Here is a 51,402-nt window from a genome sequence, read left to right on the forward strand (position 1 = left end):
TTAAGGGTGTTTTTGGTTCATGGGAATAGATATCGAAATCAGAATTCGACAATTCCAATTCCAATCAATCGTTTGGTTGATCAGAATGGGAATGTGATTGCCCCATATGGGGGAATGGCCCCCTCTTTATTTTTTTTTTTAGGTAAAATATAAAAATCCTCCCCTAGGTTTTTGACAATAAAAAAATCTTCCCCGACAAAAATTTTGCAGTTACCTCTCTTTCATCATTGTCCCAGTCAGAAAATGTTGGTCTAATGCATTAATTGTTTTTTTTAAATCCACTTTATCCTTATGTCTATCAATTAAAGTGAAAATTTACTAAAATATTCCCCGAAGAAGCTTTTAGTTTTTAACTAAAAAAAGTTCCCTAGGGTAGATTAAAAAAAAGTAAAATAATTTCATTTTATAAACCCATGATTGAATGAAGTCTAAAAGGGTAAATCTGGCATTTTAATTATATATTAAAAGATTCCCTAACAAGTAGTAAGGGTTATTTTATAACTTCAAAGTCTCTATTAAGGAGACAATAATGATTTTATTTTTCTTTTTCGTAGTTAACTGGGGCATTAATGAAAAGGAGGTAAGTGCAAGCTTTTATATTTTAGCATTTTTATTTTTTTTGGCAAAAATGCCCCCATTTTCCTATCCAACCAAAGTCCAGGCCTTCATCCAAGTATCTAACGTTGGTTGTCAATAAACACCATCTCCGGAAATCGATCTTCCTTCATCCAATGTTTCATACAAGGATTAAAGTATCGATATCGGGTATTGTATTAGACAACTTGGAAATGGATACGCTTTGGAAACACTTAGATACACTAGAGAAATACACACAAATTTTATAAATACATCAATAACATAAAATTTATGCCCAAATAGCCATAAATAATGTACAAATATATAAGAAATATATATTTAATGTTATACATAAAAATATATTACAATTAATATAACATAATGCACAGACATCATACAATGCATTATTAAGAGTCCAAGATGGATCTATTATATTTATCCCAATTATTATTAATAATTATTTTCTATTTTTTTTACTTTTCAACATTAACAAAAAAAGACAACTAAATATTAAATTCTCAAATATAAATTAAATTATCATTTAATAAATTATAAAAAATATATATAATTTTAACTTAAAATATATCAAATTAGTTAAAATTTCTAAGATATATATCATATGCAAACTCATAATTTTTTAATTATTAAAATGATTATTTCATTATTAAATTAGTGGATTTGATATATTCAATTTAATATTATATTCTTGAATATCATGTAAACACTTTTTTTTGTAAATAATAAATATATTATCATTTAATATAAATTAAAATATTAAATAATAATTATAAAAATATATAAAATTTGTATGATATATATCATGTGAAAATTTATAAATTTTAAGTAGTAAGGTAATTATTCTACTATTAATATTTTATTTTTATAAAATTCTTAAGATTAAAATCATCTTTTGATGTAAATATAGAATTGATAGAATATGTATTCTATTTGTTTATAAAATGTTAATTTTAATTATTATTTATTTTAGTTTTCAGTTGGAGTTGATAAACATAAATATTGATCATTTGTTTGGATAGACGTTAAGAAAAATTATGCTATTTCGTTAAATATTGCAACGCAAGATATGACTTGGTGGTTTGAAGCTGGGTTTATTTAAGACTTGCAGTGTTACGTGTGCGGTGTTTTGAGTTTAAATCACGTCGTTATCATTGTTTACATTTTTAATAGAAGATGTTGTGTATCGGTTGTTATCGGCCGATACAATGCGATACGGACCAATATGCATCCGTATCAATCCGATATACACGACTCACAAGATATGTTAAACGTATCCTGTATTGCCCTGCTCCAATACCGGTACAATACGCTCTGTATCGAATATATCGTATCGACATTTAAATCTTCAATTTCATAGGCTTTCTTCACATTCTTCCTCTTCTTTACCCCCCTCTTCTTTCTCTCCCTCTTCCTCCTCTTTGTCGCTGCTGCCATTGCTAATACTAGTGGTGGTATTAGCAACAACAGCTTCTTCCTCCCCTCTCCTTTCTTCTTTTTTCTCCTATTCTTCTTCTTCTTCTTCTTCTTTTAACAGGGGCAAAATTGAAAATTACAGTTGATTCCGGTTCCCAATTGAACCAAACAAGCGTCAGGAATAGATGAATTAGGTTCCTTGGGATTTCAATTCCGATCCTAAACACAAACCAAACGGACGTTAAGGTTTGAATATTTGGGCTTTAAACTGCTAAGGGAAGGGATTGCACCTTGATAGTTTATCACATCCTAAACCGCACGTTGTGAAGGCTTTGATGTTTGGTTTGGGTTATGCTTTTAGGGAGTCTTTTTTATCTCTGTTGGAGGTGGTAGGACATCCTTCGTAGCGTTTCTACACATCTTGTGCCATTTGCGGAGGCCACAAGTGTTCAAGGTTACTTCCTTAACATTTCCTCAGCAAGGTGGGTCGGGATATAGTGCTGTATTTTTCTCTTTCTAGCTGTTTGTGTCAGTTGGATTTGTAATCTGAGCATTTTTAAATGAAATTTGCCTTTTTCCGGGACATAAAAAAAAAAAGTAAATCTTGAAATGGCTGTCTAAGCCCAACATCGGAACCAATCTAGTATCAGCAGATTCAGCACTACCCACTTTCCTAACAAGTAATAAGAGCCCATATGTTTTATGGTCAGCCAGGTCCATCAATCCATTTTGGATCAATCAGATCTATCAGAACATCCCATCACTCTTTTTGGCCCCCGAAGCCTTTCCTTACCAACAAGTCAAGGTCCTACCCATCAAGCCCAAATCACTGGTCAGCATTTGAAACCCATTCTCCATAATCCATCGAATTTATTGCATAAACCTAGTCCTGTCTCACCCATTGGAAAGCTGTCATGAATCCATACATCTATTATTCTTGTCTTCTTTGTAGTTGAGCTGTTCTTCCAAAAAGAAGAGGAACAAACAACAAAAGCTGGAAAGATATCCGCTGGTAGAAGAGTCAATTGGACTGGATTTGGTCCAACCCGATCCAGTCCAATGTGAGTCCACTTACAAATCTAATACAAACCATTAAAAATGTAAATGGATTGGATTGGATCCAATCCAAACCGGATGAAATTATATATATAAACAGAACATATAAAAAATTAAAAAGATATATTAAAATGAAGAAAATCTAAAAATTACAAAAATATTCCCTTTGGCATTAAAAAAATGTGCTTTCATAAAAGTACTTTGATAAAAATGCTTTCATAAAAGTGATTTTATGTTAGTTTCAATTCTGGTTGGTTTCAAATCAGACAAGGGTATGATCTCATGATCCAATTATTAGAAATTTGGTTTAAATTCAATTCAAACTAATAATAATATAGACCAATTTACTTTGGATTGGCCCAACCCATTAATTATTACGGACCGTCCAAATCCAATTTGATAAGATTTGAGCTGAATTTGATCCAATTCAAAACCGATCGATTGACACCCTACCCGCCAGAAGCCTCGAGAGGAAGACTGGATCAAACGTAACACAGAGATGTGGCAAAAAACAGAGATGGAGGTGCTGCAGCGGGTGGTGTTCTGCGGGACCATTTGGGCAACTGGAGGGGCGGATTCATGGCTTACTTCGGAACTGCTGGGAATGAGCTGGCCAATTAGATGAATCATTCTGGAACCCGACTCCCTTTCAACAATTTAGATGCTGAAGTCGAATAGCTTAGCTCCTTAGAGGGTGAATAATCTCAAGGAAGGAATCCGACTCCCTTTCAGCAATTTAGATGCTGAAGTCGAATAGCTTAGTTCCTTGGAGGCTGAGTAATCTCAAAGGAAGGAATCTCTAAGCCCATGACAGGAACTGGTGTGTGAAGATCCAACAGTGCTATAGGGAGGCCAATCAATGTGCAGACTTCCTTGCTAAAGGGACTAATTGTTATATCTAAAGGGCAAATTATAGAAAGCTCTTACTTTCTGATACAACAATTAGTCCCATTAATTTTAATCTTATGTGGGCTCTATTTGGGACAAATGTGTTCAATGCAAAACTTTATATTTACACTGTATTTGCACTCATTCCCAAACTAAGCCTATAATGTCAAACACCCCATCATCATCTATTTAGTATTTAGTATTTACAGTTGTTGTTCATATCAGTTCATCTTTATATCAAAATATTTGCAGGACAGGATTCGTATGGCGAACCCCAAGTGATTTGCAGGCCCAGTAAATTGATCGAACAACGTCCCTCTGGATAAAACCCACATAAGTGTAGGCTCTCGAAAAACTTTGGCCATTGGGGCCAGACTGTAGAGTAAAAGTGTAATTATCTCCTATTTTCTTTTGACTAAAAGACAAACGATGGCATAAATGAGTTAAGGTGTTATATCTGAGATTGTTTTCAATATCCCACCCACAGATTTCCTATTCACTTTTCATATCCATTCTCTATCCCACTGTGAATTACAATTACACATCTCCCAATTCATAATAAATATTTATTTCAAGGAGTGCAAGCCATCAAAACGAAGGCATCCTCTCTACATATGAAGACATCATGTATTTATCCATTCATTGCAATATAGCCTGTATATCTCAATTGACTCTATGTTAATTAATTAATACGCAGCAGCCATTACCTTAATTAATTGTGCAAAGCAGGAAAAGCAACTAGCAATCCAACGGTTATAAACTACAAAGAGGGAAAAAAAAGTAAAAGAAATCTCTTATTTGTGGCATCAAAATAAAATTTTGGGCTTTTAGCAATTGTTGCATTCCGCTTCAGTTTTCTGGCATCCTCTTTAGGGATGGCCAACTTTCCCCGTAAAATCGGGCCTCGCATCGCTCCCAATTGGGCATGTCTTCTCCGATCATAAACGGTGATTGGGTTGCGGTGGGGAAAATATTTTTGCCCTAAATTAGGGACGGGTGGAACAGGTTTTGTATACAATTTCTCAAATCCGTTCCGAATCCAATGATAAATTATTAAAATATACATAAATTTAATATTAATTTATAAAATATCTTTAAAGTGCTCCCAAATTTCTAAAACTTTTAGAATTCCATAACCTAATGCTTAAAACACTCATAAATTCCTATAATCTAGTGTTTAAAATACCCCTAAATACCCATAATTTAATTTTCAAAATACCCTAAATATGATATATTATTAGGATGGTGCAAATTTTACAACAGTTACAATGAATGCAAATAAGTGAAACTGCACTGTATTGTACTATAAAACCTCAACAAAACAGAACAGAGTGGTGTGAAACTATCTTTTACTTGAGCACACAACAAGTTATCGTCGTAAGTGATGAGGGGTGATTTGGCCTGACCTAATGAATAGAAGACATGTGGACGTGACCTTCCAGTCAGGCAAAGACACACTTCTCGCCACCTCAGCAGACCGGGTCACTTCAGGTACCTTAGTCACCTCGGACAGAATCGGAGTCGGGAGACCTCGGTAGCCGCATGCACCAAGGTGAAACATGGGGATTCTAGAAGCTCACCAGTTGTCCCCGAGCCTTTCGGGATCATATCGCGTAACTGTAGGACTTATCCTCATCCCGCACGAATTGGATGGAAGTGATAAGCCTTATCAGCTAGCATGTTGGCCACCATCTAAAACGAAATGGACTCCTACCACCTACTCCGAAGATCCCAGAGAGGCTCCTTCGAGCTCACGGTAGTTCAACTATATAACGACATTGAATCCCCTTACACAAGGTAAGCGCGATTACTTGCTCACTAGCTCTCTTATACTTAAGCTTTCAACTCAAAACCAAGATCGCATTACTAAATTAAGCATCAGAGCGACCTCACCGAGTTAGCCACCCCGGGTTCTCTGATCTGTTTCTTCGCAATTCGAACTAGTTCGCTAAAGTTGGAAAAGCTAAACTTCTTTACCTCCCAATTATTTCCTATTCAATGGTTTCTTCAAGCAATACTGGAAAGAGTGCTGATGTGACCATCTCTGGGGGACAAGATCAGAGCACAACCAACCAAGTGTTCCATTCGATCTGCATTGACCAGTTTACTATCCCTCTTACTGCTTCGGGGATTTCTCCTCAATAGACTTCTTCTAGTACACAGCAGTTGAATGTCTCACTACCTCAGGTGAGCACCACTTTCTCAGTGTCGGAGCCCTCTGTGGCCCCCTCTGGAGTCGGGCGCCAGTAGTTCAACGAACTAATCCAGAGCATCTTAACCATACAACTATAGATGAATCAAAAGCACCAATTCCAACAGCTTCAACAATACTATTTCTACCAGCATCAGCACCAGCATCAATCTCAGAACCCGAATCTGAACAGGAATCCGAACCAGCAACAGAATTTGCGTCAGGATCCACCCCGGGGTGTGGGAAATCCCCATGTTTCAGTTCCTCTCCGGAACTAGACCCCACCTCGAGACAGAACCGAGGGTTGGCGTACACCCCCTCCCCATCAAGGGGTAAAAACCAGAACGAGCGACTCAAGGTCAGCTACCAAACACGAACCGATTAGCAACAACATTCGCGGAGAGAGAACCGCGAGCCCCAAGTAAATAACCAACATTAGCTCAGGGCCAAAGGCGCGCGCTCACACTGAGTCCCCTCTGATCCCCGCAACAACCATCAGCAAGTTCGTGACCGCAAATAAGCGGGAAGTCGAATCCCTCTCCCATCTCGCAACAGTTTCCGAGAACGTGAGCGGACGAGGATCGAAGTCCAAGACAACATGGAGGTGAACAACACCAATGTGGAAGTAGCAAAGAAGCGACGTCGCTACAAGTCATGTCCACAGTCCGCCAGAAATAGCCTAGCACCTAGGAACAATCAGCCACTAGAGTAGAGCAGGGTGAGGGAGGAAAGTGAGCTCCGTAGCTGCACAGCCGGCTCCAGTTTTAATGAGCTAGCCCTCCCCCCTGTCGTCAGAGATCCTTGTAGCCCCAAGACCAAAGGACTTCAAGGTCCCAACTCTGGAGACCTACGATGGGAAGTATGACCCCAATGATCACGTCGATGCATTCCAGTCTCAGATGCTCCTCACTAGGGCAAACAAGGCGAGCATGTATGTTGCCTTTTCTACTACTTTGGGGTAGCCAGAATGTGGTACATGAGTTTAGTGTCGGGCTCAACTACTAGATGGGCCTAGTTCACCGATCGCGTCATTGCCCACTTCATCACTTGTAAGAAGTGCCTGAAGTCCCAAGCGAGCATTCTGAACGTGGTGTAGAGGGAGAACGAGACCAACTGAAGTTTTATTGTGCAATTCAACGCCAAATGCTTACAGATACCAGACCTCGAACTAGTTGTCTGACTCACTATGGCGTTAAAGGGAGTCAAGCACAAAGAGTTTGCATGGCACCTCGGTGTTTATCCGTCAAAGACCATCGAGAAGTTTCTCTTTGATGCCAAAAACATTATGAAGACCGAGGATGCGCTTAACTCCAAGGTTGAGGCCCTGCAAGGAGAAAAGAGGAAAAGGGAAGACGAAGAAGCTAGCTATACTAAGCATTGCTGAAGGAAGAGTAAGTCACCAAGGAGAAGTAGGTCTCCAAAAAGAAGAGTAAGTCTCCATCTAGGGGTTCTAGATTAGGTCGGCGATCTAGGACCCCACCTGTTGAAAGAACATCCAACACCCCACTCAATGCAAAGCGAGGAGAACTCATGATGGCGATTAAGGATTTTCCTTTCTCAAGTGGCCACCCAAGTTGCGAGGAGATCTGACAACTAAGAAATCGAACTACTATTGCCATTTTTATTGTGACACCAAGCATAGCACTGAGAACTGCCAAAACCTTCGCGACGAGATTGAAGAGCTTATTCTCCGTGAGTATTTGAAGCAGTACATCCATTGCGATGGTAGGGAGTTGGGCGATTGCCAAGCCAACCAAAGAAGAGATGCTTCGGAGTTGAACAGAAGAAACAACCCGCCACCCCGGCAGCAGCAACATCCGCCTGAAAGATAGGCTGATCCGCGGGGTGATCAACATGATCACCAGTTGGTCCATTGTTGTGGGGTTTACAATAGCTGCAAGCAAAACATCAGTTCGAGAGCTTGAGCATGAAGCAAAGGACCCACCGAAGAGGCCTCGATTAGAACAAACCATTTATTTCACTAAGGATGACGCTCGTGGGATACAATACCTGCACGATGATGCCCTCGTCATCAAGATAGTAATCAATGACTTTGAAGTAAAGCGGATATTGGTGGACTCAAGGAGTTCCGCGGATGTCCTTCTTCTGGAAGCTTTCGAGAAGCTACAATTGCAACAAAGTGATATGCAACTAGTAAACTCACCTCTAGTAGGGTTCAACGGCGAAGTAGTCAAGCCCCTTGGACGAATCACAGTGCCAGTTGCAGCGGGAACGTGGCCCAACATAGTGCGCTTCAAGAACAACTTCTTCGTGGTCACGACTCCGTCCCCCTACAACGCGATTTCAGGTTGACCCATTTTGCATGCCCTTCATGTAGTCGTGTCCACCTACTATCTGGCGATGAAATTCCCGACAGACTATGGAGTAGGAGTTGTATGAGGTAACCAGCTGGAATCGCGTAAGTGCCACGTGGTCGCGCTGAAGGGAAAGGCAAAGTTGGCAGACGATGTCGAACTAGAGAATCCACCCGAGCATATAGAGGAGCGAGCTGCCTCGATGGAGGAAACCGTCCATATCCGAGTCTCCGAAGATGAGCCGATGAAGACCCTCCAGATCAGCGCACTACTAAATGAACCTCTTAGATTACAGCTGGTGAGTTTTCTACTTGAAAATTTAGATGCTTTTGCTTGGTTTGCGGCAGAAATGCCCGGTATTGACTATAGCGTAATTACTCATAGACTTAATGCAGACCCCTCGATCAGGGCAGTTAGACAAAGAAAATGGAACCTCACCCCGGAGTGGTGGAGGGTAGTTGACTAGGGGGTTGGGAAGCTCCTCACAACAGACTTTGTTAAGGAGGTCCAATACTCGAGTTGGGTGGCCAACCCTGTGCTGGTGAAGAAGGCCAACGAAAAGTAAGCGCATGTGCGTTGACTACACCAACCTCAACAGAGCCTACCCAAAGGACTACTTTTCACTCCCTAGAATTGAACGCCTAGTAGACGCGACCTTGGGGCATGATTTGCTGAGCTTCATGGATGCATACTACTGCTACAACCATATTAGGATGGACGTAGCTGACCAAGAAAAAACTGCATCTGTAATCGAACTGGGTTATATTGTTATAAAGTGATGCCCTTCGAATTGAAAAATGCTAGAGCAACTTTCTAGCGACTTGTAAACAAGGTTTTTGAACCTTTTATTGGAAATAAAGTAGAATGTTGTGTCGACGACATGGTTGTGAAGACCTAGTTTTCGAACTCTTTAATTGATGATGTAAATTGTGTTTTTCAAATTCTAAGGAAATATAACATGAAACTCAGCTCAGAAGAGTGTGTCTTCGGGGTCACGTCGGGCAAGTTCCTCTGCTATATAGTGAACCGACGTGGCATTGAGGCCATCCCAAACAAAATGAAGGCCATCCTAGATATGAGACCTCCCAAAAAAATAAAGGAAGTTCAAAGGCTAACTGGTTGGGTAGCTGCCTTAAACCGGTTTATGTCTAAATTGGCGGGTCAGTGCCTAACCTTTTTTAAGGTGATTAAAAAGAATGAACACTTTGTGTGGACCAAATAATGCCAGCTCACGTTTGACGAGCTGAAAAAAATACTTAAGTTTCTCACCGGTTTAGACCCGACCTGAGGAAGGCGGCGAGCTGAAGTTATACCTCTCGGCGAGTAACGAGGTAGTAAGCTCGGTGGTACTAATCAGAGGAGTAGACTGGGTCCAATGACATGTCTACTACGTAGGCAAGTTTTGCAAGCCACAGAAACTAGATACCCCGACATCTTAAAGTTAGCGTATGCGCTAGTAGTAGCAACTCAAAAATTACACCCGTATTTCCAAGCCCACACCATCATCGTCTTTACCAACAAACCTCTGAAGCATGTTTTTCTCAAGCCCGAGGTGTCTGGTAGGTTGACAAAGTGAGCCATTGAGCTAAGCGAGTACGACATCCGGTTCAAGCCACGGCCAGCGATCGAAGCCCAAGTCTTGGCGGACTTCATAGTAGAATGTACGTTCAGTGCACATGCCCCTAAACTGATTGAGCTCGCTAACATGTCAGAAGAGTCAACCAGTGCGGCACCGGTCTCGGTCAGGGTAGGACCAATCTGGGACTAGGAGCCCAGGATCCTCTACATTGACGGCTCGTCTAACCTGCGAGGAAGTGGTGTTGGACTAATACTGTATGGGCCGAGCTAGATGAAGCTAGAGTATGCTCTCCGGTTCGGATTCGGGGCATCAAACAATGGGGTTTGTAGTAAACCAAGTCAACGACGACTACGAAGCTCGAGATTCTACTATGGCGGCTTACCTAGCTAAGGTAAGGGAACTCTTGTCGTGCTTCCTTTCTTGGTTCATCAAGCAAATACTGAGGTTTGAGAATGCTGAGGCCAATGCCTTGTCGCGGTTGGCGAGCACTAGTGACAATACGATGCAAACAATATACATAGAAGACCAGCCTCACATTCTCAAGGGGGCAGAAGAGATCGCTCCTGTGTTATAGGCAGAACCGAGCTAGATTAACCCGCTCGTTGATTATCTGCTCCATGAGACCCTACTAGTAGAACGCAATGCAACTCAGAGGGTAAAGAATCATTCAACTCGGTGCATCCTTATCGACGGGCGACTGTACAAGAGGTCCTTTATGCTCCCCTACCTACGTTGCTTGTGGCCTTCAGAAGCAGAATTGGTACTTCGTGACATCCATGAAGGACTGTGCGGAGGACACTTAGGAGACAGAGCACTAGCCCAAAAGGCACTAAGACAAGGGTATTATTGGCCCACCATGAAGGCATACGTATTCGAGCTCGTCATGAAATGCGACAACTGTTAGAGACACGCTAACATCCTTCATCAATCTGCCGCTGATCTAAAGTGAGTTGGAAATGGCCACCCCGCAGTTGAAATGCGACAACTCTCAGAGACACGCTAACATCCTCCATCAACCTCCACCAACCTGTTAGAGACATGCGACAACTGTGTTTCCTTGTCCAACTTGATGTCGGGGTCCTGAATGGTAGGCTTTTAGTGAGTTGGAAATGGCCACCCCGCAGTATTACGAACCATGAAGTAGTGCTTCTTCTAGGTCGGGACTTTGTTGGGGAAGTCGTGCATAATTTTGTAACCAGGACGGGGAGACATGTAATAGCTTTGCCTATGCTTCGAGAGGACATAGGCGGAGTTCTTTTTGATAGAGCAAATCGAAGAAAAAATGTCGAGGGTCAAGCGCTGGTTATAGTCGTGAAAATGGGAGATGGTACCAACAATGTTGCAGATCGAGTTGGGGTGGAGTTGATCTATGGCGATGTCAAAAAAATTGACGACCTCGATGATGAAGGGGTGAAGTGGGAAATGCAGCCCTAGCTGCAAGTTGCTCCTCGAACACCAGGATCTCGTCACGACCATGGTCCCAAGGAAACCTTCCTAAGGGAATACTATACACAAGGTTGTCAGGGAGCTTGTAGCGAGCTACCAGGGATAGGAGTCTGTCAACCATTATTGTGGAAGGGCTGAAGCTATCTGGCCCCCGAGTCCGACGCGAAGTGGAGGCCCCCTTACCGGAAGCCTCGCACCCCTGCCGAGGTGTGTCCGCCTCGAACGGGTTGGAGTCCAAACTTCGTACTGAGGCATCCACCTCGGCTGGTTGAGACTCTGCAGCCTGTGCCAAGGTCCCCACCTCGAGTCCGACAGACTCCTCACTCAGGTCAAATAGGCTGCCTGTGCTAATATTAGACATTCTGAGCTACTTGGAAAAGACAAACAAGAAATGGAAAGCGAAGACATGACGAACTCACCTATGAACTGAAGTAAAGAATGAAGCGACCTCAACAAAACTGGAGTAGGTGGCACCGACCAGGAGACAAATGCGCAATCTCAGAATTTGGATACATGATGTGTGTCGAGAAAAATGGGCCCCTCTATGCCCCTATTTATAGCCGTTGTGCCAGGGTTCCACGGACGAGATCTTGTGCAATCCAACGGCTCTCGTGGAAACCGGTTGAGCGCGTGCTCTAATGTCCGCAGAGCTCATAAACCGCGTGACGTCCACGCATGCCTGGTACGCGATCTGGGTTGTCCTGGTCGAGCCAAGTGAGTCAATCTGGTCCGACCAAATAACTTCTCTTCTGACCAATAGAATTCGGGCCAATTCCACCTAGCCTCATCATGAACTCTCTGCATCGGGTCGGGACCCCTGGCGCAGGGAGTGCGGGGCAATTGATGAGGGGTGATTTGGCCCAACCTAATGAATAGAAGACATGTGGATGTGACCTTCTAGCCAGGCAATGACTCAACACTTCTCGCCACCTTGGCAAACCAGGTCACTTCGAGTACCTCAATTACCTCAGACAAAACCGGAGTTGGGGGACCTCAGTAGTCACATGCACTAAGGTGAAACAAGTTGGATTCTAGAAGCTGGGTAGTTGTCCCCGAGCCTTTCGGGATCATATCGCGTAACTGTAGGACTTATCCTCATCCTACCCAAATTGGATGGAAGGAATAAGCCTTATCAGTTAGCATGTTGGCCACCATTTGAAATGGAACGGACTCCTACCACCTTCTTCGAAGATCCCAGAGAGGCTTTTTCGGGCTCATGACAGTTCAACTATATAAGGACATTGAATCCCCCTTAAACAAGGTACGCGCTATTACTTGCTCACTAGCTCTCTTATACATAAACTTTCAGCTTGAAACCAATATCACATTACTAACTTAAGCATCGGGGTGACCTCGACGGGTTTGCCTCCCCGGGTTCTCTAATATGTTTTCTCGCTGTTCAAACCAATTTGCTACATGACCAGTCCCCAGGTAACCTTCCAGATAGGAGCTCTCAAATCGTACACCATCAGTAAGCGAGTCCGGATATGCTCCACACTCAACTTGTCTCACACTAACTTCACAGCCTGTAACATCCTTCGTATTTATATTTATTATTCATGGGAGATATTCCCAATACAGGGTGGAATGTGACTTTGAGGTCGGTGTGAGGCATGCTCTGTGAGGAGCAAATCCCAATTCATCGTGAGGCAGCGCTAGCCGCAACCAGTCACACGAGGCCACAAGTGGAAATTGGATTCAATCAATGCAAGTTCTGTCTAAACAACCTTTATTAGCCGAGATCGGAGGCGCTTCACACGCGCCTCACAGGCACATCCTACCATGCATTGAGAACATCTCCCATACTTTTAAATTATTATTCATGGGAGATGTTCCCAATGCACGTTAGATGTGCATGTGAGGCGCCCAAGTGTGAGCAGTAGATCCCGTTTCTTATTAGCCTTGCATTGAGAATATTTTTCTATGAAATAAAGCAAAGAAGTACGGAGACATTCCCAATGCAAGTGAATTGGGATTTTCTGTTCACACAAGGGAGATATTCCAAATGCATATAGTGGGATGTGTCTGTGAGGCGCGTCAACTGCTAACAAGACATTACTTGTTATATGGTAGTTGAAATCGAAAGGGCATTTGGTCTAGTGGTATGATTCTCGCTTAGGGTGCGAGAGGTCCCGAGTTCAATTCTCGGAATGCCCCCCTCTTACTTTTAATATAATTTTGGTAGTGACTTTCTAAATTCTTTAAAGAGCACGTTTACAGTATTTTATTACCACGACACCTCAAAATAAACACAGAACGAGATTTAGAAGATTGACCGGATATGTGAAATTATGAGAATCACTGTATCAGAGCCGTGTCAGGACTGATAATTCTCTCTCTCTCTCTCTTCCCGCCAAAAAAACCAAAAAGCCACAAAGCCATGTGCCATGTGCTATGTGCGTGTTGTTTATAACCACTCACTCACTCAGCCTTTTTCTTACACCCTCTCCTGGGCCTCCTCTGACCCCACCTTGCCTTGAAACTTGAAAGAGAACAGAAAAAATAAAAATGTTATTTCTTGATTTTTTCCCTTCCATCTTTTTTATTTTTTACTTTTATAAAAAGTCTAAACAATAAACACCTCGGTTCCTGCGTTGCTTATCTTGTTTGCCCAACATGTTTGTCGTGACTGTCTGTTTCCACTTGTCCTTTTTCTTATTATTTCCTTCATTTAAAAAAGCTCGCCTTTTCTTTTTAACTTTTTTACTTTTAACCCATCTTAAGCTGCGAGTGCCTATTCAGTGTTAATTCACATCTCTCTCTCTCAATTCTGAATTCTGAAATAAATCAACCTAACTTTCTATGTGCATCGCGTAGGGTTTGTGACTGTGAGACTCAAAACTCAAAAGCCGACTCCGCCCGATGGTTGTCAAATGTCTGTGTTCTGTGTACAAGTACTACTAATTACTTTTTCTTCACCAACTTATCATATAAATACTCTTTATTAGTCGATTCAAACTTCTCACAAAGTAAAGAATGGATCTCAAGGATGAGTGGCTTGGTTTGCCCCCAGACTTCCTGCCTTTTCGTCTATTGCCTTGGACTCCTTCCTTGGTATTATGCTTTGGCCTTTGAGTAATGAATCATAAATTCATCCTTTACTCACTAAAATAAAATAAACAGTGGCCGTCTATTGTGTATATGTCGCTTTATTTCCTTGGCATACCCCTCGAAACTTCTAGCATAGAAATTATCCTGTGTTATACATCACCTCACCTGTAGAATGAATGGAATACAATACAGATCTTAATTTGTGATGGATTCCATCTTTCCAGTAAAAAGTATTGAGTATTCTAAGCTGGACCAGGAGTCAGGACCACCCAAAAATGTTATACTTTAAGTATACGATCAATTTTCAATGTGTATTGTCATTTGTGAAAATAATAGTAGCAGCCCTGTAGGTCTTCGGAGAAGCGGAAACGCGAAATAGGATAAGGACGGAGACGAAGAGACAGTCAGAAACAGCAAATTTGCAAAAAGAAGCAAGTAGAACAAGCAAGGGCATTTTCGTCTTTAAATCATACTAACCCAGATGCCGCCTGGCGCCTGCCTATATATAGATCATCCCCAGTCCCCAGTCCCCAGCTCATCATATCCCTCCGCCTTCTAGGCTTCAGGCTTCTACACCCCCCAATCTACAGACCAGTAGACCACAGCCGCGATGTCTCTTCTGTCATCTTCAGCTTCTGCTTCTCGGTCTTCGTTTCTCCTCTTTGCTCTTTCTCTCGTCCTCCTCCTCCTGTGCCGTTCCACACTGACCCATGCTACGAGTCCTGGCTTCATTCTGACAGTGGTCAACAACTGTCCCTTCACCATTTGGCCTGCCATCCAGCCAAACGCCGGTCACGTCGTTCTCGAGCGCGGTGGCTTCGCCCTCCAAACCCTAACCCACAGGTCCTTCCCTGCTCCGGCTCACCATTGGTCCGGTCGCTTGTGGGCTCGGACCGGTTGTACCTACTCCAACGGCCGCTTCTCCTGTGCTACGGGAGACTGCGGTGGCCGCCTCGAGTGTAATGGCGCCGGTGGGGTCACTCCCGCTACCCTGGCGCAGTTTAGCCTCCACCATGGCCACAACGATCAGTCGTCCTACGGTGTCAGCCTGGTGGATGGGTTTAACCTGCCGATGACGGTGACCCCGCACGAAGGCAAGGGCGTTTGTCCAGTGGTGGGTTGCAAGGCAAATCTGCTTGAAACTTGTCCCAGGAGCTTGCAGCTGAGGTGTCCCCCTGGTCACGGGCCTGTGGTGGCGTGCAAGAGCGGGTGTGAGGCGTTTGGAACCGACGAACTGTGCTGCAGGAACCATTACAACAGTCCGCAGACGTGCAAAGCGTCCAGCTACGCGGAGTTCTTCAAGCACGCCTGCCCAGCCACGGTCACTTACGCGCACGACAGCCCTTCCCTCATGCATGATTGCTCTTCGCCACGCGAGCTCAAGGTCATTTTCTGTCACTGAAATGTGACAAAAAAACCGAGGAGTGGGAAGGGCTTTGGCGAGCCTAAACACTTGCCCCGATCCTGTCTTTATTTTCTGTAAATCTGCCTTGTGTCCTTTTCGTCTTTGTTGCTTTACTTTTCGCCTTTTGTTAATGCAACTTTCATGATGCAAATGTTTCTTCTCATCTTTTTCTTCTTGCCTTGTTGGACGGACACCATTGATTAGATTGGGATTTTCTCCTCACAAAGCGCGCCAACATCGCAGCCGTGCATTTTGAATATCATCCTATGAATCGAAGCATCAAATACAAGGACATTCTTAATATACGGCTGAAAACGCAAGTGGAAATGTGAAAAGTAAAAATCGTTAAACCTACTCTTTTATTCTATAATGCTTTCATTAATGCTAATCACTTAAACAGGGTAGTGGACGTTATTTAGCGAAAACGAAAATCGGGATAGTGAACCAAAAGAAAAGGCGGTGTCAGACTGCTGCATGCTCCAGCTTTTTTTGAATTTTGAAATATTTTTCATAGGAAAAACCTTTATATGACGGAAATTTGCGATCCCCAGTTTTTATTAATTTTGGGCAACTAAAGCTCAAATCCGTGAATTTGGATACGGATTCTCAAACACCGTGAAGATCGTACGGGCTCCATTGTGTTGTTTTGGTTGGTTTAAAAATAGGTCATCATCCATGTATTTGAAACCACCATTTTCGTACGCGCGTTTAGCTTTCAAGTCATTTCTCTTTTCTTTCTTTTTATATAAAAACTTAGAAATATACCTTGAGTTTTAATTAATTGGATTAATCCAAGTTTTTCAAAAGGGTTTTAACATTTCTTGAATTATAATAAGGATGGCTTATTTTATTTGAAAAATTACTAATCAACAATTAACTTGGAAAATTACAATTGCGTTTTTCTTATCTCAATGCGGGTGCTCATGAAGCATTCTTTCTTTGAAAGATGCATCAGCTTCTAACCATTTGCATGTGATTTTATGTGATTAATATTTTTTTAATTCTTAAAATACCTTTTGACATTTATTTTGCCTTTATTCTTTAAATTTTCAAAATAGAATCCAATGGCAATGTATATTCCTGATGATGTACGATCTTGTCGTTCCTAGTTGGATGGCAGCTGGTAGATGAAAATTGGGATTATAAATTCTATGATGGTGCACGATCAACTCGCTCCGGGGTGGTTTGCCATTGTTGGCATTCCGATGCTTAAGTTAACAAAGAGTGTAATGCGAGCTAAATAGTTTTGTAAGCAAGAGAGCTAGAGAGCTAATATCACACGTACCTTGTAAAGTTGGAGGTGAATATTTTATATAGAGGAGTTGTCATAGGCCTCACGAAACACATCTGAGATCCCCAGTCCGTGTTATTTGGAGTCTGTTTTGCATCTGGAGATGAACTTCATGTGAACTAATAAATCTTATCGAGTTAGTCTGATCCGCACGTGATAAGAATAAGGCTTGTGAGCGTGCGGTGTGATCCTGAAAAGCTCAAAGACAACTGACTAGCTTTTAGAAGTAAGCTATGTGGCACCTCGACAGGTCGGGTCACCACAAGCTATTTGGACCTTAATCTTGGCCGAGGTGCCCAAGGTACCCAACCTTACCTAACTTGCTGAGGTGGCTGTAGATGCTGAGTTGTTGTCTAGTTATTAGGTCGCTTCACATGACTGCATGCTAACAGGTCAGACCAAATTACCCCTCATCAAATCCCTTGCCATCTCTCTTGAATCTAGAATCTAGTGCCTCTTCAACCCTTGGAAGTGGTCGGAGTTTCATTGAGCGATTCATCCATAATGCTTTTGGGGGAGAGAAACTTTAATATGGTAATTGTGAGCCAAATGATCGGAATTACAGTGACTAATTCATCCATAATGCTTTTGGGGTAAACAAAATTTCAAATCGGTTTTGTAGGAAACACATAAAAAACATGCAAAGATTGTTTGATTGCAATAATATAAATGCCTATTTAAATTCCAAGCCAATGTTTTTAGTTGAAAAGATTTTCCATGGAAACAGATGTCAACCCACGAACAAAAACACTGAAGACTCACCTACAGTGTATATAAATAGAAGAGCCATCATTTCTTCACCCTCACTAACCAGAGACTAATAAATTTAGAGGCATTTCGTCAACAGTCGATGGTTACCGTTTGAGAGTTGGATCTTTGAACTAGAAGGTACTGCAAACACAGTTTGAGAGCTGCATCTTTGAACCAAAAGGTACTGCAAACGCATATGCCTTTGTGAATGGAATCGAGATCTTTTTTGGCAGAATGATATTGGCGAAAAAATGACCCCAAAATTTTTCATGACTTAATTTTTATCGATTAGGTTTTATTTTTAGAATTTGAGAAATAATGGAGGGTATATTCAATATTTTATTTTTTTCCATCAATATTGTTGAAAAACTTAAGGATATTTTAAGTAACTTTTCAGATAGTATAATTTTTTTTATCCATTTGATAAATTATAGGGATACTTGAAATATTGTAAAAACTATACTACACTCCACTTCAGAATTCTAAAATTCACTGCTGACTTACAATAATTCAAAATTCAAAATACCCCCGCTTATAACACCAATCCTTGCCCGTGTATTGGCATCAATTCGGAACTGGCATCTACCCCAATTATATGGTGGAACTATAATTTATTGGGGTGGACTGAACAATAAAAACCCTAAGATATTCAAGGGATTCTAACAGGACAAATTTTGGGCCCTAATATCAATAAAATTAAACTTTTACACATAATTTTTACAATAGACTCACTTTTTCTTTCAAATATCAAATAGGGGTAGAAACAATTTTCATCTCCTTATTCCTCCACACCAACAAATAAATCTCCCCACCTCTGATCTCTCTTTCCCCTTCTTCTTCTTTGCATTTGAGTTTTTCCAAAGTCAAAGGACACTACCCTTTCTTTTTCTTTTGTGAGGCAAAAGCAGTTAAGCAGCAGGAGATTCCTCTCGTACTCCGACCTGATGTGTCTGGTGGAGAAGCAAAGCAACTCGCAGACACAATCTGATCATTTTTCTCAGGGGAAGAAATTAATAACAAATTCTGGAAAAGAAGAAGACAGAGGGTAAGAACAAGGCACAACACACACATTATAGTAGTACTTCTGCGAAACTGTGTTTCAATTCGTGGCATCAGAGATGTACATGAGGTGATCAAAGTGGTAACATCTAATAGAAGCATCATGGAGCTATATGCACCCATCACCGTAGAGTGCATCACCAACGAATTTCCGGGCTACAACATATTCTGGAGCCGCAATATCTTCACCACTCATCCACAATGAAGAGCTCATCTCTGGAGACATACCATCTACTACCTGCATGCTGGGAGAGGAGTTCGAATCACTAGAGATGGTGACCTCAGACCAAACGGATCTCTCTCCCTTCTTCTTCTTCGCCATTTTTGTTTGTAGCAAACAAGCAATTATAAGGGTGAACAAACGAGTAGAGATCTGTAATCAATATTTATTAATATTGGGGGAGATTTGTTCGGTGGTTTGAAAGAGGAAGAAGATGAACAATGCTTTAACCCCTATTTGATACTTCTCAAAAAAAAGTTAGCCTATTTTACTAATTATATTAAAAAAATATTTTTATTGATATTAGGGCCCAAAAGTTGCCCTTATTGGCTATAATCCAAATATTCAACCCCTTTATCTTTATCACCAAACACTGGTGTGTTATAAAATCACTAGGGAGTATTGGGTTCACTATGTGATCAATCGTAATCTCTTGGCAGCCATGCTATATCGATGCAGTGCGGAACTGAGAAAGGATTACCTGAACTTGGTAATCTGTTTTACAGGCTATGCCACCATTATGTTCCATTGTGAAAAGTTATTCTTCATAGTCCAATGGTAATCTGTCTAACCGATAATTGGTTAGAATTGTTAAGTTCACAACTTATTCTGAATTTTCTGCCGAATACCAACAAAATATATTCAATTTTCTGACTAAGAGCAGATACAAGCTGAGCTGAGCTGAATACCTAGTTATTTAAGCTTGGTTTGACAAGATAGTGTTAAGCTTGAGTTTGAGTTCAAGTTTGATTCAAGCTAGAGACTAAGTTCGGATTCGGTTTGGCTTAGAAGTTCACAAGTTCAAGCTTGACTACAAACTAATCTTCCTATAAAAAATAAAATATATACATACAAAAATTATTTTTATTATATATAAAAAATAAAACATTATATATATATTATTATTATACATATAATAAAAATTATATATATGTATGTATGTATGTATGTATGTATTAGGCTCGAATAGCAAACAAGCCTATATATTGAACTTGATCTTGACTCAAAGTTTGGTTTAAATCGAGCCAAATCAAGCTTTTGATGAACCGAGCATAAATAGCTCATGAAATGTTATATATGGTGGATCTGACATTGCACATCTTATATATGGTGGATCCCACTTTTTTGGTATAGATGTGCAGTGTCAAATCATTAGAACATATTTTGTTAGTAGGAAATGTTGATTATTTAAAATGTCTAACTGGTTAAGCAAAGACTAAATCAAATGGTCTTGGTGGAGAAATGGATTGTTGTATCACCTATTGGTAGATTTAAATGCATTGTGATATCCATTGGATCCTCTATGTGGATAATATCATAGATAAGGTTCTCTTTGTCTTTGATGTGTTAGCAAAGATAATGTGTTTTATTTTGGTTATTTATTAGAACACCCTTTATAGTTTCATAGATTTACTTAAACTTATCCTATAGTTGTATTTTACTAAAAGACCCCTTATATTTTACAACCTATTTACTTAATCGACTTTTTATTAAGAATTATTTGTTTTGTTGTCTTAAAATTATAACATGATCACCTAAACAAAGTGGAAAATGTTCAAGGGTATGGATCCATGGTTATTTTATTCCAAAGTTACCTAATCTTTTAATAATTTTAAAATTTTTAATTTTTAATATTTTATCAATAAAATAATAATTTTTAACGTTAATTCTAGCATAAGTCTAATGGTTCTCCTTCTCAACTCTTTTTCCCTATTGAAATATTAAATATTTAATATTTTTATAAAAAAAATAATATTTTTTTTAATATTTACTTTTTTAATTATTTAAAAAATGCAACTATTTTTTACATATTAATGTTTTTTTTCAATTTATTTATCATATAAAATGCAAAAATTAGACATTTATGATCAAATGTGTATATCTCCAATAAAAATGTATATGAGATACAGGGAATCAAAAAGTATGGTGTAAACCAATCCACACCACACCTATAAAACACCATCATGGGTGTGGACTGGTCCGCCCCACGCAATCTATCCACAGTTTAGAACAAATGTGGACTATGGTGTAGTGTGGACTGATCCACAACCACCAATTTCTCATCCACACTATAAAACACCCCCTAAGTCTGGACTAATGATTGAATATAGAGGACGATTTGGTTCACAAAAGTAGAATATCTGAATCCAAGTGGTTTCGAGGTTTGGTCCACGGATTCAATCTCGAAGTCTCACTTTATGATGGAGATACAAACAATTGCAGAGATCCATGAGCCACATTCTTGTTCACGGTGCTTTGTTTGATTGCTACCATTAGGTTCTACACCGTGCCATTTCGTGTGGTGTTGGCCTTGTGGGGTTGTATGCTTTGATGAGACCCAAGTTCAGGAGTAAGCTACTCTATCTTTCCCTGACCCTCCTTCATAACCCAAACTGGTGTGTGATTTAATTTCTTATCAAAGTACCCTGTATTTTTTTTCAAATGGAATCCTCTGCTAATTCTGGGTGATACAAAAGAACAACAAAACTCCTTACGTCACTAAATTATGTTGCTCTTTTTGTTTTGCAACAGAATCTATTCGAGGCTTGATCTCAAGGTGGAGGTGATGGCTTCGTTGTTCCTTGTGAGATTGAACCAGATTCATAGGATAACGCCAAAAATTAACATGTACTTTCTGAACTAGTTGGCAGAAGACAAATCTTGCAAAGGCGTTCTTGCTCTGGTTCGTGCCCTCACTCCTCGCTAGCCGTGGCCGACCTTCAAACACAATGGAAAAGGGTCATTGAATCCGTTCGTATAAACAAAAATCAAAGGAGAAAAAAAAAAAAAACACAAGCATGGAAGATTCCAGTTTTCCTGAGGCGTTGGAAATCCAAGCATGGAAGATTCCAGTTTTCATGAGGCGTTGGAAATCCAAATTGGCGTTCAAACTTGCTACGGTGAATGGATGGGTATTGATTAGTGGTTGCCGTCGCTTGCAACAACGATATCAAAATCACCGGCACCGCTGCAACAATGGTGGTGAACAATAAGGGTATTTTAAGAATTTTAAAATAATTACCACTCACATGATATCACATGTGAACAGAGTGTGACGAAAAATTAATGGCAATGGAGGTTTTAGACAATTGTTAGAAAACTTAAGGGTATTTTAAGACAATATGTAAACACTAAGAGATTTATCCTTCTATTTTTCTCTATTTAGTTAATTTTGTTTCTATACAAAGATACGTTTCTTTGGATTAAATTTAGGGTCCCTTAGGTTTGCAGAAATAGGGGTCTGGAATCGGAATCAGAATGGGCTATTCCAATTCCAACTATTTGGTTGGGTGGAACCGGAATCCCATTCCCATTCCTAGTGAAATGTCATTCCCGCATTTGAGGGAATGGCCATTCCTTGCCGCTCCCTTGGGAATGAAATTCCATTCCTGGTGATTTTAATTTTCATTCCCATTCCTGTTTGAATCAAAAAGACTATAGGAATGGACTGTTCCGATTCTGATTCCGAAAGATTTCGATTTTGACTCCGATTATAAACTAAACTGACCCTTATTTGAATGAATGTTAGGTTTAAAACTGCCTTTTTCCACCTTTCTTCTAATTAAAGGTTGATTAAATAAATTAGTTAAAAACTATTGGAGACGTTTTAGTAAAGCAAAATCTATAGGATATGTTTAAGTTAAATCTGTGAAACTTTAATGGTTGTTTTAGCAAGGAATTCATGCACCAACGGTGGTACAAGAAAAGAAACCATGTAAAGATGCTTTGGATGGCCCAACCCAAGCTTAAACCGACCCAATCCACAATTTTCAAACGTATTTGATTGGGTTGTCAATCTTTGGACTAGCCTGACCCTTAAACAGCTGAGCCTAAGCTCATCGACACCTTAACTCGATCTTGACCCAACTCGAGCCCACATGACATACTTAAGCACATGTTCAACGAAGGGTTTGGTACAGGTTAACTTTAAACTCAGATCAACCCACGCAACATGCACCCATAAAACAAATTGAGCTTTGGTCACCCTAAATCGGGTTGAATTGGAATTCAAATTCAGACTAATGAATGACATTCAAACTCCTATCTTTATTTTATCCACATGAATGTTTTTTTCTATAAATAGATAACGGCCATCAACAAAATCATATTTTTGTTTCATATTGATCATCTTGGTCAGCAAATAAAAAAAAGACCACAAACACGCTAATATAAAAGATCATGATTTTTAAAAACGAATGGTGATCGAATCGGTCAGGGGTTCGGTTATTAGTTCAAACAGTTTGATCATTTGACTCGAATGACCAGCCTATTTTGACAAAAATAAATAAAAAAAATTAAAAAATTGGAAAATTGTCAAAACCGTTCAAACAATTAACCGACCGATTCAGTGGTTTATTGACCAAAATCAACGATTTTGGGGAAAAAAACAATTTTAGAAAAAATTGAAACTGATTAGGTGACTGATTTCCAATTTTTCTGATCCGAACCAGTTTTGAAAACCATGTTAAATATCCTCACGAAAAAGGAAATTGATTTCAATTTATTGTCAACCAAAAGAAATTAATAGCTTGTTGGGTATAATTGGATTCTTGATGGTTTATTATAGAACCAGACAAATAAGATATTATCTTTCAAAAACCCACATTCTTTTCTTCAAATTATTATTATTATTAAGAAAAAATGTAAAACAAAATACAAAGTAAAGAAAAAGAATATACTTATGAATTGGGTGGTTCGGAAGGTTTGACTATAGCCCAAGGGTATATTCTTCATAGATAAGAGGACGCCATCAATGCCGAATGGTGTGTCGTATGGCCCCAGACCAAAACTCGCTAAGGCCCAATATAAGAAATTAAGCCGTTCGTTCAAATTCCTCTATTTTAAAAAGCCAAAAAAGTCCCTCCTTTTAAAAAGAAAAAAAAAAAAAAAACAAAATGAAAAGCAATTCCTCACTTTGAAGGGATTCATATGAGCCAAGGCTAACCAATAATTTCTCTAGTGTTTTCAGTTTTTGTTTTGGGTTTATCTATCATTCCTTTGCAGACTTGTCTAAAATAAAACAATACTCTTTATATTCCCTTGAATAGTCTTTGCGTATGTGTGATATTGCTCATATCAAATTAAATCCACTGTAGTGTGCCCGTATCAAATTAAATCAACTGTTGTGCTTTTGTCAAAATTAAATAAATGGTTGTATGCTTATATTATGGCATGCCTGTATCAAATCAATTCCATGTTTGGTTAGCCTCATTTTTTTTTTTCATTATAGGAAATAATAGACAAGAAGGAATAATATTAGAGTGTTTGATTATAAAATTTTTTGTCGGAATGAAAAATCAACTCATTAGGAAAAAATTGAAGTAGCTTGTTGCATGAAAAATAATCATGCCCTATCTTGTTCATTTTTATTTTAAAGAAATCTATGCAACAGTCATAATCTGCGGACCTAGGTCTACAAAACCACCACCATAAATATTTATTGGTTGACTACCGTGGAAACTTACGCCAACAGGCATTGACTTTCAGCCATCCACCGGTAAACATCTATTATTTTGGAGACCTAGGCTGATGGTTTATGATTGCTAGCACATTTTTTTAAGAATGAAAATGAGCAACATAGAACACTTGCCCGTTTGCAAAGAATTAATTTTTTTAGAAAATGTGTAATTGATTCATAACAATACTTTATCATTCTCTCTGATTTTTATTTATTCTTTTCCATTTTAAAATTTCATCTTAAGTAAGAATGAGAAAAAATGAGAATTAAACCAAACATGACATAAGTTGCCGAGATGTGATGAGTCATTGAGCCTAAATAATTTGTCAAAATGCCCATATGTGGATGTTCATGAACTGATCTTTATTTATTTTAGGACTTATAATTTCTTTAACATTTAAAAAATCTTTTTTTTTTGAAAAAAAATCTTTAAGTGCCTTTCGGTGAATGATATGACAGGCTCAATATCCGTATACTATTGCTTCTTAATTAAATTTGCAAATCCGCCCCCTTTCCGTTGAATCTCTCGCAAATAACGGACAAATTAAAACGTTGGTGAAGTTTTTTCCACTTTTACCCATGTTAATTTTATTAAGAAATTAACTCCAAAAAGATGAATTAGTAGGAAAAAAGCACCAACTACCGAAGAAGAATAGTAGAATACCAATTCCATAATAATTGACAAAACCGATACCTTGGCAACATAATTCGAAATAAACCACGAACCGAACCAACGCGTTATTGGCTTCTGTGTCCATGAAAATCAAGATAGATATATCTCCCTCAATGGAACTGCACAGAAAAATCCACATAGATCATGGGAAGGGAATTAAGGCATGGATCGCCATCATCTACCAAGAACCACCCTCTGTCTGTCGCGTGACCATCTCTTCTCGAGTGAGATGGAGGCTGTCACCATTAGATGCATTGATCTCTCCTGCAACTTAGTTGGAACCAGCAAGTGACGTGCTCTTTCCAAACTTTCTGATCGATCTGGTATGTCCGGCATCGGTCAAAGCCCGGAGTCTTCATTTGATTGTTTCCTTCACCATCACCGCCTCACCGGTGAGTGTGGACATTAGCGTTAACCCAAGAGTCAAGAGAGACTAGAGACAGTCTCTGTGTTACTTCATACGTTTATTCTAAAGATGAAGGGAGGCTTTTGTTTTGTTAGGACCAAATCCAAAACCTACGATGGGTTCAAGTAATTTACCTAAATTATGATTAATTATATTGTTTTTTGTTTTTGGCTAAAAGAATTATTATTATATAATTACACTAAAATTCAATAATAAATCAAGAAGAATGAAAAGAAAGAACAAAAGGAATAGAAGCCTGAAAGCGGAGACGGACGGTTGTACTTGTACAACACGCGTTGCACTCACTAGCTTAGCTGTGCCTATATAGAAAGACACTAGACAGGTAGATATTGAGATCACATCTACTGATTCTACTTAACGCATTATTGGAATCAGAACGAGGACGTCGAGCGAGCCGAGGAGGACCAGGACTTCTCCATGGCTCCATGTGGTTTTAGACAATGTGGTGTGGTGTGCCATGTACTCATGTGTGCTCCTTGATATTTTTTTTTGTTTGAAAATAAAAAGAAAAATTACGTTAAAAATATAAAATACAAAAGCAAAAGTTACGAACATAAACTCAACAGACCAGACTACAGACTACTACTCGATTCCCCCTTAACCTTCTCCCTATATAAACTCAATACGGCGGTCTCTGATTATCTCTTGGCTCGCGTTGCAGCTTGTGAACCTCCCCCCCTCCTCCGCTCCTCCAAACGCTTCCAAGTCATAACCAGTCTCTCCTTCCATCTCTTCCTTCGCTCCATTTCTATCTCTATCATCTAACCTTTTTCTTTCTCGCTGATGGCTGCAGCGACCCAAGCAAGCCTTCTGCTTCACAAACAGTTGAAAGGTTTTAGTCGAATTCTTTCTTCTCTTGCATCTATTTTTATAACCATTTTCTAGGGTTTTGTTTTGAATCAAGATATGGGTCTGATTCTTTCTTGTTTGTCTGCACAGATCTTTGTAAAAACCCGGTCGATGGCTTCTCCGCCGGTTTGGTAGATGACAGTAATATATTCGAATGGAGCGTCACCATTATCGGGCCTCCTGATACACTTTAGTAAGCAATCTCGCCTCCGTCACTTCAACGGTTCTTTTTTTTCTCCCTCGATTTGCATGATTCCTCGGGTGTATCTCCGTTGTTTGATGATCGGTTTCATGATTTCTTTGTTTGGATGAAAACGCTTGAGCTTTTTGAGATTTATCCTATCTTTGGTTGATTGTATGTTTATTTTGTTTTTGTATCCTGGTTGATTCAACTGTTTTCTTTAACTCTCAATGCTACCGGGCCCTGATGTCGGTTTGTCGGCGTTTTCCCTGATCTAGGGTTCTCAGATATGTTAAGGATCCTAAATTTCTTTGATTTTCCATGTGGGATTGATAAAATTTTCTCCTTTTTCCCTGAGTTTATCATTTGCTTTATTTTCAAGTATTAAATTGAAAGATATTCAGATTTACTTTTTCCATGTAAATCTTGAAGGCACGTGATTAGGTTCTTCCATTTCGTAAGAACTATACCATTTTGCCATTAACATCGATACAGATGAGTTACTATCTTGTGGTTTAGATATATCTGGAGTTTTCTTGCCCAACTGTTATTGGTTGAAAGTGGAATAGCGCCTGTTGCTATCATCCAAGAAATTGACACTGCAAAGTTCACTACTTCATGTAATGAGCGTTACGTGATTAGTCAATTTCAATTTCAAAATCAATTAATTTTCACGAATTTGTTCTTTAATTAGCATGTTGACGTAAAATATACTAAAAAAAATGTCTTTTAATGGGCTTTCAATAACACAGGATAATCTTTGGTCTAGTAAGAGACTTGAAGCAGAACCCCTTGAAAATAATGAAATACAAGAGTTGATATAGCCATGGAAGGTAGGTCCCAATCAATTTAATTCAAATCATATAAATTGGACAAATCGTAAGTATCAGGAGCAGGTTTTTGAGATTTCAAAAATAATTGAGAGACTTCTTACGAGAAAAGGATTCGGTGTTAAGATTAGAAAATAGAAACAGCTAATTTTATTGTAGATTTTAAGATTTTGATATCTTTGGAGTTCTGCGTTGCAATCGAGTACATTTAAGTCATTTATCAAAAAATTTGGGTACACTCTATCGTATAATGATATTTTGAAGATTAATAAGTCACCTTCTTGCAGTGATGGGGGTTATTTCAATGCCATTATGAGCTTTCCATCCAATTATCCAAACAGCCCTCCAACGGTTAGGTTTGTTTCTGAGATGTGGCATCCAAATGGTTAGTTGATTATCTTTTTAGCTGAATTCTTCTTCATTTACATCCAAACATTATTTGGAACTATTTTTTTTTTTTTCTGACTAAACACAGTTTATCCTGATGGGCGTGTTTGCATCTCAATCCTTCATGCTCCTGGGGAGGACCCCAATGGCTATGAGCTTGCAAGTGAGCGCTGGACACCTGTCCATACGGTATGACCTCAGCAAAATTTGATGCCTTTTCCATGTGTTTTATCATCTATTTTTTTGTAGTCTGTTACTAAGAGGTGCATGTTGACTTGCTGAAGCTGTAATTCATATTCTTGTTTTCCCTTGATATTTGATTTGATTTGGTACAACACTCACTCACAGAAATGGGAAATAGTGGAATAGCATTTACAAACTGTTTTTTTTTTTTTTTTATCCTGATCTATTAGACTATCCCATTAATAAGTTGTGCTCAACATGTGAAAATGATGTTCATCTATTACACTATCTAATTTTTCTTTATTTTTAATAACACTGCTCCTTGTTTATTACTTTGGTTTTTATTTTCCTCATAAATTGGTGTTCCAGCTTCTCCTCTAAAGTAAATCACACATTGCACAACATTTCTCATCTCTTCAGATTCTCAAAGCTCCATCCTGATTTTTTAATGAATAAATTTTAAAACAGAGAAAAAATATTACGAGGCCCTCCACATGCACCGCCATCTTTTCACTTTACCTTTTATGGTGGGTAACCATGACTTTAACTTTTTAAAGTCATAGGTCTAGTTTACCTAGTGTTTGATATGTTATGTTACTACTGTTCACAAGCTTTAACATTTTAAACCTCCAATTATGAAACTTATAGTTGGCTAGGTTGGACACACCCATTTCCACAGCTTTCTGTCCACCATACACAACCACCTTAAGTTTAGCTTTTATCGAGCCTCCAAAGCCAATTGAACCAGAGTACATTGCAACCACATTACCTTCATTACTTTGAAGACACCCCCATACCGGAAGGCCTCAGGTTTCCAATACTACTACCATCAAAGTTCAACTTTACAAATCCCCTATTTGGGTTTATCATCCACTAACAGCCCTTCTTTTTTTATGATATTCTTGATCACAGCCCAATTCCTTGAAATGTCATCCATAGAAAAAGGGCAGAATAAGTTCACCAATTTCAAACAAGAAGCTGTGTCGCATGGATGACAAAATCAATGTTTCCCTTCTTACCTTTGTCCTTGTCTTCAAAGATTCTATCATTCCTTTTCTTCAATAGAATCTATACCATTACTGACCTTGCGACATTATTCTACCTCTTTTTATTTGGCCACCTCAAGGTTGATGAGAGAACAAGTTTGCCACACAATGTGTATTATTCCACCTGCACCCACGAGAAGAAAAAAAACCTTCCCCAAATGTGAAGAGCAAAAGGACGGGATTAGTATGTGAAAACCAGACTCACCATTGGACTTACAAGGTGTGCACCAATGTGAGGAAATAGTACAGTAAGGCTTCCTTTTTTTTGCAATAATTATCAAGCATTGATGTATTCATGAAAAACTTCTCAACAAAGAGCTCCAACCATAGGGGGGAATGGTCTTACACTAAATATCTTTTACCAGAAAGGGGGGTTGACCCTGAAGAGAGGAAACTAAGGCTTTGAAGAAAGAATCATGGGAAAACAGATCCAAGGGCAAAGGGCTCCATACCCAGCTGTCTTCTTTCCCAGGGTCAAGGTAGATCCTATCAAGAAAACCCAACAACAAGGATACGTCAGAAATTTCAAACTGTTCAGGTTCCTTCTCAACCCTATCTTCCAATCAAGAACCGTGGGGAAATTGAAGGCACTATAAAATCAGCAATGATGCTTACCCTTTTGAGATGAAAGAGAGAACAAAGAAGGGAAAATATACTTTAGAGATGACTCCCCACCCACAAGTTTTCCCGGAATTTTAACTTTATTATCAGAACAAGAGTCATAGCTCCATCCATTTTCATTCTGCCCATGAATGCAAACCACCACCTCATCCCTCAATTTGGCTTTCTCAATTAGCAACCTGCGAAGCCATTTCCCAAGCAACACCATATTCTTCTGCCAGAATTGTATTAGTTGCACTAAGCTCTAGGGGTGAGCACATTTTGGTTAAAACCGAAAAACTGAACCGATATTTCGGTTTCGGTTGAACCAGTTCAGCTTATTTGGTTGTTCGGTTGTTTCAATTTTTTATTCGGTTTTTATACTTTTCGGTTATTGTATTTGCTAAATCGGCTAACCGAACTTTATAATTATATATTATTTTATATTAATATTTAATAAATTAATAAATAATAAATATAAGTAATTAAGTATACATCGAATTTTGAATTCGAAGATCCAAGATAAATTTGGCTACATGCCAAATTTCCTAACAAGGCAATGACGTGAAAGACTCAAACTTTCTTCTTACTCACGAAAACAATGCAAAACAAATCAGGAGTACAGGACTCTTCGTCTTCTTCTGCACTCCACCACTGCACCACTCTCCTACCTCATCTCGTACCTCCAGTCTCTCCTGAGTCCTGACGTCCACAGTAAGTCCTGGTCCACACAGTGACACAGAGTCCGTCGGCTCCGCTTTGCCGCTCCGTAGTTCGGTTACAGAGTACACACAGTTAGGTTACAGAGTTCACACAGTTCAGCAGTTCGCCAGTAGCCCAGTTCAGTTCTTCCTCTTCACCGGCACCAGGTAACTCAGAAACCTCCTTCTTCTGCAACACCAACACACAGATGAATACCTTGAGTCCTGAGATGAGCGAGCCATTCCTCATCTCAGATTGTGGCTGCCACTTGGCCGGGTCTTCTTTTTCTTCTGCAGAAAAGAAAAGAAAACAAAACAAAACATCCTAGTCTGTGAGAGAGGATGTGGCCCTCATGTGTTCCATACACATGAAACCCACAGCCACAAGCAGTGCTCGCAGCAGATTCGTTGTCTTACAGTCACAGCAAACACAGATCCATTGCTAAATCGGTTTAATCGAAAAACCGAATTAACCGAAAAGAAATTTTGGTTTGGTTTATTCGGTTTAACCTAACTTCGGTTTCGGTTCGGTTTCCACCATTCACAGTTCGGTTTCTGAAAGTTTGGTGTATTCGGTTCGGTTTTAAACCGAACAAACTGTTTGCTCACCCCTACTAAGCTGCTTCACTTAGGCCTGTAAACAGTACCAGAAATTTGAATTCAAATTCGAATGATTCGGATGGAATAAACGGTCGAATTCGAATATAATTTTTGTATCGATAATTTAATCGGATTGAATTCGAATACATACTGATTCGATTTGATAATGGATATTTATTCTAATTCGATTAACTTGTAGTGCGCCCTTTACACACAACCCAAAGCGTCACCCGTATCTACTTATTTCTAAAGACAAATAAAAGTTGTTCCTGATTTACAATCACTTCAATTGATGAGCCTTTCAACTTTTTCGTTTACCGAGATGCCAAAAGCCTTCTTTTCTTTATCTCTTGTCCCCTCTTTCTCTCTCTGTGTCTCTCCTGTATTTTAGTTTCTTTAATTTCTGCAACACCTTCCGCTCTCACATTAAGGATGAAAAGTGCAGCTCCTCCTGTATTTTAGTTTCTGCAGCACCTTTTGTTTTGGTGCTCAGGATGAAAAGTTTAGAGAGAAAGTAAGGAGAACCAGCTTCTATCGAAGACAAAAAGGGCTTCTGAAGATTAAACTTCAACTTCTGTTGATTGGGGCCATAGTTGTAAAGGTGACAAGGTGCCTTTTGAGGCTCGCCTCGCCTAATCGCCAAGCAGTTTTGTACTATGCATTGTAAAATATTTTTTTATTCTTTATTTTTTTGACATTATAATTATAAAATAGGCACTATTAAACTAAAATATTCATTTTTTGTGTATATATACTAATTTGTTTTTATTATTTTCTTATTTGTTAGGATTTAATCAATACAAACATTTGCTAAATGCTGTATTGAACCCTCAAAGACTTTAAAACCTGAACCAATAAGTAAGGAAGAACTTGAAATTTTGTCTAATCAACACATTTTCCTACTACTACTACTACTACTACTACTTTTTCTTTATTCTTTTCCTATAACAAAAATAAGGGTTCAGCCCCTATATTTTTTGAATTTTCTTTTCCTTTTTTTTTCTTCTCATGAATATGTTGATTTTCTATACTTTAACATGAACTCTATACTTGTCTTATGAAATTATGAATAATTATTAAGGAAATATGGCTATGGTACCTAGGGAACTACCCTAGGATCTATGTTTTCTATATAAAAAAATCCTAGTCGCCCAGGCGACTAGGCACTATGGTACCTAGGCGACAAGGTGCCCCCCAGACGCCCAGCCTCGCTTTGGCGCTTTGAAAACTATGATTGGGGCCATTGTCCAAGATTTCTTTCTCTTCCTTTGTTCTCTCTCTCTCTCTCTCTCTCCCATTTCTTCTTTCTTCTGGATTATGAGTTTTTTTTTTTGTCTATTTTCTTTCTTGTTTTAGATTTTTTGAGTCTTTTTTTGCATTTTTAACAAGTAATGATTTTATTTTTTGAGCTTTTTTTGTGTTGTTCACATGTGATGGTTGTTTCTCCTCTTTATTTTGGTTTTTAGATTTACAGTTTTCCTTGCAAAATCAGTTATATTCGAATATTCAACATTTTAATCGAAGTCGAATTCAGATGGGATTTCTGAATATCTGACGGATTTTGAATCAAATTTGAATCACTTATTTTGTAATCAGAATCGAATTTGAACATGGCCTGATTTGATTCTAATTCACTCCGTTTACAGGCCAACCTTCACTTCCCTAGCAATAGAAGCAAAACTTATCCAATGAAAATTTAGGTCAAATTTCTTTTACTTTTATCAAATTTCAGTAAACTTTGATTATTCATTAGACCCTTAGGCTCAGTTTGGAAGGACCCGAGGAGTACAAATTCAAATATGTGGAGTGCAAAATTATATATTTTGTATTATTTTGTATGTATTTACACTGTACATATTTGTATTTGTACTCCTTCCAAACTGAGCCTTAGGATGAAAGTAAGGGGCCATTTGATAACAGTCGAAGTTGCTGAACTAAACAAGTTATTGCTTTGCCATTTAGTGTATAAAATGATTTAGTAATACAATATTCAAAGGTATAGTAATCTTCTCAACTTCAGTTTTAGCCATTAAGAAGCCCATAACCTCCTTAAAAACTTATTCGCTTGAAGACAAAGTAATAAGCTTTTCAGTTCAGGCATTTCAGCTGATATGTTTTGATATTTTAAACCTTGGTTTCGTTGTATGAATCCTAAATTTATGTTGGTATTTATTCCTTTTATTTTAAACCTTTGCCATGGATTTTTAACATTTTCATGATGTTTTCATAGTTCTCATCATTTCCTAATATTTCTGTGAGCTTCCATAAACTTCCACAAATTAATTAAACTTCCTAATGGTGTGGGAGCTTTACACTGAAGCTGAATTTTAAAACCTTATTTATTTGGTTATGCAGGTTGAGAGCATAGTCTTGAGTATAATTTCCATGTTGTCAAGTCCAAATGATGAATCTCCTGCAAACATTGAAGCTGCAGTAAGTGAAATTTCGTTGCATGTATTTGTCAAGTTGTCTGTTGCTTCTTCACGTTTATTTGTTCAGTCTATCCTTTACTGTTAATTGTAAATTTACTGGACTCATTTTTTAGAAGACAATTAATGCAGCTGACTACTGAATTAGTTGTTTGTTTTTTTTCGCTTCCCCAAGGACCCGAACCCAAATATCTTCTATTTCCCTGTCAAAGCTTTTGTAAATTGGTAAACCATTATGTGTGGTTATCTTTTCTTTTGCGCCCCCCTACAAGAGCATGAGAATTAAAAACCACCATTGCCTCTTTTCTTTTGGAACTATTAACAATTGTATTTTTTTTTCCTTTTCTTTTAATGTTGTATATAGCTTTCCTTATGTCAGAAATAGGATTTAACGAATTTTAAGGCAACGAATTTGAACTAATATTAGTCATCCATGTGGTTATTTTTTTATTATTTTTGTTATTCAATCATATATATATAAGAAATCCTTGAAGGAGAATGAGATGTTGAAGTATATGTGCTAGAAGTCTGTTATCATACACTCAGGAATCCGCATGCATATGGGTATAGGTTTGGAAGTTGTTTATAGGCTGTAAGGAACATTGTATGGAGTTATTTATGAGCTCAGGGTGATCAATTTGTTTTCTGAAATTAGTCTTTCTGGGTTATTTTTTACCCTTTCTTTGTGGGTTTTTATCCAAAAAGTCTTAATGTCTTGGTTGAAAAAAAATAAACAATGGACTTGATGGCTTAGGGTTATGCGAGGCAAAAGCTAGGAATTAAAACCGTAATCAAGGAAAAAAGATGACACATTTCTATTGGGCAAGTTATGCCCTTCTGTCACTGCTGGATTTTCAGATTTTCATCAACGAGACAAACCGGTGAATAACTATTTTGGATTTTTATCATTGAGACAAATCGGTGACTAAATATTTGGGTTATCTTTAATTAACATCGTAAGATGTCCAGATTTCTTTTCCATGGTGTTAAGAGAGGGTGTTGCTCTAAAATTCTGGTCTACAAGAAGGTCCTGAAGCTGTGTCCCAGCCAGGGGAAGGGGAACTTGACTATATACTTGGTTTGTTTGATCGCAACGGCAGCTTTGGCAATATGATTTTGCAGCACAATTTTAATGTTCCGTTCTATTTCCTACTTTGTGATAGTAATAAAAAAACAATCCTGCTATAAAAAAAATACTTGGTTTGTATCTTGTTTCCTGTCCTTGGTTTCTAATGTTAGCTTCTCTTGGTACAAATTGCAGAAAGAATGGAGAGACAGAAGGGACGAGTTCAAGAAGAAAGTAAGTCGAATCGTGAGACGGTCTCAAGAAATGCTATGATCTTCCATCCCCAACGGTTCAAAGCCCAGTAACTTGTCTGATCTGTGCCTTATAATTGTTATTTTATCGAGTCGGGGAACTGGTTGATCATCTGGTAATTATGTCTGGTCTATGTAGAATTTCCATGAAGTTCTTCCAGCCGTCTCTTTATTACCTTTCCCTACTTTCCCGTCCCCCTTTCTGTTCGAGTGACTTGCTATGGCACATGTAACTTGAACTCTGTATTTAAACGGGTTTGGTCAAGTGTCCGAAATCTGAATGGCTGGCTGTCCGCATGAGTTAGTAGTTGTTTGGTTTCTCAAATTAGTACTGGTTCATTTTCTTTTTTTTTTTTTCCCAGATCGAAATAACTTCGGTACTTTGGTAATTGTTTTCTTGTTTTTTTACGTAGTGTCTACAATGCGCCATATGCCTTAAATATTTGCAAAATTTGAAACCATAAGATGTGGATATCTACTCTTCAAGTAGTACTTTCTGTTATTACCAAAAAACCAGTACTTTCTATTTTATTTGTATTGTAAATAACAAAGTAGTCCCCAACAATTGCTATTTGTTACACCAGTTGGAACTGCTGCACCTAGTTCCAGTCCGGAGTTGTAAAATTTTATCCCAATCTGGGGATAAAAGTTATATGTAGTTTTAATTTTGCTTTGATGGCGTGAAATGAATTCAATGAAAATTTTTGAAATGATGGTTCAATCAGCTCGATGAGGCGGCATTGGCAATAGCTTGGTCTGGTGTGTGTAGCGACTTATTCTAAACTAGTCCCTACAAATCTTGATAACATGTCTGAAGCCATAGAAATCCGACCGAATTCTTGAGTTTGATATTTTAACCTACAATATCTTTAGGATCCGGCTTGTCGCAGGACTGAGTCATTGCTATTAATATGTGAGTTCAGGTTGAGTCTGGGTGCCCAGGGCCCAACCTGAAGTCAGGTTCATATTTTTCAATCACACTAAGGTTAACCCTGGCTTTCTTTCAAAATGCTTGTAATTTAAAAAGAAAAATGAAAGAGTAGGAAGACATCATTCTTTAAAAAACTACTAATTCACCAATCGGTATTATAGAAGTGGTTACCAATCAGCATATTTCCATTTGTAATTTAAAGAAACAGTAAACAAATGAAGCGTTGAATCTAAGAAAGTCATGATACATGAAAATATTGTTAACCAATGGATTTGATCCCATTCAAATGGCGCACTAATCTCATCATCTATTACCGGATTTGATCCCATGCCTCCCTATTCAAAGCGACATTGCTGGATCATTGGCGATATTGCTTTTAATTTGGATGGACACATTGAATGACCACCGGATTTGATCGTTGCTGGATTTGATCCCAATCAACCCCCTGTAAAATTTGATGACTACCATCTGACTGGTTACCTATTTTATGATGCCTCCGGTTGATTGGTTTTATGTTTTTTTGGGTATCATAGTCGATCCAAAAAATATTACTCAATTAATTGTATTATACCAATTTTTGTTCAAGGCGTAGACTTCCTGACGTCACACTGCCACAAGAGACGCACATGGACCAAGTATCAAGGGAAATATAAAATATAAAGCACACTTTCACGCAGAATTCACATCTCACCCCACAACGCCCCACAGCGCATCCTAGGTGTAGTGGGAACATCTCCTTATGATAGTACAAACTGATGGTGTCATCACAATATACGTCAGGGATCTGCTGTGGGGCAGAGATGTGAATGTGATCTCTTTCACGCAAACTTATAATTTGATTGGTAGGGTTAGTTCTCCGCCCCACAGCACATCCCCACCGTATATGTGGGGTGGAGATGTGAATTCCTGTTTTGAAACAAATAAGGGCAACTTTCTCAAATTATTCTTAAGGTTTAGGAAATTGATTAATTATACTCCTATTATTTCACTATTGTCTTAGTGTCTGTTTGTCATTGATGACGTTGCTCTAGAAAATGGTAATACATCAATGCCACATCAGAAAAATGGTGCTTGCTTGAGGAAACGTCTATTTGTTTGAAACTATTTTTTATGTTTCATGCCATGCCTTGAAAATCAAAAAGGCGTGGTTTGGAGCAACGCCAAATTTGATGTTTTCTCTATTGATGCTTCTTGTTGTCAATAAAGACGTGATATGACAATGATGTAAACTTCCTATAATGAACACGCATTGTGAACATTGGTACAAAACAAAAAATATTTGTTATTATTTAAGGAAACGCAAGACACTGTTTTCTCCGAAAGTGATGCTTTCAAACGAGGTATTAGCAGCACCATTGTCTGAGCATCAACATCAAATATATAATTAAAGTATTTCTACTATTTCTGACAATTGTCGCATAATTCTATTCCCATTAAATTTCTGTCACAAACCGTTTATGCGTGATTTTACATGTTTGTTTTAATTATTATGTCCAAAATGCCCTTTATTAGTAAAAAATGCCCTTTTCATGTACGCTTTCACATGTGTGCAATAGACCATCTGTTTTTAATTGATAGGAGAGAGACATGAACTGATCATCACACAGGCGCCTCGCAACGATATTTTCAACCATGCATTGAGAATATCTTTCGTACCAATACGTTATTATTCACGGGAGATGTTACCAATGCAGAGAAAAACGTTCTCGCGCTAAGCCCAAAATCTGTAACCTTCAGATCTCAGGTTTCAGATCCCGATGCTATACACCGTAGTTGTGGTAGAAATCGACGGCAGAGATAAGTTGCTGGAAGTAAGCGCGTGCAACGACTTCCTTCAGCCGACCCTTCGCAGAGAAGCTCACTGCCTCGGAGACTTGCTGGCGAGGACTTCATGGAGCTCGACGATGTTGGGATGCTTCACCATCTTCATTACCGAAATCTCCTGCTTCACCTGCGATGTGTTTGATAAATGGTGCAAGGGGACAAATGGCGGGAAGGAAACAAGAAAAAAGAAGGGAGAGTGAGAAGATCTCGAGCTCTGTTATACGGTGGAGAAAACAGAGGATAAGGGTGAGACGGGAGATGCAGAGGGAGAGAGACCAAAAAATGAGGGAATGATTTGGGGAGAAGAGTTACCGGGGTGGGGAGCTTGCCACCGTCTATATCGTAATTTCACCGGAGCTAGAAAACGATGCCGGAATCACAAATCCGCTTCACCTGTTTCGTCATTCCAACCTTGATCACCTTTTCCTTCCCAACAACCTTAATCGCCACGCTCTTGCCGGTCTGTAGGTTCTCTCCTGGATTTCGGTTTCTGCCTCAATGAAAGCTTCCAACCAGAATAATCTTCAGCTGAAGAGTTAACCAAACAATATGTTGACTATTCAGTTTTTTCTCTTACTCGTATGACTTCTAATACCTTAGATCCCAGTCACTACTGTTTCGCTTGAATCACTAGAACGACTTCAAAACTGAAGGTGCTTTTTCGTCTCTTTCTGGGCTTTCGAAGTTCTCTTTATTGGAATTTTCAGTTTGAGAAGTAGCAGGTTTAGGAGGTGGCGTTGTTGTTGGTAGAGGAGGGTGATGAGGAGACCTGGATTTGTGGGTCTGTCGCGGAGGATTAATTTTCTTCCTAATTTCAGTTGGAAGGGTTTTCCCATCGCAAAAGTGTTTATCAGCAGAAGGTTATTCTGGTTGGAAGTCGAATCCTGACGGAGACAGGGCCGTGCGAACAAGCCATTCAAGGCTGGTAATATTGACGGCATGATTTCTAAATTCTGGAGAGACGACGGTGATGACTCACTGTCGCACCACCGGATGGAAGGTGCAGCAGTCGTCGTTGCGGGCGACGATATTCTTCTCGACTCCAACAACAGATTATGTTCTTCTCTACTCTACTCAGGGTTGTGTTAAATATAGGATCAAAATAGTAATTTACTATTTGATGCCTTTTCTTAGGATAAAAATGACTTTTCGTGTATTTGGCTTTGGTGACAATTGTCAGAGTAGGAGTACTTTCAAACAATATAAAACAACAAGGGTATAATTAATAGATCTCTAGTTTAAAAAATTTGTGTAATAAATAATGATATATAACTGGGTCTACAATGCATATATTGAGAAGAATATAAAGCAGGTTCTTTGCTAGACTCGATCTTCTTTTCTTTTCTTTTTGGGAAAAATAAAAAACTTCCTTTGAAATTTATGACAATCATAAAAATTTTTCCTGTAATTTCATTTTAACAAAAGCCTCAACTCTATTTTTGATAAAATTAACAAAGAGATGACATTTTTTTCAAAATGCTTATTTTACCCTTTCTCGAACACTGCTCATCTTTTTCCCCATTCGAACCCAGAAGCAGAGGCAACGGCAACACCCCTCTGAATACGATCTCTTCCTCTTCTCTCATCTTCTTCTGCTTCTTGTTCTTTTCCCTTCTTCTTCTTCTTCTGGCATTGTCCCCTTCCATCGCCCCTATTTTCTACCACCGTTACTGCAACTCTTGGCAGCGGCAGTACTTCATGCGAAACCTCTCCCTTTCTGCCATTCTCTTCCTCCCAATCTCTCTTTCCTATTGCCCTTCTCCCCCTCAACATAAATCATTCGAAAAGGCACTATTCCTCCCCTTCCCCATTCGGACCCAAAAGTTGAGTAGTGGCGGCGACACCCCCTCTCAGCCACTCCCTTCCTCCCTCTCTCCCTTTCTCTCATTTTCTTCTTCTTCTTCTAGTCAGTTGGAAATACACCCTGTTCATTGCCTTCCATTTGAGACCGAGCAGAGCAACGGTGACAGAGATAGCAGAATTGAAGGAACCGTTGATCGTCTTCTTCCTCTCGAGCAGCAGCAGATCTAAATTCATCCCTGCGAACCATCGGCGTCTTTTTCCCTTAGGCGGCGATATTTTCAAATCTCCTTCGCATCTCTGAGCTCGTACCAGTTATGGGGAAAAACTATCAGAGGTGAAACCACACCGTCGTCATCCGGTTTTGCAACCATCCAAGGTCCCCGCTCCGTGAACGATATTCCTTCAATTGAACAATGTCGTGAGTCAAGCACCTAGAGGTCGTCATCCATTCGTTCAAGCTTGTAGGTGGGAGCTGATTCGATCATTCCACCCTTCCGTACCCTCTTTCTCGATTATTGAACACATCGAACTCATTGGAATTCTTGTTGGCAGCATCAAACCATCGGCTAGGACATTACTAAGGTATTCACCCTGAACCAGATGTTCTCTATATTTCCTTTGACAAGGAGGATTTGAGGTTGGGGAGAAGATCGATGGAGTAGGTTCCATCAAATTCTCTCCCATAGATCTTACTCTCAACCTAGTCCGATCTGAACATTCTTGCTTGTTCTTGTTTGCTAGATCGTATTTTATTTGTTTATTTTTCTCTCTTTCCGTTTTTATCTTTTTCCTGGGTTAAATGCCATTAACGATTTGGTTTCAGTTCTGTTTTCGATTTTTCTTTGTTTGCTCTAGAGTTCAGGTTGGTGAAGATGCAGGATTTAAAGCATAGTTTGTCATGGATGCGACTATGGTGATGATTAGAGAACAGGGATGGAAAGCGATCCGAAAATGGATGCCTAGAAGGGAAGGAGAACAAAGATGGTGGGAGAAGGTGGATCGACGCTAGACCTGTTTATGGGCCGGGCCGGGCTCGGGTTGGGATTTCACTCTGTATTAACAGATTTTTTTTAAGGCCCGAACCCGGCCAACCATCGGGACTATAATTTGGGCCCGAGCCTGGGCCTGGGCCCGATCCCGAAATTTAGCCCATGTTGTTACTAATGCTGAAGCGGCCGAATAGAGAGAGAGAGTGAGAAAGAAATTATAAAAAAAGAATAAAAAAATGTATATATTAAATTATAAATATATATTTCAATAAATATTATATTATTTATATAATAAATAAAATACATATTATATATTTTATAAAATATATAATGCTGAGTTGGGCTGGGCTGGGTCGGGCTCGGGCTTACTGTGTTAGGCCCAAGGTCAGGCCCATGGGCCTAATTACATGACCAAGCCCGACTGGGGTGCAGGCTAGGCCATCGGGCTACTCGGCCCATGAACAGGTCTAATCGATGCTGAGTTCGAATCCGCCATTGCAACTGGTTGCAGTTAGGACTGTTCATGAGTCAGGTTGGATCGGTTATTAAGGTTTTTCCAACCGACCCGACCCACTCGGGTTACTTGAGATGGAAACCGAAACCGACCTAGTGTTAAGCAAAACTGACCTAATCGATTTGAGTCGGGTTGGGTCGGTTTGGGTCAGTTTCGGCTCTAAGTTCATCCATGCCCCCCATGGCTACCTAGTTTTCTGGAAATATATTTAAAACTGAAATATGTATTATATATATATAGACAAAAATATAAATACAAATATATTGGAATATATATTTTCAGATATTTCAGTTTTTAGTTAAATAGGAAATAAGTCGGTTCAGTTTGGTTCGATTTCGGTTTTCACACAAGAAAACCAAAACCGACCCGAACCATCGGTTTATGAATTTGTACAACCCAAGGTTGGGCCTTCTTATGAATAGCCCTAGTTGCAGTGGCGAAAATGGGATAGAGAAAAGGAAAACGGGGAAGAACAAGAAGCCGAAGAAGATGAGAGAAGAGGAAGATATCGGATTTAGAGAAGTGCTACCGTTGCCTCTGCTTCTAGGTTTGAACGAGGAAGAAGATATATCGTGTTCGAGAAAAGGGTAAAATAGGTATTTTGAAAAAACTATAATCTTTTTAACGTTTTTAGTTTTGTTCATTGGGAAGGTATTTGTTAATTTTATAAAAAATAGAAGGAAGGTTTTTCCTAAAATAAAACTATAGAAAAGGTTTTTATGATTGTCAGAAACTTGAGGAGAGGTTTTTGTATTTTGCACTTTCGTTTTTCCTAATATTTGGCCAGTCCACCGGATATTAAAGGGTCATCTTAATTCTTACATCATTGCCGGGCAAATTACAAAGCAAGACAATAAGCAAGGATCGGAACCGGGTTAAAGGTCGGAAAATATGAACCTGTTTTCAGGCTCAAACTTTGAACCAACAAGATCAAATGCATATGTCCCCGCCGTTTCACTTTCACATGAGAAATGAGACTAAAGTAGAGTATGTTTTGTATGTATCTACTTTAAAATGGTACGAGGTTTTTTTCTATGGGTTGAGAAGTGGTCCCACCCCCACCCCGACCCACCACTGATGAAAAGGATCAGGGAATACTCATCCCAACTAACCATTTATTTCATCTGCTTTTTCTCTTAGACCCTTTGTTTGCTTGATGGGTGGGTGGGATGTCGTTCCTCGTTCAAGTTTTATATATTTAAAAAAAAAAAGAGAAGACTCGCTCAATCTTCATTCTTCACTTCCGTAGTCAGTAGCTATTCCTCACTCCTCAGAGAAGGAAGAAACTATGATTACCAACCAGCGCAAAGGCAAACAGAAAACCCGCAGGCCGCAGCATAATAGGCCGTAGTCAAGATAAAAGGGAAAGGGAGAAAGGAAATAATAAAATAATAAAGGAGGTCTCCGGTTTCGAAAGAAAGGATGTAAAAGCTTTCACCTCTACCCTCTCTTCTCACTCGCTACTCATTCTGCTCAGTGCTGACTTTTACTATTGGGTGTAACACAATCTGTTCGAACGATTGTGTAAAAAGGGTTTCCTTTTCTGGGTTTTCTTTTCCTTTTTTATTTCTTTTTAATTCCTTTCTCTCCCTCCCTCATCATCCCCGTGATTTTAACCAAAATCTGTCCCATAAAATTATTTATCTCAAAATGAAAAAAAGAAAAATAGTATAAGAAGGGGAAATAATAAGACAGAGAGAGAGAAAGAAGGAAGAAAAAAAACCTTGTTCCTTTTCGGTTTATCGGTTTATCTCTCCTTAAGTCTCATGACTTACCCTCTTCTCAACTCTTGCATTGTGTCTACTCGCAACAACAACAACAACATCAAGGAACAAGGATGCGATTCCCACAGTCGTCACTCCGAAATGGTGAGACTCCACCTCGAACGTCAAATCTCCCTTTCCATTCAACTGTGTCCGTGCAAAAGCTCCGACGCTTCAACATACTCGTACTTGTATTCCGACTTGCCTCCTTTAGCTTCTCTCTTGCCTCTGCAGTTTTTATGATCACCAATTCTCACGGCTCTGATTCCCCCAATTGGCACGATTTCGACGCTTTTAGGTACCCCCCTTTTCTTTCTTCGGTTCTTCCATCGTTTTTTTTTTTACAACAACGAGAACGAGGGAATATTAATTATTTTATTTTTTTGTCGTAGATTTGTTTTGGCTGCAAACGCAATCGTGGCCTTCTATTCCTTGGCGGAAATGGGAGCTTCGATTTGGGAGATTTTGAAAGGAACAACTTTGTTGCCGGAGATCGTGCAGGTCTGGTTTGATTTCGGTCACGATCAGGTCGGTGGAGGTGTTCTGTGTTGTGTTGGACATTTCATTTTGATTTTTTTTTTTCTATTTCCTTTTTTAATTACTTTTTGGGGTTACCCTTTCCTTTCTTCTTTGCTTTCTGTTTCCCAGTTTGTCGTTGGGTAAGGGTAATGGGTACTTGGGTACTTGGACTGGACCCACTTCTTTGGCCTTTTTTGTTGCTAATAAAAAGTAGGGTAGGCTTTTTCAATATTGCATCGACGTGGATTTGGTTTAAATGTCGCGGTGGTTGCTTAGGTTTTTGCTTACCTGCTGCTATCGGCGGACGCTGCGGGAACGGCATTGTCCCGAACCTTAAGGGGAGGAGGGGGAGGAGGAGACACGTGTACGGCTGTAAACTCGTTTTGTGTTCAGTCAGACATTTCAGTCGCTTTGGGATTCGCGGGCTTCCTGTTTTTAGGGTTTTCTTCGCTGCTTTCGGGGTTTCGTCTCGTTTGTTTTATTATCAGCGGCTCCCGTTTTCTTCTGTAGCTGTAGCCAGACACAAAATAGAAGGACTTATCTCTATCTGATCAAGATGACTGAAGGAGCGCATGTGTGTGTGCCTGTGTGTGTCGCTACACTTTTTTTTGACTTTTCTGTATGTGAATGTGATGAACCCGAGAGTTGCATATGCACTTTATTCTGCCAATGCTATATTGTCCCATGGGACCATGGTAAACCCCTGTATGAATTCACCGTTGGATCTTGGTTCTTGATTCTGGATCCTAGGGTGTAGAGCTGGGGGGTTGATTATGGTCCCAAAACATTGTTGCTTTTTCTCTTTTTGTAGGTGATTATCACCCCTTCCACTCTAGTTTTGATTATTAAAATTTTTAGTTGTTACTATTTCTAAAGATTTCTTTTTTTTTTTTTTTTCTCGTTAGTTGTTGGATCATACAACAATACCTAGCCGTGTCTATGTTGCCTATATTTATTTCCCATTTGAGATTTATGGCCCACCTTATGTGTATTTCAAATTTATAAATCAATTCTTAAAATTATATGAGTAATTTTGTGGTTAATAGGAATGTGGAGCGTCTTAATCTAGTGGGCAGGCCCCATCATTGAGTGGTTGAGATAACGTCACATTCTTGGAATACATTTTACGGTGTTCTGTGGAACTATGGATAGTGTAGATGTTTTTGTCAAATAAAATTTTTTATGAACTATGTTAGAAATTTTGTTATGTTTAGTTTAAAGGAAAAGGTAGGGAAAGGAAAAGAAAAATAAAAAAACCTTTATAAACCTTCTATAGATTTTTACACTTTTCTTTTCTTTTCCCTATCTTTTTCTTCAAACCAAACTTGGCCTATTATTGTAAGACTTTATATAAATATTTGCACCTATTATTGGTGTGAATTATAAAAATTGTGAGATGGACCAGTTAAATGTATTTTGACCTGACCCTATAAGGTTGGATTTGGTTTTTGTTTTTGCCTTTCATTGACGGAAAAACAAGCAAACAACCAAAGAAATGTCCACAAAAGAAAGAAAACAGAACAACTCAGAAATGCTCCCCCTTTTGAACTTAAATCCAATTTTCACCGGCTCAAGAGCTGCTGTATTTTTCTTTCTAGATTAGAAATACATTGAAATTCCAGTAGTTGCTTAAGACAGCACGCCAAGCTGTCCTGAACAAGATGTTCTGAGTTCTGACTGCAGGGTTTGAAGTTTGAATTCTGAGAGGTCCTTTAAACTCTTTATAAGTTGAATGCTGTCGCTCTCAACGATCACTATCTTCGGATCCATTTCTTTAACAGCTCTTAAAGCATGCAAGACAGCTTCAGGCCTTCAGCTTTAGCCATTAAAGGAGAGAACGACGCTTTGGACCAAATTTGGCTGCCAAATTGACGCTTTCAGAATCTCTACAGATAAGATCAAAAGCTACTTTATTAGGAGATATTAACCCACCATCAATATTCACCCTTAACCCCATTCTCCATATTTCCAAACAATATTTTCTTCATTTCTCTCCTTAGCCTGACAGCAAGGTTCAAAGTACTTTGTTCAACGCACTATTTATTTTCCTTTATTTTTTTTACCAAACATGTTTAGGGGGGTCGGTTAAAGGCCTTACTACCCCTTGAAATAGGTCTTACCCCAAAACTCTCCTTATTTCATGTGTTGATAATCCACTGATTCGATACATGTAAGCGGATATGTACGATACTTTGAATCATGGTTTTTAGGACCAGACGGTCGAACTGAATTTTTTCAAAAAAATGTTGATTTTAATCAGCAAACCGCTGACCTGAGCTATTAGCCATTTGAATTATTTTTATTTTTTTGTCAGAACAGACCGATCATTTAATTCAAACTATCAGACTGTTTGACCCGATAATCAGACCCCTAACCAGTTCGGTCTCCGAGTGATTTTAAAAATCATGCTTTGAACCTGACAGTAGTTTAACAATCTCAGGTGCAAGAGCTAGTTATCTCTCCAATGTTGATTTGTGAATGACATTGATTATACCAATAATATTTTTTTTTGTCAGCCAAAAAAACAAAACACTAAATTAACAGATGAAATGTTTGTACATCAAGACCTTCAGGAGGGAGTTGGAATGTTCTGTCCATGCCCTCCATGAGATTAGGTGTAGTGTTATCAAATAACTTCCTGTTTCTAACGTCCCATATGAGTCTAAATGCTATTACTATCTTTTATAGCATCGCTTCTTGCTCCCTTTTAGAGGTACTTAAAGGCAATGTCTCTTTTCATTTCTGAATGTGTAGATGGATTAGATTAGGGGTGTCAATCGGACTGGATTTGGTCAAATCCGATCCAGTCCAATGTGAGTATTATAAATGGATCAGGTCCAATCCAATCCAATGTATATTTTGGACCGATCCAATTCAATGTCTGGACTGTCCAATCTATTCAAATTCGTTTTGATTTAAATTGGTTTTAACCCAAATCCGATCCATTGACACCTATATTTTTATCTTATATCAATAGATCAGATATTGGCTTAATCCAACCCAATCCAATGTTAATTTATTATGGATAGAACAGGTCCAATTCAATATAATAAATATTTTGGACCGAATCGATCCAATCCAATATGTCTTGTTGGTCCGTCCAAATCATCCAAATTGATTTTAGACTGGATGGGGTCTAATCCAAAATTGGTCCATTGACACCCTTAGATTAGAACACATCTGTCATTAACCCTGTTGAGATTCACATGAAGAGCTGTCCAAACAACTCTTGCAAACGGGCATGATATGAAGACGTGTGTAAATGTTTCAACATGCTCTTCACAAAGGACAAAAATGGTATCTGTATGTTGTATGAACTTGAGGTTGTATTTTGTAGGGACCCCGCCCCAATAAAGTTTCCACAAAAGGAGTTGAAATCTGAAAGGGACCTTCACCTTCCAAATATTCTTCCATGGAACTCTTTGACAGGAAGTGGATGCAAATTCTCTCGTAAAACATTGATATGCAGCAAGGTTATTAATATCCAACCGGACAATAAATTGGTCAGGGGTCCAATTCCTAGGTTGAACAGTCTGATTGTTCGAACCGAACAGACAATTCATTCTAATAAAACGGCCAAACCATTGGAATGGTTTGAACGGTTCGATTACCCGGATCAGTGATTTGCTGATCAAATCAATGGTTTTTGGAAAAATAATGATTCTGGAATAAAACGAAACCAACCACCTGACCAATTCCTAATTTTACCGGATTTTGAAAACCATAATATGCAGATTTGACTGTATGCCTTATGGCTGCAAGAATGCATCCACAGTAAAACATCTTCATGAATGTTATTAAAGCAATGAACCTTCAGTATCTCTTGTACTGTTTCCTGATCAAAGAAGCCATTGAGAACCTGCAGATTCCAAGTTCCATTTCTGACAAGAACATCCTTGACTTTGAGAGATTGAGCAAATTGGCAAACATCTTCATTCAATGGCAGAAAGCCCCCCCTGTATTGATCGTACCCATGGATCATTAATTAGGAAACCTTTTCACCATTCTTTATTTTCCATATGAAGTCATATTTCAGAAAATAGGCTATTTCTATAAACTGTTCCCACCATAGGGAGTCACTTGATTTTGGCTGTTGGTTAAAAATTGAGTTGGATCTCAAGTACTTAGTTTTGATTACTTGAGCCCACGAACAATTTGGTTCATTTGTGAATCTCCAAACTTGTTTGCCCAAAAGCTTTGTTCATAGCATCCAATTTTCGGAATCCCAACCTCCCTTTGTTCTTTCTTTTGCACAATTTGTCCAATGTATAGTATGATAACTATTTTTAAGTGAGCCACCCTTCCACCAAAACTGCCTTTACATTCCTCATTGTTAAGAACAAAATTATATCTATCTTTCTAGATTTTTAAAGAGAAATATCTAAACAAGAGAGTGCTGACTGCTGAGTACATTTCATTCAGAATTTCTACACAAATCCAACCAACCTGCAAAGGATGAACTAGAATGATCAGCCTTTGTGCCAAGATCTAAGCCAAATCAGATGCTTCTCGTTTTGTTGGAAGTAAAAATAGTCTCAGAACTACCATCTAACTTAAGATATTTTGGAGATCTAGATTCGGGGTCAGCTTGTTCTAAGGCGATGTTTAGGAGTGCTTATATTAAAAACAAGTGCTTAAAAACAAATACATATTCGAATAAGTCATTGTTTGCATTTGGTATCTAATTTTTTTCAAGTGTTTATTTTAAAAAATAATCACTTATTTTGTATTGGGCATTTGATAGTCTTTTTCTCCGATAAACTCGTACATAAGCATTTGTGACTATTTTGTCCTTCATTTTTTTTTTCAAAATTTCAAAATATGCGCTTATGAAATTATTTTTATGAAAGCACTTTTACGAAATCATTTATAAAAGTACTTTTAAGAAGGTATTTTTATGAAAACAATTTTGTGAAAGTACTTATATGAAAACACTTTTATAAAAGTACTTTTATAAAATTCGACTAAGGACAATTTATAAGTGGTATTTTAAAATTCAAATAGGGATAGTTTTAAAAGAAAAAAAAAATTGAATAAGTGCTTATCGTATATGCACTTAAAAAAAGCTGAAAATTTTGGCTTAAAAAATAAGCACTTATTTTGAGCTTATTCCCAAACACCAATAAATGCTTAATAATATGATTCTGACCCAAATAAATACTCATTTCGAATAAACACTTATTTTTAAACACTCCCAAACATGGCCTAAATCTAATTTATTGACATAGTAGCATTGGAATATAATATTTTTATATATGGCCTTTGCTGAGTACACGGATACCATGGGTGGGAAGATGTGTATCAGGAATTCAGGACACACTTTGAGTTGTATTTAAGCCATGTATATACGTCATTTCTTTCTTTGATTTCACTTTTGTCAAAGATGGATACAAACATCTCTCTCTGTGGCCATCGTTGATGGGAACACCATCACTCATCTGAAAAGGAAGCTAATGTAGTTGTTCTGTGAATGATGGAAACTTTGGTGTTGGTCCTCACTGCTCAAAAGGAGTCTATTCTTCTTTCCACCCTTTATTCTGTTTTCTTGTCGACAAATTATGGATGGAAAAAATCTCAGCCTAAAAAAATCTTGCCATGTTTTCAAAATAAACCCTCTTATATGGATTTTAGGTTCAGTTTGGGAAGAGTACAAATGCAAATATATACAGTGCAAAACTATATATTTTTTATATATTTGTACTGTACGTATTTGTATTTGTACTCCTTCCAAACTGAGCATTGTATGCAAACCTATATTACTCTCCCCACTCTAACATTCATGGAAAATACCTTGGCCCAAAAATCCTTTCTATGTACTTAAAATAGACCCTTAGGTTGTGTTTGATTTGAAGGATAAAATAGGAAAAGAAAGAAAAATATGAAAAAATCTATACAAGGTTTGTAAATATTTTCCTATCCTTTTCTTTCTTTCCCTACTTCTTTCTTCAGAAACCCCATCTGCTACTAACAAGATTGTACCAATATAAATTCCAATATAATTTATAACTGCACATCTCAAATATGTTTTACTTGAATGTTGTCATTAAGGGGGCCGAAGCTTTTTAGTAATCAAACATTGTTTGACATGTGTGGCTATAGATTATATTTAGTGTATATTGTTGGTTGTAGATCAAGGTTCCCATTAAGAATGCAAACGCATTACGCATTATATGTAATTAATTATATGTGTTTCTCATGGTTTATTTCTTATCAGTTTGGATTGGAATTAACTCAATCAAAATATATACGTCGGACTAATTGGATATCCATTTAGTTATAATCAGATGGGATTGATGTGAAAACATGATCTGTTTATCAGATCAAATTCAGATGTTGCTTAAACTCATTGTTTAACTCATAAACTCATCACATCAGCTTCAATAACCAAGATAAAAAAAAAAAAAAAAAAGAATCAGGTATTGAAGTTCAAGTAAAAACAAAATTTAAAGGGTTATTTACTAAAATATCCCTTATAGTTTTATAGAATTACTAAGACGTATCTTATAGTTTGTATATCAGTGAGACATCCCTTTACTTTGCAATTACTTTCTTTATTGGTAATTTTCTTAGGTTGAAGTGGAAAATGACAATTCTGATCCTAACATTCATTCAATCAAAATAATTAAAAGAAAACAAATAACTGAAATGTTCATTTGAAATAACAGAAAATAAAATAAACAATAACAAATATTTTTATATTATCATCTATTTTACTTTTATTTTTATAATCTTCTTTCTTTTTTTTTGTTTTATTTTTTAAATAAAATAATGTGGGGGAAGGGGGAGGGTTTTTGTTTCTAAAAGGATGATATGTATGGGACTTTGTGTGGATATTTTAATAATAAAAACCATTCCCAAGTGGATATACGAGTCTTAAATGCACAAATTATAGGGTAGGTAAGTTATTTTTCCTTTTGGTTTTATCCAAAAAAAACAAAAAAACTATAGGGTAGGCCATAGTAATTACATGAAATTACAAGGGGGTGTCATAGTAAATGACCCAAACCTAAAACAAGGCCCTTCCTAAATCCTAAGTTCCTAACCAATAAATGAGCTGCATTGTTAGCAGAGGGGAGAGATGTGAACACAATTTGCAAGGCCTTTCCTTTGGATGATGAGTTTTGTTTGGAATTGTGGACATTTATTCACTAACTGTTTGTATTTAATTTGTTTGTAAAACCAAGAAAAGCAATAATGAATTTGTTTATTGGCACTTAGGCGCCACTAGGTGCCATTAGGCACCACATCAGCAAAATAGTGAATAAACATCTATTGGGAGAAGCGCTAGAATAAAGTTTCCCCCAAAATCTCTATGCATGTTGATCCACATAATGGGAAAATACTGAAATGGTGCCTATGTGGTAGTGTGTATTCAATAACGCCCACGGTCACAAACACATGCTGGTTCTATTCTCGTTGAAGCATACTCTCAAGTCATCACTCATTGTCTATTGTCTTTAAAAGGAGAGGCTCCTTGGAGAGTTTCATCCATTGTATACGATTGAAGACACCTCTTGTCTCTTAATTTGCCACTCCCTGTCTCCTTTTGCCCAAATAGATCATGTAATAGAGTTGGACATACTCAAACAAAACTTGCTGTTAATTCGGACTCAAATTGTGGTTGGGTGGGGTATTGTCCAAATGTTCTTTTAGACCTGATTGCTGAGGAGTGCTTGTAATCCTGAAGTTGCAGGATTAAGGTCCGTTTGATTCATGGGAAGGGGTTTAGATTTGGAATCGGAATGGTTCATTCTGATTCCAATTATTTTGTTATTGGGCAGAATTAGAATCCCGTTTCCATTCTGGGTGGAATATAATTCTCTGTTTGAGAAAATGACAATTTCCTCCCCCTCTCTTGAAAATAAGAATCCATTTCAGCTGATTCAATTCTGATTCCAAGTTTGATTCCTGTCCTGTAAAAACCAAACAGGTGGGAGGAATAGAGTCAAACCACTCTAATTCTAATTTTGATGGATTTGGATTCAGATTCCAACTATGAACCAAATGGACCCTGATAAAGCAATGAACTTTTTAGTTTTAGACATTAACATTTTGGGGTGTTTAATAAAAGACTTTAGAATTAATAAATTAGATTTGGGAGTTATATAAATTTATTTTCT

At 38.4% G+C, this 51,402-nt stretch overlaps 4 protein-coding genes, 2 long non-coding RNA genes and 1 other non-coding gene across 8 annotated transcripts; 6 read left to right on the forward strand and 1 right to left on the reverse strand.

Moving 5' to 3' along the window:
• The first annotated feature begins 7,996 nt into the window (after positions 1 to 7,996).
• Positions 7,997 to 8,455, forward strand: LOC148870070 (uncharacterized). Its single transcript, XM_088969950.1, has one exon. The coding sequence runs from the start codon at positions 7,997 to 7,999 to the stop codon at positions 8,453 to 8,455; it is 459 nt and encodes a 152-aa protein (XP_088826076.1).
• Positions 8,456 to 13,567: 5,112 nt separating this feature from the next.
• TRNAP-AGG (transfer RNA proline (anticodon AGG)) lies at positions 13,568 to 13,639 on the forward strand. Its single transcript has one exon. It is a non-coding gene; the product is annotated as a tRNA-Pro (tRNA).
• Positions 13,640 to 15,050: 1,411 nt separating this feature from the next.
• Positions 15,051 to 16,101, forward strand: LOC148870072 (osmotin-like protein). Its single transcript, XM_088971903.1, has one exon. It carries the CDS (start codon positions 15,144 to 15,146, stop codon positions 15,933 to 15,935), a length of 792 nt encoding a protein of 263 aa, XP_088828029.1. The 5' UTR covers positions 15,051 to 15,143; the 3' UTR covers positions 15,936 to 16,101.
• A 5,267-nt stretch (positions 16,102 to 21,368) lies between these two features.
• Positions 21,369 to 22,442, forward strand: LOC148870073 (uncharacterized). Its single transcript, XR_016106594.1, has 2 exons — positions 21,369 to 21,608; positions 21,791 to 22,442. It is a non-coding gene; the product is annotated as an uncharacterized LOC148870073 (long non-coding RNA).
• Positions 22,443 to 26,065: 3,623 nt separating this feature from the next.
• On the forward strand, positions 26,066 to 35,264 carry LOC148870074 (ubiquitin-conjugating enzyme E2 7). Its single transcript, XM_088971906.1, has 6 exons — positions 26,066 to 26,648; positions 26,756 to 26,858; positions 27,964 to 28,061; positions 28,152 to 28,252; positions 33,549 to 33,626; positions 34,884 to 35,264. Exons 1-6 carry the CDS (start codon positions 26,600 to 26,602, stop codon positions 34,959 to 34,961), a joined length of 507 nt encoding a protein of 168 aa, XP_088828032.1. The 5' UTR covers positions 26,066 to 26,599; the 3' UTR covers positions 34,962 to 35,264.
• A 2,080-nt stretch (positions 35,265 to 37,344) lies between these two features.
• Positions 37,345 to 38,758, reverse strand: LOC148870075 (uncharacterized). Its single transcript, XR_016107648.1, has 2 exons — positions 38,007 to 38,758; positions 37,345 to 37,821 (listed from the first exon to the last, which is right to left on the reverse strand). It is a non-coding gene; the product is annotated as an uncharacterized LOC148870075 (long non-coding RNA).
• A 1,055-nt stretch (positions 38,759 to 39,813) lies between these two features.
• LOC148870076 (CASP-like protein 4C1) lies at positions 39,814 to 44,149 on the forward strand. Of its 2 annotated transcripts, XM_088971905.1 has the most exons (5): positions 39,814 to 39,962; positions 40,050 to 40,079; positions 42,830 to 43,061; positions 43,156 to 43,291; positions 43,559 to 44,149. In XM_088971905.1, exons 3-5 carry the CDS (start codon positions 42,838 to 42,840, stop codon positions 43,790 to 43,792), a joined length of 594 nt encoding a protein of 197 aa, XP_088828031.1. In that variant the 5' UTR covers positions 39,814 to 39,962; positions 40,050 to 40,079; positions 42,830 to 42,837; the 3' UTR covers positions 43,793 to 44,149. The 2 variants fall into 2 exon arrangements, with proteins under 2 accessions (XP_088828031.1, XP_088828030.1); XM_088971904.1 differs by lacking the exons at positions 39,814 to 39,962; positions 40,050 to 40,079 and adding an exon at positions 41,471 to 41,596.
• The last annotated feature ends 7,253 nt before the right edge of the window (positions 44,150 to 51,402 follow it).

This window comes from Nelumbo lutea, chromosome 2 (genome assembly GCF_056320005.1).
Source record: "Nelumbo lutea isolate HS-2025 chromosome 2, American lotus-T2T, whole genome shotgun sequence".
NCBI classification, from domain to species: domain Eukaryota; kingdom Viridiplantae; phylum Streptophyta; class Magnoliopsida; order Proteales; family Nelumbonaceae; genus Nelumbo; species Nelumbo lutea.

What these genes read in the sequence shown, in the direction of transcription:
- LOC148870070 (XM_088969950.1), top strand. Translation starts at nt 7,997, where the DNA reads ATGATCACCAGTTGGTCCATTGTTGTGGGGTTTACAATAGCTGCAAGC.
- LOC148870072 (XM_088971903.1), top strand. Translation starts at nt 15,144, where the DNA reads ATGTCTCTTCTGTCATCTTCAGCTTCTGCTTCTCGGTCTTCGTTTCTC.
- LOC148870074 (XM_088971906.1), top strand. Translation starts at nt 26,600, where the DNA reads ATGGCTGCAGCGACCCAAGCAAGCCTTCTGCTTCACAAACAGTTGAAA. An exon ending in TGAGATGTGGCATCCAAATG is followed by an intron (nt 28,062 to 28,151) that starts GTTAGTTGATTA and finishes GACTAAACACAG; the next exon opens with TTTATCCTGATGGGCGTGTT. An exon ending in CTGCAAACATTGAAGCTGCA is followed by an intron (nt 33,627 to 34,883) that starts GTAAGTGAAATT and finishes TACAAATTGCAG; the next exon opens with AAAGAATGGAGAGACAGAAG.
- LOC148870076 (XM_088971905.1), top strand. Translation starts at nt 42,838, where the DNA reads ATGCGATTCCCACAGTCGTCACTCCGAAATGGTGAGACTCCACCTCGA. An exon ending in CACGATTTCGACGCTTTTAG is followed by an intron (nt 43,062 to 43,155) that starts GTACCCCCCTTT and finishes TTTTTGTCGTAG; the next exon opens with ATTTGTTTTGGCTGCAAACG. An exon ending in TTGATTTCGGTCACGATCAG is followed by an intron (nt 43,292 to 43,558) that starts GTCGGTGGAGGT and finishes GTGGTTGCTTAG; the next exon opens with GTTTTTGCTTACCTGCTGCT.